The 55,737-nt window shown below is 43.2% G+C and overlaps 1 pseudogene; it reads right to left on the reverse strand.

Moving 5' to 3' along the window:
• Positions 1–10,226: 10,226 nt before the first annotated feature.
• LOC104663375 lies at positions 10,227–43,365 on the reverse strand (annotated as a pseudogene).
• Between the last annotated feature and the right edge of the window lie 12,372 nt (positions 43,366–55,737).

Here is a 55,737-nt window from a genome sequence, read left to right on the forward strand (position 1 = left end):
TCCCACAGAATTAGGATTATCAGTGGAGCACATATAGAGAGGAAAAAAAGTGACAGGGTGTCCAGTTGCAAACAGGTCTACAAAGGATGTGAACAAGCAATTTCCTGAAGTGGAAAACCCAGAAAGCTAACAGGCCTAATAAAAGATGTTCAAATGTATTAACAGAAAAGTCTAAAATAAAACTACAGTGAGATTTTACTTTAGATTTCACAAACAGACAAAATGTTAAAAAGCTGGATCATGCCAAGTCCTTTAGTGGGGATATGGGGGCACAGGGACCCTCTTGCATTGGGAGTGGGGACTTTGGCAGCCATCCCAGAGATGAATGTGACACTATCCCCATGGGCCCTTCAAATAAATTCTCACACAGGTCCATAAAGGGTCATGTAGAAGAATGTTCATTATGGTGTGGTTTGCAACAGTGGGAAGTCGAAAGCATGCTGGGTGTCCATCACCAGGGGCATACACAGGGAAATAGTGATGGGTGCATTCCACAGAGGACCTCTTAACCTTTACACCAGTGAGTTAGATGTACACAGGGCAACACGATGATCTTCAACACATAGCACTGAGTGAAAAAGAATGAACCGTATAACAATACTACTCACAAGTTACAAATATATGCACATATACACCAAATACACACCTTACAGAAATGCACACAAACGGATGTAAGTTAAACACTTTTGAAAAATGCCTATGTCAGGGAGTGGGGAGGAATGGGAGCATGGATGACAGGGAATAAATACAACAAGAAAGCGGTGGAATTGCCAGGCACAGTGGCTCACACCTGTAATCCCAGCACTTCGAGAGGCCGAGGTGGGCAGATCGCTTGAGCCTAGGAGTTCAGTTCCAGCCTGAGCAACATAGTGAGTTCTCATCTCTACAAAAAATACAAAATTAGCCAAATGTGGTGGTGCATGCCTGTGGTCTCAGCTACCAGAGGGGCTGAGGTGGGAGGATCGCTTGAGCCCAGGAGTCTGAGACTGCAGTGGGCCGAGATTGCATCACTGCACTCCAGCCTGGGTGACAGAGTGAGACCCTGTCAAAAAAAAAAAAAAGAAAAAAGAAAGGGGGGAGGAGAAAAAAACAAGCAGAAAGTGTCTGTTCCCTTGGCCTAGTCACCCACTCCCCATGGCATTCATCCTTTAGAGTCTACTCCACTGAGGAGGAAACAGCCACACCTACACTCTGTTAACCTTGAGGCCAGAATGCCCAGGTGAGCCTGGCTCAGACGATCTGTACTCGGCTGGTTTTGAGTACGTGCTGCTGCGGCTCCTGCACACCCTCCCACCAGCATTGCAGCTGCCTGGAGCAGGTGTGGACGTGCATTTCACCCCACAGAAGTTACCTGCTGTGATCTACTATTAAGGATGGGGGCTGGTCACAGAGTTTGGAAGTAAAGAGTTAGAGTGGCCCACTCCCCATCAAGCCATATGGTAACCAGACCATATGGTAACTAATTTCTGGTCCGCACAACAGTCCTGCCGGTGCCCTGACTATGCTGAGGCATGGGTGTATTTTCCTGGCCTCATTTAGAACCTTACCCTCTGACTTCCCCAGAAGCAGCTCTTGTAAACTCTTAGGGAAACTGAAGCCACACTCGCTATGACTGAGAAATTCTCTTCAGCTTATCCTCTCCTAGGACTCTTCACCTAATTGTACCAATACTGCTCCTTCCATAACCAGCCAGGTGCATGCTTGCCATTCGGTTTTCAAAACAAAACAATACCTTGTTCAGTGATACATACATGGGAGGTGAAATTTTCTCAAAAGCAGGCCAGGCACAGTGACTCATGCCTATAATCCCTGCACTTTGGGAGGCCGAGGCGGGCGGATCACCTGAGGTCAGGAGTTCCAGACCAGCCTGGGCAACATGGAGAAATCCTGTATCTACTAAAAATACAAAAATTAGCCGGACATGGTGGCATGTGCCTGTAATGTCAGCTGCTCAGGAGGCTGAGGCAGGAGAATCACTTGAACCCAGGAGGTGGGTTTTGCAGTGAGCTGAGATCGTGTCATTGCACTCCAGCATGGGCAACAAAAGTGAAACTCTGTCTCAAAAATTGAAAGAAAAAAATTTTTTTTTTTTGCAAAAATTGAGGAAATGAGAACATAAAGGTCAAGGTAGTGGTTTCTTCTGGGCGGGGGAAGGAGATGAGGGATCCACAGTTGGCTTCTCAAACTCTATAATGTTCTAGTTCTTAAGCCAGCTGGTGGGTAGATGGGTGTTTTCTTATATGTCTTTAAACTGTACATGGAAGTTTTCAGAACTTTTTTCTATGTTGAATACATTTAAAAGTTTGAAAGCAACACAAAGAGATTTCAAACCCGATAACATTTGCATTTATCAGAACACATAGAATCAAAGAGAATGACAATCACATTGGAATATCTGCCTATGAGGGGGAGGGTGTTGGAAACAGGAGTGAGGAATGAAGGTAAATACATGAATAAGTAAATAAAAAGATACGCATTTTACTGATCAAAGATAATAATGTAACATGACCAGTAGAGTATTTAGCTTCCTCCACCTTCTGCACCTGAGATTCAAAGGAAAAATAAATACTGAGCATGATCAAGAAACCGAACCTAATAAATCTGATTGATCCAAAACCAACAGGTACAAACTTAAATCACCTGAGTACCCAAAAGATTATTATAATCAAGTAAATCATTTCAACAGAAAGTTTTCTGAGGTGAAGGATTTTGAAGGCTCCTTCAGAAGTTGGTCATTTCTCCAAGGTTTTGTCGGGATTGCTTCCCAACATTCCTAAAGGATTCAGATGGGGCCCTCGGTTCATTAGCCCATTTCACAGTAAAACTCAAAAGCCAGTGGAGAAAGCAGGGGACTGAACTCATGTCCCTACAAGAGCAAAAGACCAAACCTTCATACCTTAGAAGTACAGCCCCATGTTGAACCATGTCTTGGAAATTGCCTCTGTAGCTTCAACACAAACAAAAATCTGGCTGTTGAAAAAATGTGTTTGATTTAACCCCAGCCATCCTTAGACTAGAAAAGAATCATGGGGGTTATATTGAGTCTGCTTGGATCACCCCTAGCCACACTCTTCCTCCTTTTGTCCCCCAATGCTAGTGTCCCTATCTCCACTGATGAGCAAATGGACATTTCCCCTCAACACTGAGGTCACGTATTCTGCCTTGTCTCTGCACTCAGGTTGCCTCGCCAGATCTGCTGTGGGCTGCAGTTTTAGTTGACATCATGTTAGTTAGTTAGTTCTTATCTTTTGAAATGGCTTTCTGTTACCATAGGATGCTTCACTGAGGTATGTGCCTTCCTGCCTAAACTTGTACGTCTACTGACATATCAGGTAGACATGTTCCTTGCAAACTAAACGTAGTAATGTGCTGCAGGCCAGCTGGAGTATCACCGGATCTCCGCATGCCATTTGTGTCACCCTGGTGTGACCCACAGTAACTGTCTTTATGGGTTGAAGCCTTCCTGAAGCCAACTTGTGGACAGCTGACTTTAACAAGGGAGGGCAGCTACTTAGGATGCTCCCGTTAAAATCAAAATCACACAGCACCTGTTGCCATCTTCTAGCCCTAGTGTCCACTTTCCATACTGGCAGAAGAGGGAAATGAGCCTATCATCAATGTCCTCCTCAAACTGGGTGTCTTAATGCCAACCCACAGTTTATACAACAGCCCTATCCTCCTGGTAAGAAAGTTTTATTTCTAAGAGCAGATGGGTCTGCCATCATGATCAGGACCCACACCACATTAGTGAACATATGTCACCCCTGTTCATCCCAGACTTCTGAATCCACCATCATCCCCTCTGTGAATCCAGTTCAGGCTTCTTTGGGATTGACCTGACCGACACTGTTTCTCTATCTTAGGACATCCCAATTCCCCAAAACTCTGTTTTCACCCACCATCAGCAACAGATAGTTTGTTTCTTTTTGTTTGTTTGTTTGAGACCGAGTCTTTGCTCTTGTCGCCCAGGCTGGAGTGCAATGGCACAATCTCAGTTCACTGCACCCTCTGCCTCCCGGGATCAAGCGATTCTCCTGCCTCAGCCTCCCAAATAGCTGGGACTATGGGTGTAAACTATCACGCCTGGCTGATTTTTGTATTTTTACTAGAGATGGGGTTTCACCATGTTGGCCAGGCTGGTCTTGAACTCCTCACCTCAGGTGACCCGCCTGCCTCAGTCTTCCGAAGTGCTGAGATTACAGGCGTGAACCACCGTTCCCGGCCTTGTTTTTTGTTTGTTTGTTTGTTTTTGTTTTTTGGGGTTTTTTTGTTTGTTTCATTTTTAGGCAGGGTCTCACTCTGTCGCTCAGGCTGGAGTGCAGTGACATGATCATGGCTCACTGCAGCCTCGGACTCCTGAGCTCAAGGGATCTTCCTGCCTCAGCCTCCCAAGTAGCTGAGATTACAGGCGAGAGCCACCGCACCCAGCATATATATATAAATGTGTGTATATATATATATATATATTTTTTTTTTTTTTTTTTTTTTGAGATGAAGTTTCGCTCTTGTTGCCCAGGCTGGAGTGCAATGGCACAATCTCGGCTCACCGCAACCTCCGTCTCCTGGGTTTGAACGATTCTCCTGCCTCAGCCTCCCGAGTAGCTAGGATTACAGGCATGTGCCACCACACCCGGCTAATTTTGTATTTTTAGTAGAACGTCTCACTATGTTGCCCAGGCTAGTCTCAAACTCCTGGGCTCCAGCAATCATCCTACCTCAGCCTTCCAAATTGTTGGGATTATAAACATGAGCCACTGCAGCTGGCCACATTAGTATACTATTGATATTGAACCATAACGTTCTCTTTTTTTATTTTTAAAGAGACAAGGTCTTGCTCTGTCACCCAGGCTAGAGCAGCTAGGACTCCAGGTGCCTGCCACCTCACCTGGCTAATTTTTTATTTTTGTTTTTGTAGAGATGGGGGTTTTGCTAGGTTGCCCAGGCTGATCTTGAACTCCTGGCTTCATGTGAACTCCTGCACTGGCCTCCTAAAGTGCTAGGATTACTGGTGTGAGCCACAGCACATAGCCTGAACCATAACATTCTTATATTCCTGGAGTAAACTCCACTGGGTCATAATCTGTATTTTTGAATGCACTATTAGTGTCTGTTAGCTAACTCTTGAGGGGAGATTTTTGTTTTATAAGTGGCCCTAGGATTTTCTTTTCTTGGGTTCTCCTATCCAGTTTTATAATTTAGGTTACACTAACCTCAAAAAAAAAATAGGTTTTACTTTTGTTATTTATTATGCATATGATTGGAATTAACTATACCTTAAAAGTTTGCTACAGCTCACCTACAAAACCCACTGGGGTTTTGAGAGAGAACAGTTCTTTGATTACCATTTTTATTTATTTAATACTTACTGGACTATTCAAGACCTTTCTATTTGTGCCATTTTTAGCATGGTGTATTTTTCTAAGAATGTATCATTTATTTTCATCTAGGTTTCTAAATTCATTGGCATGTCATTCATAATTCTTCACTTTTAAAAATTCTATTTTTCTGGTCAGGCTCAGTGGCTCACGCCTGTAATCCCGGCACTTTGGGAGGCCAAGGCGAGCAGATCACCTGAGGTGGGGAGTTCGAGACCAGCCTGACCAACATGGAGAAAGCCCATCTCTACTAAAACAAATACAAAATTAGCCAGGTGTGGTGGCACATGCCTGTAATCCCAGCTACTCTGGGAGGCTGAGGCAGGAGAATCGCTTGAACCCTGGAGGTGGAGGTTGCGGTGAGCTGAGATCACACCATTGCACTCCAGCCTGGGCAACAAGAGAGAAACTCCATCTCAAAAACTATATATATATTTTTTTTCCCTATTATTGTCCCCCTTATCATTCTATATCTTGGTTTTTGTTTGTTTGTTTGTTTGTTTTTTGACAGAGTTTCGCTCTTGTTGCCCAGGCTGGAGTGCAATGGCATGAGGTCGGCTCACCGCAACCTCCACCTCGCGGGTTCAAGCGATACTCCTGCCTTGGCCTCCCAAGTAGCTGGAATTACAGGCATGCGCCACCACACCTGGCTAAGTTTTGTATTTTTGGTAGAGACGGGGTTTCTCCATGTTGGTCAGGCTGGTCTCCAACTCCCGACCTCAGGTGATCCACCCACCTCTGCCTCCCAAAGTGCTGGGATTACAGGTGTGAGCCACCGTGCCTGGCCTGTATCTTGGTTTTTAAATTTTCTGTTTTTTTCTTGATCACTGGCCAGAAGTCTGTCTCTCTTATTAGTCTTTTCAAAGAATCTGCTTTGGTTTGCTTGATTTTCACTGTTGTCTTTTGTTCTCTATTTTATTTCTGCCTTATTTCTTTCTTCTTTGAATTTATTTTTATTTATTTATTTTTTTGAAACGGAGTTTCACTCTTGTTGCCCAGGCCGGAGTGCAATGGCACGATCTCGGCTAACCACAACCTCCACCTCCCGGGTTCAAGTGATTCTCCTGCCTCAGCCTCCTGAATAGCTGGGATTACAGTCATGCGCCATGATGCCCAGGTAATTTTGTATTTTTAGTAGAGATGGAGTTTCTCCATGTTGGTCAGACTGGTCTTGAACTCCTGACCTCAGGTGATCTGCCCGCCTCAGCCTCCCAAAGTGCTGGATTACAAGGCGTGACTCACCCCGTCCGGCCTTTGTTTCTTTGAATTTAGAAATATAAACAATGTGTCATTGGCACAGAAACAGAAAAGTAGACCAATACAACAGCATAGATACAGACACGTGTATATAAAAACCTAATGTATAGGCTGGGCGCGGTGGCTCAAGCCTGTAATTCCAGCACTTTGGGAGGCCGAGACGGGCGGATCACGAGGTCAGGAGATCGAGACCATCCTGGCTAATATGGTGAAACCCCGTCTCTACTAAAAAATACAAAAAACTAGCCGGGCGAGGTGGCGGGCGCCTGTAGTCCCAGCTACTCAGGAGGCTGAGGCAGGAGAATGGCGTAAACCCGGGAGGCGGAGCTTGCAGTGAGCTGAGATCCGGCCACTGCACTCCAGCCTGGGCGACAGAGCGAGACTCCGTCTCAAAAAAAATAAAAATAAAAACCTAATGTATAACAAATCAAGGGAGAAAGGACAGTTGCTTAGTTAAAGGTGTTGAGAAAACTGGCTCATGACAGAGAACAATAAAACTGGATCCCTTCCTCATGACATGTACAAAAATGTATTCTAGGGGACGGGCACGGTGTCTCAACACCTGTAATCCCACCACTTTGGGAGGTCATGGTGGGCAGATCACTTGAGGTCAGGAGTTCGAGACTGGCCTGGTCAACCAGACATGGTGAAACACCATGTCTACTAAAAATACAAAAAATTAGCCGAATGTGGTGACATGTGCCTGTAGTCCCAGCTACTCAGGAGGCTGAGGCAGAAGAAGCGCTTGAACTCAGAAGGCAGAGATTGCAGTGAGCCAAGATCATGCCACTGCACTCCAGTCTGGGTGACAGGCAAGACCCTGTTTTTAAAAACAAAACAAAAGAAGAAGAAGGAAGAAGGAGGAGGAGGAAGGAGGAAGGAGGAGGATGAGGAAGGGGAAGAAGGAAGGGGAAGGACAAAAGAAGAAGGAAGAAAGAAAAAGAAAGAAGGAGAAGAAGACAGCAATGCTAATAGAAAATTAGCCAAAGCACACAATAGGCCATTTGCAGAGGAAGAAATTTGAAAAGCCAGCAGTATATAATGAGGTGTTCAAGATCTTTGCAAATCTGAGGAATTAAAATAACAGTGAGGTATCACTTTATCAGCCCGACAAATTTAAGAAGCAGGGTAATGCCAAGTGGCGGTGGGGGTGTAAGGACCTACAAACCCTCCTGCATGGCTAATGGGAGTGTGGACTAGGGCAGCTATTCCGAAGAGCTGTCTGGAAGTACCCTGTCAAATTAGATATGCATTTACTGGGCCAGGTGCGGTGGCTCACGCCTGCAATCCCAGCACTTTGGGAGGCTGAGGCAAGTGGAGAGCCTGAGGTCACTCAGGAGTTCCAGACCAGCCTGGCCATCATGGCAAAACCCTGTCCCTACCAAAAATACAAAAATTAGCTGGATGTGGTGGTGCGTGCCTGTAATCCCAGGTACTCAGGAGGCTGAGGCAGGAGAATCGCTTGAACCTGGGAGGCAGAGGTTGCAGTGAGCCAAGATCGCACCACTGCCCTCCAGCCTGGGTAACAGAATGAGACTCTGTCTCAAAAATAAAAAAAAGTAAATGCATTTACTGTATGACCCAACAATTCTGTTCCTGGGTACAATAAATCCCAGGGAAGTACACAGATATATAAGGGGCCATATGCAAGGGTGTTCATCACAGCATTAAGCACAAAAAGGGCAAAAACAAAATGTATGTCCCTCCAAATTAGAAGTTTCCAAGGGCAAAAAAAGCACAAGTCTTCTCTCATTAGTTTCCTAGCCTGTGTGCCCAGGTACCCTACAGTGCTGCATTTCAGTTCCAGGGGTGAGAGTTATCAATAGTTATAATTTTTAAAATAATTATAAATGTTTTTAAAGTATCTCTAGCATTTGCAACTGTGTTTTTCCAGTTTAAAATTATTTTGAAGGCCAGGCATGGTGGCTCACGCCTGTAATCCCAGCACTTTGGGAGGCTGAGGCAGGTGGATCACTCGAGGTTAGGAGTTCGAGACCAGCCTGACCAACATGATAAAGCCCCGTCTCTACTAAAAATACAAAATTAGCCAGACGTGGTGGTGCATGCCTATAATCCCAGCTACTCAGGAAGCTGAGACAGGAGAATCACTTGAACCCGGGAGCCAGAGGTTGCAGGGAGCCGAGATTGCGCCATTGCACTCTAGCCTGGGCAACAAAAGCGAAACTTTATCCCAAAAATAAAATAAGTAAAATAAAATTATTTTGAAATTATATTTGAACAGTGTGGTGTTTCACACAGTTCCCTCTTTGAACATCTTGGTCCAGTGCAAGATCTAGTGTGTGGCTCCTACTACTAGAGAGGAGCTGTGAGGGGCTGCAGTATACAGCACTTCTGTGACCTTCTGTGGGAATCATTCGACTTAACCTGATTTTTGCCTTGCTCCTGCTCATCAAGATACTTTGTTGTTGTGCATATGTGTAGTATTTAAATACTTATTAGATTCAATCTGCTCTTTTCACAATTTTTTCTGGTAACATGGAAGCTATATCTTTTATTATTAGAATCAGCATCTATTATTAGGCGCTGCTTTAAAGGAACATAACTGATTTCATTTTCTTAGTTGTTATTTACCCCATTGTTTTATCTTCCCTTCCTCCCTTCTTCCTCTTTCCTTTTTTCTTTCTCTCTGTCCCTCATTCTTTCTTGCTCTCACTCCCCAATTTCTCCTTCTCCCACTCTCTATTATTGGATTTTTTTTTGTAACGGCAGCACTTTTATTTTTCCTTACACAATGACGTGTTGCTGGGGCCTAATGTTCTCACATAACAGTAGAAAACCAAAATTTGTTGTCATCTCTTTAAAGAATTGAGAATTATGTACAAAAAAACCTTACATAAATTAAAAGGATGAATATATCTACAGGTGTAAATCCAAACCACTTCCAACTCAAGGCAAGTAACAGCCCACGATGTTCTTGCAGGAAAACATCAGCTAAGAAAGGAAACTGGGTCCTATGGCTTGGACTTTCCAACTCTGACAGACCAGAAGGACAGAAACAACTGGTTCAGGAGCCCTTGCCAGCCTCTAGAGAAATCCCAGAACACTCAGCCCTGACACATTAATACCCTGCACATATTGGAGACTGCTGGCCACGCAGACTCACCAAGCCACAGACTTGTCTTCCACAAGCACATTCTTACCTCAGCCACAAAGTGGCCAAGCCACATGTACTAAAGGTTGAAATCAAAGACATGTACAGGGTATTAAACACATACCAAGGGGAACAGTTAACTTGATTATAACTTGAATAGAAAGTCAAAATCAGCAACAAGTCTACAACCCAGTGCTGATATCAGATACAAGCTTCAAGGACAAATTTCTTTGTGTGTGTGTGGTTTTTTTTTTTTTGCTTGTTTGTTTGTTTGTTTTGAGACAGTCTCACCCTGTTCCTGTTGCCCAGGCTGGAGTGCAGCGGTGCAATCTCGGCTCACCACAACCTCTGCCTCCCAGGTTCAAGCGATTCTCCTGCCTCAGCCTCCCCAGTAGCTGGGATTATAGGCAAATGCCACCATGCCTGGCTAATTTTTGTATTTTTAGGAGAGATGGGGTTTCACCATGTTGGCCAGGCTGGTCTCGAACTTCTGACCTTGTGATCCACCTGTCTAGGCCTCCCAAAGTGCTGGGATCACAGGCATGAGCCACCACACCTGTCCACAAATTTCTTTTTGAAGGCTTATTCCAGTTTTGTGAGGCTAGCATGAGTTTTATGCATTTGCCAGGGGCAAATTTATACTCCTGAATAAACCCATGCAGCAAATGCTGAACATCTGCTCGCAGTCCATTTAGAGGCATTTGCAGTGGACGATGGAGGGGCCAGACTCGTCATACATAGCTAATTGCTAATCCACATCTGCTGGAAGGTGGACAGTGAGGCCAGGATGGAACCACCGATCCACACCGAGTACTTGTGCTGTGGGGGCATGATGATCTTGATCTTCATGGTGCTGGATGCCAGGGCGGTGATGCCAGGGTACATGGTGGTGCTGCCAGACAGCACTGTGTTGGCGTACAGGTCTTTGCGGATGTCCACGTCACACTTCATGATGGAGTTGAAGGTGGTCTTGTGGATGCCGCAGGATTCCATGCCCAAGAAGGAAGGCTGGAACAGTGCCTGCAGACACCAGAACCACTTGTTGCCGATGGTGATGACCTGACCTGGCCGTCAGGCAGCTTGTAGCTCTTCTCCGGGGAGAAGGAGGATGTGGCAGTGTCCATCTCCTGCTCGAAGTCCAGGGCGATGTGGCACAGCTTCTCGTTGATGTTGCGCACAGTCTCCTGCTTGGCCGTGATGGTGAAGCTCAGTGAGGATCTCCATGAGGTAGTTGGTCAGGTCCCAGCCATCCAGGTCCAGACGCAGGATGGCATGGGGGGAGGGCATGGCCCTCGTAGATGGGCACCATGTGGGTGACCCTGTCTCCAGAGTCTATGACAATGCCAGTGATGCACCCAGAGGCTTAGAGGGACAACACAGCCTGGATGGCCACATACATGGCTGGGGTGTTGAAGGTCTCAAACATGATCTGAGTCATCTTGTCTCTGTTGGCCTTGGGATTTGGGGGGCCTCACTCAGCAGCACTGGGTGCTTCTCCAGGGCCATGCACAGCTCGTTGTAGAAGGTGTGGTGCCAGATCTTCTCCTTGTCGTCCCAGATGGTGATGATGCCATGCTCGATAGGGTACTTCAGGGTCAGGATGTTGCGCTTGCTCTGGGCCTCAAGGCCCATGTAGGAGTCCTTCTGGCCCATGCCCACCATCACACCCTGGTGCAGGGGGGTGCCTGATGATGGAGGTGAACACAGCTCCAGGGCCATCCATCCCCAGCAAAGCCAGCTTTGCACATGCCAGAGCCATTATCAATGACGAGCGTGGCGATCTCTTCTTCCATTGCAACCTGTGGAGGAGCGGGGCGGCAGAGCCGTGGGAGGACATGGTGTACGGGCTGGTGGCAGCAAGTGAGTGTATTACTGGATTTTGAAGTTAACAATTAGCCAAATACTGAGTTTTGATGGAAATCATTCTGAATTATTTTCTTTTAAAAAAAATAGAAAGCATGTAACAGGAGAATTAATTAAATTGATTCCTTGGCTCGGTGGCTATGCCTGTAATCTCAGCACTTTGTGAGGCTGAGGTGGGTGGATCAGTTGAGTCCAGGAGTTTGAGACCATCCTGGGCAACATGGCGAAACCCCATTTCTACTAAAAATTCAAAAATTAGCCAAGCATGGTGGTGCGTGCCTGTAGTCCCAGCTACCCAGGAGGCTGAGGCATAAGAATTGCTTGAGCCTAGGAGGCAGAGATTGCAGTGAGCCGAGATTGTGCCACTGCACTCCAGCCTGGGCAGCAGAACCAGACCCTGTCTCAAAAACAAACAAAAAGTCTGTCTAGGCTGGGCATGGTGGCTCATGCCTGTAATCCCAGCACTTTGAGAGGCTGAGGCAAGTGGATCACCTGAGGTCAGGAGTTTGAGATCAACCTGGCCAACATGGTGAAACCCCATCCCTACTAAAAATACAAAAATTAGCTGGGCACGGTGGTACATGCCTGTAATCCCAGCTACTCGGGAGGCTGAGGCAGGAGAATGACTTGAACCTGAGAGGCAGAGGTTGCAGTCAGCCTAGATTGTACCACTGCACTCCAGCCTGTGTGATAGAGTGAGACTCTGTCTCAAAAGAAAAGAAAAAAAAAAATGTCCATACATGAGTGTAAGTAATACTTTGTGAATTTTTAGACTTTTTATTAACCACCAGAGAATATTTACTACACCTGGGTGTTTTTTTAAAGAATACTGTTTTTATTCTGAAATATGTAGACCATTTTGCATATATCAGCCAGTGTCCCTTACATAATTTATTTCATGTAATTTTCATCTTTCTCATGTAAAACAGTTACTATTTTTTTTTTTTTTTTTTTTTTTTTTTTTTTTTTTTGAGACGGAGTCTTGCTCTGTCGCCCGGGCTGGAGTGCAGTGGCCGGATCTCAGCTCACTGCAAGCTCCGCCTCCCGGGTTTATGCCATTCTCCTGCCTCAGCCTCCGGAGTAGCTGGGACTACAGGCGCCCGCCACCTCGCCCGGCTAGGTTTTTGTATTTTTAGTAGAGACGAGGTTTCACCGTGTTAGCCAGGATGGTCTCGATCTCCTGACCTCGTGATCCACCCATCTCGGCCTCCCAAAGTGCTGGGATTACAGGCTTGAGCCACCGCGCCCGGCCAACAGTTACTATTTTTAATCTTTCCCATGTAAATCTCAGTTCAGCCACTTAGTGGACCCAGTCTCCAGGCAGCTGCCTTAGTCTTTCCGTGTCTCAAGTACTTCTAATCCATATTGTAGAGTGAGGTGAATTTATAGATTTCAAGATCTATAAGTTCTATAGATCTATAGATGAATTTATAGATTTCAGGATTATACCTGGGTTTTTAAAAATGTTTCAATGCAATTTATTTTAAAGCACTCTTAATGGATTTAAGTTTTATTTTTAAATGCATTAAAATTTAAATTAATTTTTGAACATTTAAAACATTATTTTTTAACATTTAAAATTAATTTTTCTTTTTGGTAGATACTGGGTCTCACTATGTTGCCAGAGCTAGTCTTGAACTCCTGGCCTCAAGAAATCCTACCGCCTCAGCCTCCCAAAGTGCTGGGATAGAGGCACAAGCCACCATGCTTGGCCAAAATTAATTTTTGAGCCCAACATGGTGGCCCACACCTGTAGTCCCAGTTACTCAGGAGGCTGAGGCAAGAGGATTGCTTGAGCCCAGGAGTTTGAGTTTGTGGCATACGATGATTGTGCCTATGAATAGCCATTGTACTCAAGCCCGGGCAATATAACTAGACCCCATCTCTAAATAATAGTAATTTTTTAGAACCTAACATGTAAATTTAATTTATACAAATATTTATTTTAAAATCTGTATTAGGGTTCTCCAGGGAAACAGAATCAATAGGATATATATGAGCGAGTGAGCTAGAGAGAGAGAAAGACAGACAAAGATTCATTGTAGGGAGTCAACTCACATGATTGTGTAGGTTGACAAGTCCCAATATCTGCAAGGTGAGTTGTCAGGAGGAAGACCCAGGAGTACCAATGGTGTAGTTCCAGTTCAAAGGCTGGCAGACTCAAGACCCAGGAAGAGCTGATATTTCCGCTTAAGTCTGAAGGGAAGAAAATGCTGATATTCTAGTTTGAAGGCGGGCAGGAGAATTCACTCTTACTTCGGGGAGGGTAATCCTTTTTGTTCTATTCAGGCCTTCAACTGATTGGGTGAGGCCCACCAACATCAGGGAGGGCAATCTGCTTTACTCAGTCTACCAATTTAAATGTTCCTATGTTCCTATCACCCAGGAACATCCCCAAAGAAACCCCAGAATAATGTTTGACCAAATATCTGGGCACCCCAAGACCCAGTCAAGTTGACACATATAATTGTCCATCACAAATCCATGCCTTGTGAACTTGGCACCCATATAACACCTCCTTAAACCATATTTAATCGTCAAATGAAGACCATAACAAGGTCATAATTCCGTCTAACGTGATAAAACTATTCTGCCTACAACCGAAAGCGCACTAACCATTTCCCCAGCAAAAGAGGTAAAGTCCTTTACTGATGTTTACTCTTTTCTTTGATATCCTGTAACTTAAATACTATGATGTAAAGTTAACAATTCTTAAATACTATTATTTAAAGCCAATACACCTTATATTACACGATAAGGGAATAAGAGAGGGAAGAAAACATAAGTATTTGATATATACAAACAAATATATTCATAACAAAATAAGGAGGAAATATGGCAATTGCAGCCCTTGTTTCTGTAACTAGTCACATGATAACTGATATTTATAACTACCTTCTTCCACTATCCATTCCATATTCTTCAGCAAGCAACTCAGCTAGTCATAGTTCTTTACTGGTAGGGTAACCCAAACCTTCATTGCTGTAAAATCTGGGCCATTAGTAGTTCTGCCTAGATTGGGTTGTTGTCATTTTCCATTGACCTTAGTCATAAGGGATGGTAACACTCAGAGATTCTCTAGAGGATTTCCTGTATTCTAGAATACTCTTCCTTCTCTCCATTGTGGAGTAGTAGTCCAGTTTCCCCTTGGTAGACAGATCAGTCACTCCAACCAACACCAGAACTCCCTTCTTTGCCTTAACTTCTAGCTCAATGGAATCGTTGTGTCTCCTGGTAGAAGCATTCCTCCCTTTGGAACTGAAACCTCTAGGCTAGCAGACCAAAAGGTCTCTGTAACAGGAGGAGAAATTTTGCTAGTGGGTCACTAGGGTTGATGGGGACCCATTGATTTCCACCCATTGATTCATGGATCTGTGAATCCTGGCTGTGGGAGAAACAACACCATATATTAGATACAGATTCAGAGTATATAGAGACTTCTGGAGAATCTTACCCTAGCCCTGCAAGGTATTGTAACCTAGCTGGCACTGTAACTAAGTCTTCCAAAGTCCATTCCACCATTCTTTCAAGCCAGCTATTTCAGGATGGTGGGGAACATGGTGAGAGCAGTGAATTCCATGAGCATGGGCCCATTGCTGCACTTCTTTGGCTGTGAAGTTAGTTCCTTAACCAGAAGCAATGCTGTATGGAATATTATGATGGTGGATAAGGAATTCTGTAAGACCATGGATGGTAGTTTAGGCAGAAGCTTTGTGTGCATGGAAGGCAAACCAGTATCTAGAGTGTCTGTTCCAGTAAGGACAACACATTGCTTCCTTACTGATGGAAGCAATCCAGAGTAATCAACCAGATAGCTGACAGATCTCCCCAGGAATTATGCCATATTGGAAACTCAGTGATAGTCTCTGCTGGTGGTAGATTAGACACTCAGCAGTGGTCATAGTCAGGTTGGCTTTCATGAGTGGGAGTGCATGTTGCTGAGCCCATGCATAACCTCCATCCCTGGCACCATGGCCACTTTGTTCATGAACCCATTGGGCAATGAGGGGATAGCTGGGGAAAGAGGCTAACTGGTATTCACAGAAACGATTATTCTGTCCACTTGACTATTAAAATCCTCCTCTGCTGAGGTCACCTTTGGTGAGGATTCACATGGGACATAAATATCTTCACTTTTTTTGACCCACATAAGGAAGTCTATCCATATACCTTTTCCTCAGATTTCCTTGTCACTAGTTTTCCAACATGTTCCTCCCAAGTCCCTGACCATCTAACCAGACCATTTGTCACACCCCACAAATCAGTATATGATTGCATATCTATCCCTTTTTCCTTCCAAGCAAAGTGAACAACTAGGTGCACTGCTTGGGAGTTCTACCCACTGGGAGGATTTCCTTTCACTGTCCTTCAGGGATGTCCTAGGAAGGGGTGATAGTGCTGCAGCTGTCCACTTTGGGGTGGTGCCTACATACCATGCAGAACCATCTGTAAACCAGGCCCAAGTCTTCTCTTCCTCTGTCAGCTGACTGTTGGGAACTCCCCATGAGGCCACAGGTGCAGACTAGGAGAGAGAAGACTGTGTATCAGGAGTGGAGACCATGAGCATTTGGGCCACTTCTTCATATAGCTTGTGCCTTCAGGGCCTGCTCAGGCCCCATCACATATTTACCACTTCCATTTGGTGATGGAGCACTGGTGTGCACACCCAACTTTATGGCTTGCTGGGTCAGATAACACCCAGATCATGATGGGCAGCTCAGGTCACATGGTAACTTGGTAGCCTATGGTCAAGTGTTGTTTCTGCTAAAACCCAGTAGCAGATCAAGAGCTGTTCTCAATAGGAGAGTGGTTATCTGCAGGAGATGGCAAGTCTTTGCTCTAAAATCCTAAGGGCCTGAGCTGTGGTTCACCTATGGGGGCCTGCCAAGAGCTCCGAACAACATCCCTAAATGCCACTGTCATTTCAAGCACCACTGTCATTGGATCTGCTGGAGCATATGCCTCAAGTGGCAGAGCAGCTTGCAGAGCATCCTGGAGCTGTTGCAGAGCCTTCTCTTATTCTGGACCCCACTCAAAACTAGCAGCTTTTCAGGTTGCTTCATAAATAGGCCAGAGAAACAAAGCCATATGAGTAATATGTTGCCTCCAAAATCCAAGGAGGTCCTATATATTAGTCTGTTTTCACACTGCTAATGAAGACATATCTAAGACTGGGTAATTTATAAAGGAAAGAGATTTAATTGACTCCCAGTTCCACATGGCTGAGGAGGCCTCACAATCGTAGTGGAAGGGGAATGAGCAGCAAAGTCACATCTTACATAGTGGCAGGCAAGAGAGCTTCTGCAGGGGAATTCCCATTGACAAAATCATCAGATCTCGTGAGACTTATTTGCTACCACAGAACAGTATGGGGGAAACTGCCCCATGATTCAGTTGGCTCCACCTGGCCCCACCCTTGACACGTGGGGATGATTACAATTCAAGGTGAGATTTGGGTGGGGACACAGCCAAACCATATCACCCTACTAGGTGTTGTGCCTCATTTTTCGGTTTTAGGAGGGCCCAGATGCAACAAGTTACCCTTCATTTTAGCAGGAATATCTCTGGCCAGGCACAGTGGTTCATGCCAGTAATCTTAGCACTTTGGGAGGCCAAGGCAGACAGATCACTTGACCTTAAGAGTTTGAGAACAGCCTGCACAACATACCGAGACTCTGTCTCAAAAAAATTAAAAAATCAGGCTGGGCAGGGTGGCTCATGCCTGTAATCCCAGCACTTTGGGAGGCCGAGGCAGGCAGATCGCTTGAGGTCAGGAGTTCGAGATCAGCCTGGCTAACATGGTGAAACCCCTTCTCTACTAAAAATACAAAAATTATCTGGGCATGGTGGTACGCACCTGTAGTTCCAGTTACTTGGGAGGCCGAGGCAGGAGAATCACTTGAACCCGAGAGGCAGAGGTTGCAGTGAGCCTAGATTGTGCCACTGCACTCCAGCCTGGGCAACAAGACTGAGACTCCATCTCAAAAAAAGCAAACAAAAAAAATCAAATAGAGGGAGTATCTCCATATGCCCTACACCACTGAAGCCCTAGGAATTTCACTGAGGTAGAAGGCCCCTGGAGTTTTTTTCGGATTTATTTTCCACTCTCTGTCATGCAACTGTCTTACCAATGTCTAGAGTAGGTACTAGTTCTCTCTCACTAAATCCAGTCACCATAATCTCATTGATGTCATGGACCAGTGTGATATCTCTTGAAAGGGAAAAATGATCAAGATGCCACTGGGTGCAGCGGCTCATGCCTGTAATCCCAGCACTTTGGGAGGCCAATGCAGGAAGATTACTTGAGCCCAGGAGTTTAAGACCAGCCTGGGCAATGTATTGAGACCCTGTTTCTACAAAAAAATTTTAAAAAATTAGCCACATGTGGTGATACATGCCTGGGGTTCTAGCTACTCGGGAAGCTAAAGAGGGAAGATTGAGCGTGGGATGTCGGGGCCACAGTGTGCTCTGATCATGCCACTGCACTTCAGCCTGGGCGAGAGAATGAGACCCTGTCTCAAAAAAAAAAAAAAAAAAAAAGAAAGAAAGAAAGATCCCTGTGAACTAAATTATGACATAGTGTTGGAGAGTTGATGTATCCCTAATGTAGGCAGTGAAGGTGTATTTCTGGCCTTTCCAAATAAAAGCAAACTGCTTCTGATGGGTTTTATGGACAGGGATGGAGAAAAGGTCATTTGCCAGATCAATAGCTGTATACCAAGTACCTGGGGATGTGTTAATTTGCTCAAGCAGTGAAACCACATCTGGCACAATGGCTGCAATTAGAGACACCACTGGGTTAAACTTAATCTAGTGTCATCCTCCAAGATCCATCTGTCTTCTGCACAGGACAAATAGGAGGGTTCAATGGGGATGTGGTGGGAATCACCACTGTAAGAGTTAAAGTGGAAAGAAACACAAAATGTGGCTTAACAGTTAAAGACAGATTTATTTTAGAGAAAATAAACCTGAGAGGGGCTTCTGGCCGATTTCAGTCAGGAGCACTTTCTCTTACAGACTAAGAGTTATATATTGGTTTTAGGGTAAGAGGGCTTATTACAAGCTTGGAATGTTTCTGTGTGGGGGAGAAGTTTTACAGGAGTTAAAATGTCTCTGGGCAGAGGGGAGGTTATCTTTGGGCTGACATCTTTCCGGCCAGAAGAGGTTTATCTCGAGGCTGGCATCTTCCCACCCAGAGGGGGTTTATCTGAGGGCTAGCATGTCTCTGGTTGGGGAGAAGTTCGGGGTGTTTCTGGTTGGAGATGTTTGTGGTTTACGGTCGTGCTGACCTCAGCCATTACGCTGATGCCCTTTGGATTTAGGCAGTTTTTTATTAAGGTGAATTTTAAAATGACAGTGCTTGTTCAAGATGGCAGTACTCCTGCTCTGTCAACCGCACCTGTATCTTTCAAGTCCTTAATGTTGGCATTAATTTCTGCAGTCCCCTAGGAACCTGGTATTGCTTTTGATATATTATTTTCCTAGGTAGAGGCAGCTCTATTGACTTCCACTTGACCTTTCTCACCACAGTAGCCCTCACTCCACAGGTCAGAGAACCAGTGTGGGATTGTCAGCTGCTGAGTATATCTATTTCAATTACACATTTTAGAACTGGGGAAATAACCACAGCACGGGATTGGGTATCCACTTGGTCCACTGTGATATGGACATGAGCTAAAATTCCATTGATACTGTAACCTTCATAAGCCACTATTCTGACGTGATCACAGTGATATTTTGGGTCTCCTGGAGTAAATGTCAAAGCCTATGTCCAGTAATTCCCAAAAGGTCTGATTATTTCCTTTTTCTCAATGCAGTTATCCTAGTTAAAGGCTGTAGGTACCCTTTGGTGAAGGCTGAAAGATACAGCATAGATTTTAGATAGTTTTCTGGGGTTCTTACTCAAGGAAGACTCAGTCTCCCCTTCATTCAAGGTATTCTAGGTCTCTAAGCTGGCTCAAGCCTGGAAATATTTTTTTAATAGAACATCAAATACCAAACTAAATTTATTTTGCTAAGAGAAATTGATGAACAAAAAGAGAAATAAGTACAGTCTAAATTTTAGATATATGGGGAAAAACCCTGAGATTACTAATTGTGTATCACAATCCTCTTATGTACATCCTGAAAATGATGGTATCAATATAATACGTACAGTGGATTTACATTTTAAACTTGATCTGTTACCGTTGAATATTTGTCTTACACTGAAAACAAATTCTGACATCTTCAGGAAACCAATATGAATACGCTAAATATTGGCTTAAAATAGTTAAACCCCTTAATAACTTCCTTCAAATAGTTTCTATTATTTCACTGCTTAAGTTCAGCGTTTGAATAACAAAGGTAACATAAGTTCTTAAGATCTCAAAGGCCCATTACATTCTATTAATAACAACCAAACAACGTATTTACTGAAAATAGTATTTTTTCTTTGCCTTCCAGTTTTACACTTTTTAAAAACACAAAATTGGACAAGATCAAATAACTAGGTGGTAAAACACTGACTTTAAAAAATTACATCTTTAAACCCATGAGAATCGTAATTCCAAGTATGGCCATTGGGGGCAACCTATAAACCTTTGACCCTTTCTTAACACTGACACTATGTGACTGACTTTTCACAAAGAAAACACAAATGCCATTAAGAAAGTGTATTTTTCTGGCCGGGCGCAGTGGCTCAAGCCTGTAATCCCAGCACTTTGGGAGGCCGAGACGGGCGAATCACGAGGTCAGGAGTTCGAGACCATCCTGGCTAACACAGTGAAACCCCGTCTCTACTAAAAAATACAAAAAGCTAGCCGGGCGAGGTGGCTGGCGCCTGTAGTCCCAGCTACTTGGGAGGCTGAGGCAGGAGAATGGCGTAAACCCGGGAGGCGGAGCTTGCAGTGAGCTGAGATCCGGCCACTGCACTCCAGGCCGGGCGACAGAGCGAGACTCCGTCTCAAAAAAAAAAAAAAAAGAAAGTGTATTTTTCCTTGACACACTCTGCAGTCTTGGTTAACAGACTCTGAGGCTCCAAACATGTAAACAGTTTATCCTGTATTATGAAAGAGCAAAGTTGTGATAGCAATATAATGAACAATAAAGTATAGTTCTCCCAAGAAAGAGCTAAAAGATTGAGAAGTGCTGCATTCTTGAAGTCGGTTCAGTTTTACCCAAGCTTATTTTAGGTAATCAAAACCTAGAGCAGTGAGCTTAGGTAAAACTTATTAAGGAATACTGAAAGCTAGATTTATTTGCTGCATTTATCTTCATTGTGGACAACACGATTAGAAATCCCAGAATCAGAGATGAAAGCATAGTTTTTCCTGAGATTCAATACTATGCTGGAACCCCACCCCCACCCCCTTGAAAACCAATATATTCCATTTCAGCCTTCATAGGTCGACTAATAAAAAAGTCTCATAATTTAGGCACACACTTTGGCCAAGTTTAGCCTTACCACATCTAAAAAAAATTCATGTATAAAACAAGTTTCAGTTCAAAAATATAGATTACTTTTTAAGAAGAACCTGCAGGAAATATGAAAATAATTAAATCTGGTAGAAAGGAACTGTTACACCTGCCTGTAATTGAGGAGGCTGAGGCAGGCAGATCATTTAAGCTCAAGAGTTCGAGACCAGCCTGCCTAATGTACGTTATAGTATCATTAGGTACAGCCGTTCTCCAGGCAGCTTGTTTTACTGTTTAGACTGAGGTACTCAACACAGATTTCCTAATTCATGTTACTAAGAGGCACCCTTAAAGTGCTCCACTTCATTGCTTGGTGCTCCAAAAACCATGCTGGCCCCACTGCCCTGTCCTTTCAAAGAAGCATAATGGCAGCTATTCTGGACGAAGAGCGAGATCTTTGGAGATTTTTTTCTTCTAGAGGATTAAGAAATCTTTAAGACTTACAGGTTCAGACATACATTCATTACAACAGTCTAGATTGCTTCAAAATATGAAATGAGGCCAGGCGCAGAGGCTCACGCCTGTAATCCCACCACTTTGGGAGGCCGAAGCGAGTGGATCACGAGGTCAGGAGATCGAGACCATCCTGGTTAACACGGCAAAACCCCATCTCTACTAAAAATACAAAAAATTAGCTGGGCATGGTGGCAGGCGCCTGTGGTGGCAGCTACTTGGGAGGCTGAGGCAGGAGAATGGCATGAACCCGGGGGGCAGAGCTTGCAGTGAGCCGAGATAGTGCCACTGCACTCCAGCCTGGGCGACAAAGCAAGACTTCATCTCAAAAAAAAAAAAAAAGAAAAAAGAAATAAATATATATATATATGTATAATGAAGGTGAAATTAACTTTTACATTTAATTTTATACCTCAAATTTCTATATCACTAAGATGCCAATGTTTTAATAAAAAAGAAAATAGAGTATAAAATTCAGTATCACCTATTTGTCTCAACTACAAGTACAGTGAGTATTAAACAACAATGATAATATGGGAATGAAAACTTGTAGATTTGCCCAAATTAACTTTATTTCTCCAAATTTGAGGTGTATGGCAAGCTGAATGTTTGTTCTCTCTGCAATTGTTAGTTACATTATCAGCTTAACACTTTCAAACACTGCAGGAGGCATTTCTCTGTTCACACAGACTTAAGCACATATATACTGAGCTGTAAACAGTTTGCCTTCCACGTTTGGTCTCTATTGGACTGAACGAAGGGGGGCGAACATGGGAATAAAATACAAGAGACAAAAGAGTATATTTGGAAGAAGGGATCAGGGGGTACCTTGCCTCTAGTGGACAAGGGCCCTGAGCTTTACACAGCCCTCCATATTTATTAGGCAAAAGAGCGAAATAGCGGGGTGGTGGGGGTGTGATTGTCGGGTGTCAGTCGGCCATTTGAACTACACACCCAGGGCAGTGGGGCCAGCATGGTTTTTGGAGCACCAAGCAATGGAAATGGAGCACTTTAAGGGTGCCTCTTAGTAACATGAATTAGGAAATCTGTGTTGAGTACCTTGGTCTAAACAGTAAAAACGGCCGGGCGCGGTGGCTCAAGCCTGTAATCCCAGCACTTTGGGAGGCCGAGACGGGCGGATCACGAGGTCAGGAGATCGAGACCATCCTGGCTAACACGGTGAAACCCCATCTCTACTAAAAATACAAAAACTAGCCGGGCGAGGTGGCGGGCGCCTGTAGTCCCAGCTACTCGGGAGGCTGAGGCAGGAGAATGGCGTAAACCCGGGAGGCGGAGCTTGCAGTGAGCTGAGATCTGGCCACTGCACTCCAGTCCGGGCGACAGAGCGAGACTCCGCCTCAAAAAATAATAATAATAAACAGTAAAAACAAGCTGCTTGGAGAACAGCAGGCTTTGAATTACATCCTTTAAATAGGCGCTAATTTTCTCCATAGGTAACTTCAAGGAGCCATCTGGGAGTGATGTCCCTCAGCAAACCTTTTGGTGGCAGGACAGTGTGAGTTTGCCCACATCCTGCATTCATGATAAACAGTTTGCTGTTTGATCATATAGACTCCAGCGAAATGTTGAGTTGGTCACATCCCACGGGCCTTCAGCTCCCTGCATATCCCCCTTTTTGTTTATGTATTAATGGAAAGAATATAAGTCCAGGCTGGGCAGCTCTTATTATCCAATTGGTGGTCCATTGAATTTTACAGAAAATGTAGCATTAGAGCTGTGTCGTGACTCTTATCAGCCCTCTCTCCGTCTTTGCACTCAGGCTTAGCTGGCTCATGGCTCATACCAGAGAGACCAGGCCCATGGTTGGCCACCCTGGGTTCCTCCAGTCTCCCGTTCCATGGTTGCATGCACAGTTTGTCCATCTCCTGTAAACACACAAGCATACCATCTTCCCCAGATCAGTAAATCTACCGGACCTTTCCATCGTCCTTCTTTTGGGGATTTCCATAACACTTTCGGATAAACTTTCCTCTTCCTCTAACACTTGCCAGTGTCTTTTTGCTGGAGTCTTACCATTCGTACCAGGAGTCAATAAATTTACAGTAAATAAGGCTAAATGTAGTTTTGATTGAGGTGGTAGTTGGCCTCATATACCCCCTTTTGTCTTTTCAACATGCGTTGTAATGTCTGATGTGCCTGCTCTATGCCTTGTCCTCTAGGATTATAAGGAATTCCTGTTTTATGGGTTATAGCCCAAAGCTGTAAGAAATTTTGAAAAGCATGACTAGTATAAGTGGGTCCACTGTTAGTTTTTAATTGTTTAGGAATTCCCATATAAGCAAATAATGACAGACAATGTTGCTGTACATGACCAGCTGTCTCACCTATTTGGCATGTAGCATGCAGCATATGAGAATAAGTGTCTATAGTCACATGAACATAGCTAAGCTTGCCAAAGGTTGCTATGTGTGTAACATCCGTTTGCCAAATTTCATCGGGAGCCAAACCTCGTGGGTTACAGCCTTCTACAGGTATGGCTCCAGGGAGATGCTGGCAAATAGGACAGGCTTGTATTATAGCCCTAGCTTGACTGCGAGATAAATGGAACATGCAAGTAAGGGCGGAAGTATTTTGGTGCAGAAGTGCATGAGACGCTTGAGCTTGCTGAAACACAGAACTAATTAGTTTGTTTGCTTTCTCATTACTTAGAGAAGTGGCCCAGGAAGTTGTATGTGAGAGTGAATATGAGAAATATGAAAAGGAGCTGTACGAGAACAAATAACTTATTGAAGTCTTGAAAATAAATTAAGCAGTTCTGGGTCTAGTGTACTTCTAATTGTAGCAGTTTTTATGCAACTGGCTACATTTATAACCTAAGCTGAATCACAGACAATGTTGATATGATCTGAAGCTGTGAGCTGTAAAACCTGAATGACTGCAATTAGCTGAGCATTGAGCAGAAACCCCAGAGGTCATTATTGTTTTTGGACCTTTTTGGAACAACAAATACCGGTGAATTTTAGGGACTTTTCTATATGTTCTGCATTTAATTGCTCTTTTACCAACAGATGAAGTTGATCTAGTGTCTTATGTGTTAGGGGCCATTGATCCACCCGCACAGGTTTGTCACTAAGCAATGCTAATGGTAAGGCAGTGGGCAGAGGAGAAATATCATGATCCCCGTCAGAAATCCTGACATTCTAGCCCTTTTTTATTTGTTTTTCCAGTTACTGATATCGGGTTAGAATTTCACTGTAGAAATTTTCTTAAACCTTTTTCCTTTTGATATCCCATGTCTTTCAACATTTTAAATCCTGGGTTATTAAAGTTTTCATTTGTAAGTCTCATATCCCATGCTGTAAGTCTCGACCCCATAAATTGATAGCTATATTTGCAACGTAAGGCTGAAAAGTATATGACTGTCCATCTGGACCAAAACAAGATAAAATCTCAGCGCTTTGTTGAACACTTTGAGCTGTTCCTATACCCACTAGGGGCATAGAAGTTAATTATAAGGGCCAGGATGGGGGCCAATTGTCTTTAAATATTACTGATACATCAGCTCCTGTATTCATAAGCCCATAAAATTTCTTTTCTTTAATTTGTACTACACAGATGGGTCTATTAGAGGCTATGGGTTAGGCTAGACAGATTTCCTGTATAGTTGTGCTCCCAAATCCTTTATTTCCTCGTTTCTCCTTTTGTGGAGAAGGGTGTAATTTGCAGGGAATAAGCAATAATTAGCAATATATTCTCCTGGTTCAAAACCCCAAAGATTTTGTGACATTAAAACTACTTGAATTTCTCCTTCATAATCGGAGTCCATCACTTCTGGGACTACAGTGATGCCTTGCAAGTTAAGATGGCTTTTGCCTAAAATTAGTCCCATGTATCCTATTGGTAAAGGTCCCCAAATACCAGTGGGAACTTTGATAGGTTTGTCTCCACCAACTAATGTGATTTTTTTCTCTGGTGGGTAGATTTAATTCTACGCTTCCTGGTGTTTCTGGGGTGAGGGAATCAATGTGCCTCCGGGAACCCATTCCTGAAACGGGGTTGAGATCTGTACTGGGAATGCCCTCATTGTTTGTGGGGCCCGGGTTCAGGCCCCTGTCTCATTTCCTGGCAGGGGGGTGCCATTTTGATGAAATTTTGAGCAGCACTGATTAGTCCAGTGATTTCCTTTGTTACAGCGAGGACAAAGTCCTGGTGTTTTTTCCACTGGGGTTGGGGGGTTGCAGGGGGAACAGCACTGTAAGGTCCTTTCTGTCCTGAGATCTGGCAACATTCCTTTTTAAAATGTCCAGTTTTTCCACAATTATAACGTTTTCCCATTTTAGGGTTTGACCCTTGGCTTCTTTTAGATTTGTCAACTGCTAAATTAGCCATTGCTTGCACTAACATTGCAGACTGATGAAGCTCAGTTCCTACATCCTGACAAGCTCTGAGAAAATTTCCCAAGTTTTTTATACACCTCCCTGGTGCCAGTGCATATTTGCATTCTCAAAAGCTAGAGTTAAGGTTAGCATTTCTGCAGCCACGGTATGAGGAATCTGATGCTTCACTGCCTCTTGTAATCTTGCAAGAAATTGCACATAGGGTTCCTGTGATCCTTGCAATTATATGTAAAAAGGATTGTTCTGGGACTCCCTCTTCAGGAATTGTGGCCCAGGCTTATTTAGCAGCCTGTGCACACTGCTGATAAGCAGTGTCGGGGCATGCCATTTGACGTTCCAGATCTGAGTAAGGGCCATTACCTAACAGCATATCCTCTGTAATGTCTCCGTGTCCAGCAACACGGTTCTGTCTAGCCTGGTTTGCACACACTTTTTGTCAATTTAAATTCCATGTCAGATATGCACTCACAGACAAGCAAGTTCGCGCCAAGTGTTTCACATCAAAGGGCAAAAGACGCATAGCACCAAACACAGCTTCTAGCAGTCCTAAGTTGAATGGGCTTTGTACGCCATTATTTACCACCCTCACTTTTAATTCCTTTAACAACTTAAACTCTAGTGGGGTGTGTTCATGAATAACCTGCTGTGGATTATTTGGATCAGGCCTTACAGAAATAGGAAAAGGGCAAGATCCTAAGGGCTCTCCAGCTATGGCAGAAGACGGTAAAATTCTTTGTATTGGGCTATTTCTGCTACCAAAGTAGGCAGTACAGATGTTTCTGCAATTGGAGGAGGTGGTATAGGCCAATTTTTATCCTCCCTCTCCTGTTTTTTATTTTCAATTGGAGCTGTAGGTGGGACAACAGATTCTTTCAGATTTTTAGACTTAGCCTGCTGTCCAGCAAAATAATAATGAGATAATGGCAGAAGTACAGTACGAACTAAACTCCAAGGGGAGAAAACAGAAGAATCAACTTTAAGACCTTTTGGATGAGCCTGTTTTAATCCTTCTCCTGTCCTATCCCAATTTTCCACATCAAGAGTGCCTGCCTGTGGAAACCATGGGTTATGTGTGATAATCTTTTGTGGCTTCTGCAGGAGGTTAGTGTCTGCGAATTAACCTGAGCTCTAGACTGTCTCAACAGAACTTTAAGCAACTGCACATAATGTTTTTCTTTAATAGACAAATTCTTCCCCGTTACCCTGATTCAGAAAACTTTCCATTCCCAGTACTTCTTTAAAGCACTGCTCCCAGTACCTCTTTACGGCACTGACCTTATATCCACTGCCAACAGACTCGTCCCGGGGTCCCCGTTTGCCTTGTCAAATTCAGTTCCTCTGCTCCAGCAGACCTTCTTCGTTCACGTCCTCGAAGTCCCTGTTCTGGGGCGCCACTATGCCGCTGACCTATTGGACTGAACAAAGGGGGGCAAACACGGGAATAAAAGACAAGAGACAAAAGAGTATATTTGGAAGAAGGGGTCGGGGGTACCTTGCCTCTGGTGGACAAGGGCTCTGATCTTTACACAGCCCTCCGTATTTATTAGGCAAAAGAGATAGAAACGGGGGTGGGAGGGTGATTTTCAGGTAATTGTCAATTGGCTGTTTGGTTCACAGCAGGCTTGCAAGACTGCATCCTTTGAACAATAGGCGCTAATTTTCTCAGGAGATAACTTCAAGGAGCCTGGCGGCAGGGAGTGATGTCCCTCAGCAAACCTTTTGGTGGCAGGGCAATGTGAGTTTGCCCACATCCTGCATTGATGATAAACAGTTTGTTTTCTGATCATATAGCCTCCAGCAGAATGCCGACTTGGTCAGTCCCACGGGCCTTCGGCTCCCTGCAATTTTATACCTTAAATGTCTGTATCACTAAGATGCCAATGTTTTAATTAAAAAGAAAATAGAGTATAAAATTCAGTATCACTTATTTGTCTCAACTACAAGTACAGTGAGTATTAAACAACAATGACAATACAGTAACAAAAACAGAACTTGTAGATTTGCCCAAATTAACTCTATTTTTCCAAATTTGAGGTGTATGGCAAGTTGAATGTTCTTTCAGCAATTGTTAGTTACATTATCAGCTTACCATTTTCAAACACTGCGGGAGGCATTTCTCTGTTCACATAGACTTAAGTACATATATACTGAGCTGTAAATAGTTTGCCTTCCATGTTTGGTCTCTAAGCACTAAATAGGTAGACTTCAAATCAGTCTGTGTTACCCAGTGACCCTCTCTTCAGAGGTATCAGTAATGCATTTGGCAAATGTCTTGAAACATGAATTGTAAATTGACATAGGTGCAACCTTGATAGTAAGAGTCCCAAATACATATTTTTTAAAATGTTAACCTTAGGGGGAAAAATTATAATGATCATCAGCTCTATTTCCTGAAAATTCATCTCTGCAAGTCACAGCTCCACATTTACATACAGTTCTGACCCTCTTTTTGGCTGGGCTATGGTCAATAGAATCTGAAGATATATCTCCAGAACCTTTCATTTGATAATCAAAAGTCAGCTCTTCTCCAGCATTTTTGGTTCTCGTGGAAAACAGTGCTATTCAGGGAAGATGAGTATTGTTGTAGGAGTTATTAAGAAATTATTTTAGGCAGATAGAGAGTAAAAGGGGTCTTTGGGAAGTTTTCGTTTATTAAAACATCTCCGGAAAAGTTTCTTGTAAAGCCCTGGCTCTTAGAGCCAGGCTGTAAACCCAACTCCTCCCAAAGTTGGTTCAGCCTATGCCCAGTGATTGGCAAGGACAGCTTGTGAGCTGGAAACAAAATGAAGTTGTATGGGTCGGCTCTCTTTCACTGTCTCACTCACAATTTTGCAATGACAGTTTCAAAAGCTACCTATCACTCCTTTGAAAATACCTTGTACACTGGCGGTTAAGTCATAACCTAATTAAGGCTCATTGGTTTCACCTCTGAGGTTACTCTTTGTAAAGTTCAAAAGCCAAACATCTTAACTGCTTGGCATGGCTGAAGTCAAGTAAGTAACAAGCGATTTAAAAAGATTTTCTTAAAGAGCGCTCAGCTTAATTAAAAGTGAATATTCAAGTTTTAGGTATATTTAAAAGGCCTTTATGTTTTTCTTTTCTTGGATCTTGTTTTCTGGAAAAAGGTTCTTCTCAGTCGGCTGAATTATTTTTCTCCTTTTTTTTTTTTTTTTTTTGTCTTGCCATTCTTTTTTTTTTTTTTTTTTTTTTTTTTTTTTTTTGAGGCAGAGTCTTGCTCTGTCGCCCAGGCTGGAGTGCAGTGGCTGGATCTCAGCTCACTGCAAGCTCCGCCTCCCGGGTTCCCGCCATTCTCCTGCCTCAGCGTCCCAAGTAGCTGGGACTACAGGCGCCCGCCACCTCGCCCGGCTAGTTTTTTGTATTTTTTTAGTAGAGATGGGGTTTCACTCTGTTCGCCAGGATGGTCTCGATCTCCTGACCTTGTGATCCGCCCGTCTCGGCCTCCCAAAGTGCTGGGATTACAGGCTTGAGCCACCGCGCCCGGCCTGTCTTGCCATTCTTAATGCATGCATTAAAGGCCCTGAGATAACTTCTGGTAGCATGGGACTCCTTGGGAAAAACAGGGGGTGCCACAGACCCCGTTTTAGGGAAAACCCTGTTTTCCTCATGAAACCCCGGGAATTAAAAGCAAATAGATCCCTCTCAAAATCAAAGGCTCTGTTCTGTTTTGCGTTGTGTTATCTGATGGTTTTGAGTTTTGCAGTATCAGAAATTACTCCGCATTGTAAGAGAGCTTTGGTGTATAATAACTAGGTAAAAAATACACTGTAAGGGATGGCTAATAATAGTTATAAATCAGAAAAGCGTACTCTTGGCCACCTGAAAAATAAGGAGACATCCCCACCCCCCACTGGGAGATAAGACTCACATCAGGGATGGGCTAATTACAAAATAAGCCAGTTGGCTTTGGGTTGCCTTGCAATGAAATGCATGGTAGAAGCACTACACTGTCTTCTCCCATAGTATCTGTATGGTCTTTTCATAAATTAAGCATTGAAATAAAAGCATAGCAAGGAGGTCTTAAAACACTACTCTGCCTTTTAGTAAAAGGGTTATAAAAAGTTTGTAGAAATTTCACTTCATGGTCAAGTTGGTTAGGATTAGATGGAATGATCTATAAGGTTTTATTTAAACCAATTAGGGTTAACATTAACAAACTAATACAAGGGTAAAACTTGGCTTTAAACAGGATTTCTGTGTCATAGTAAAGGCTAATAAAAGGTTTTTGCCTTTTAAGTCATCATTTTGGCAAAATAATTTATGGCAGTCTGGGAATTGTCCTTGCTAATGCCTGGCTTTTTGGATGGTTCATAGGGCCTCTGAAACATTTTAAAAAAGAGGTAAACAGGATTATTTGGCATGTTTAGTCACATGAGATTGCCAAATGATGTCCAATCTTCTTTAAGTTATATTTTGGTGAATAATACTAATATATGTTCAAAAATTGTATGGGATTTCTAAAATTCTAATGTCTAAGTATATGCTATCAATCATAATTAAAGGTAAAGTTATTATAAACCATGGATATACACAAATTTCTTTTGTCAGTCATGTTTTTAATTGTAACTACCCCGGAAATGTTGCCATTCGCAGACAATTGTCTTGTTTTGTTCCTTCTCAAAAGACAGTTTATATACTGTTTATTTCTCTGCCTGGTTCCTCTGGAATTTGGAAACTATCTGTGAGTACTCTTAACTTATGGCAATATAGTCGTTTGCATCGGTGCAATAAGAATCCATTTTTCTTTATCAGCGGGACACAATTGGAAAAACTGGTTTTTTTACCAAGGCTTTAACTGAAAGGGTGTGTTTCTCTTTAAGGAATCAAGCTTGACATGCAGAGCCAATAAAAACCCCTTGGGGAGAACTGACCTCATACCTTGTCTACACAGTCCCTGCACAGGGTTCCTAACCTGTGGTCAGTAAAGAATGTCACTTTCTAACAGGTCTGGAAGCTCCGAGTTTATCTTGGGACCTCAAGAGGAGAGGATCACCCAGTCCACAGGTATTTGAGGATACAAACCCATTGCTAGGCTCGGCTTTAAAAGTCTTACCTGGGCCAGGCGCGGTGGCTCAAGCCTGTAATCAGCACTTCGGGAGGCCGAGGCGGGCAGATCACAAGGTCAGGAGATCGAGACCATCCTGGCTAACACGGTGAAACCCCGTCTCTACTAAAAAATACAAAAAACTAGCCGGGTGAGGTGGCGGGCGCCTGTAGTCCCAGCTACTCGGGAGGCTGAGGCAGGAGAATGGCATGAACCCGGGAGGCGGAGCTTGCAGTGAGCTGAGATCTGGCCAGTGCACTCCAGCCTGGGTGACAGAACGAGACTCCGTCTCAAAAAAAAAAAAAAAAAAGTCTTACCTGAAATTCCTTGTGAAACAGTTTCATCAAAGCCAATCCAAAAGGCCTATGTAGAAATAACCATTCTTGCTGCACTTTATACAAATAATCAGGTCAAATATAAGACTACAGTTTAGGCCGGGCGCGGTGGCTCAAGCCTGTAATCCCAGCACTTTGGGAGGCCGAGACGGGCGGATCACAAGGTCAGGAGATCGAGACCATCCTGGCTAATACGGTGAAACCCTGTCTCTACTTAAAAATACAAAAAACTAGTCAGGCGACGAGGCGGGCGCCTGTAGTCCCAGCTACTCGGGAGGCTGAGGCAGGAGAATGGCGTAAACCCGGGAGGCGGAGCTTGCAGTGAGATGAGATCCGGCCACTGCACTCCAGCCTGGGTGACAGAGCGAGACTCCGTCTCAAAAAAAAAAAAAAAAAAAAAGACTACAGTTTATTCACAATTTGTTTTTACCAAAAATGAGGACTAGAGAGAAAAATGGTGCTCCAAAGCTTATCATACATTTGTCATTAAGTTCTAGTCTCATTAATTGTTTTCAAGCTTTTCGCCTACATTTTAGACTAACCCTGCCTATTGCTGTGAATCAAGTAGTGATCCCCTGCAGCTTGGAAGAAAAAATAAGGGATGGGTAATGTAAAAATCTGGATCAATATACTGGTTCTGGGCAATTATCCTGCAAATTCTGCCAGGTAATAAAAGTGGGTAGGGTGCCCATAACCCGGAGGTTTCTTTGTTTAGGAAAATAAAAGCAAGAAACTTCATAGACCCCCCCAAAGGGGAATTCTATATCTTGACAAGTAAAATTTTAGATGGAAATTATCTACCACACCACACTTATGGAAATTGCTATACTCACTCTATTATTTGCCACACAGTAGCACCTTCTAACTGAAATATTAAACAGAGAGTTTCCATCGCTGTCGTATTTTGCTTAATTATTATCCTTATAGCAGAGATAATAGTTACTAACAAAAAGGAAGCATGAAAGTTTTACTATCACTGAGTCTGGCAGGACTTTTTATTGGGTTTAGTGATGCAGTTTTAAATGAAACATGCTGCTTTTGGATTTATACCTCTAGTAAAGGAAAATTTACAGGTACTTAAAAATCAAATCAAAATTATTGACAGGCTCAGGGAAAATGCCGGCTTCAGCCCCGAGTGGCTACAAACCCTCTTTAAGAAATTCCAGTCTTCTTTATGGAATTGGTTAACCCCTTTATTAAGCCCTCTCGTGCTTATATGTCTTGTATTGATATTTGGACCCTGTATACACAATACTATAACTCGAATTGTTTCTTCTCGCCTAGAAGCAATCAAACTCCAGATGATGCTGTAAACTGAACCACACATGGACAGGCCATTCTTCCGAGGATCCTTAGATCGATCCCAGGAGGAGCCCTAGCTGCTGTTCCCCATTCGACGCCCCTTTTCAGCAGGAAGTAGCCAGAAGGAGTCGCCGCCCAAAATCCCCTAACAGCAGTTAGTGTGGTATCTCCACAGGGAGTAATGTTGTAGGAGTTATTAAGAAATTATTTTAGGCAGATAGAGAGGAAAAGGGGTCCTTGGGAAGTTTTTTTTTTTTTTTCTTTCTTTCTTTTTTTTTTTATTATACTTTAAGTTCTAGGGTACATGTGCATAACGTGCAGGTTTGTTACATATGTATACTTGTGCCATGTTGGTGTGCTGCACCCATCAACTCGTCACCACCCATCAATTCATCACTTATATCATGTATAACTCCCAATGCAATCCCTCCCCCCTCCCCCCTCCCCATGATAGGCCCCAGTGTGTGATGTTCCCCTTCCCGAGTCCAAGTGAGCTCGTTGTTCAGTTCCCACCTATGAGTGAGAACATGCGGTGTTTGGTTTTCTGTTCTTGTGATAGTTTGCTAAGAATGATGGTTTCCAGCTGCATCCATGTCCCTACAAAGGACGCAAACTCATCCTTTTTTATGGCTGCATAGTATTCCATGGTGTATATGTGCCACATTTTCTTAATCCAGTCTGTCACAGATGGACATTTGGGTTGATTCCAAGTCTTTGCTATTGTGAATAGTGCTGCAATAAACATACGTGTGCGTGTGTCTTTGTAGTAGAATAATTTATAATCCTTTGGGTATATACCCAGTAGTGGGATGGCTGGGTCATATGGTACATCTAGTTCTAGATCCTTGAGGAATTGCCATACTGTTTTCCATAATGGTTGAACTAGTTTACAATCCCACCAACAGTGTAAAAGTGTTCCTATTTCTCCACATCCTCTCCAACACCTGTTGTTTCCTGACTTTTTAATGATTGCCATTCTAACTGGTGTGAGATGGTATCTCATTGTGGTTTTGATTTGCATTTCTCTGATGGCGAGTGATGATGAGCATTTTTTCATGTGTCTGTTGGCTGTATGAATGTCTTTTGAGAAATGTCTGTTCATATCCTTTGCCCACTTTTTGATGGGGTTGTTTTTTTCTTGTATATTTGTTTGAGTTCTTTGTAGATTCTGGATATTAGCCCTTTGTCAGATGAGTTGGAACAGAACAGAGTCCTCAGAAATAATACCACACATCTACAGCCATCTGATCTTTGACAAACCTGAGAGAAACAAGAAATGGGGAAAGGATTCCCTATTTAATAAATGGTGCTGGGAAAATTGGCTAGCCATAAGTAGAAAGCTGAAACTGGATCCTTTCCTTACTCCTTATACGAAGATTAATTCAAGGTGGATTAGAGACTTAAATGTTAGACCTAATACCATAAAAACCCTAGAAGAAAATCTAGGTAGTACCATTCAGGACATAGGCATGGGCAAGGACTTCATGTCTAAAACACCAAAAGCAACGGCAGCAAAAGCCAAAATTGACAAATGGGATCTAATTAAACTAAAGAGCTTCTGCACAGCAAAAGAAACTACCACCAGAGTGAACAGGCAACCTACAGAATGGGAGAAAATTTTTGCAATCTACTCATCTGACGAAGTTTTTGTTTTTTAAAGCATCTCTGGAAAAGTTTCTTGTAAAGCCCTGGCTCTTAGAGCCAGGCTGGCAACCTTTGATATGCAAATGTAAGCCATTAGAAACTGGGTCCACCCAGGCCTGGCGTGGTGGCTCACGCCTGTAATCCCAACACTTTGGGAGGCCTAGGCAGATGGATCACCTGAGGTCAGGAGTTTGAGACCAGCCTGGCCAACATGGTGAAACCCTGCCTCTATTAAAGATACAAAAAATTAGCCGGATGTGCTGCTGCATGTCTGTAATCCCAGCTACTTGGGAGGCTGAGGCAGGAGAATCACTTAAACCCAGGAGGCAGAGGTTGCAGTGAGCTAAGATCATGCCACTGCACTCCAGCCTGGGCAACAGAGCAAGACTGTCAAAAAAATAAAAACAAAAACAAAACAAAACTAGCCAGGTGTGGTAGCACATCTATAGTCCCAGCTACTTGGGAGGCTGAGATGGGAAGATCACCCTCAACTGGGGAAGCTGAGGCTACAGCGAGCTGAAATCGCACCACTGCACTCCAGCCTGGGTGACAGACTGAGACCCTGTCAAATAAATTATGTATGTATGTATATATGTATGTGTGTATGTTAACCTCATCCTAAAACATCCTCACACAACATCCAGAATAATGTTTGACCAAATATCTGGGGACTAATGGCACATTCGAGTTGACACATAAAATTAACCTTCACAATACCATACTGTACAACTTTTGGAGTAAAGCTGGAATGTCATTGTATTTCTAAGACTAACTCATTGTCCACAAATGATGTCATGAGGATCATCTCAGATTTAGATTTGGGTGCCTGACAAGCCCTCACTCTTCAGCCTAAATGTCTGATTTGCATGGAAAATTATCAAGAGACACAACAATGCCAAGCAGACTATTCCAGGTCAAAATAGTCAAATTAATAATTCATAAATTATTGTATGTTTTGAAGGTATCACAAAGTTAAAAAAAAGTTGCAAGAACAGTACAGATAACTTTTTTCCGGAACCATTTGAGAGTAGGTTGCAGACCTGGTGCCCCATCATTTCTGAATATTTTAGTGTGCATTTTCTACAAACAACATTTTCCAGCATAACCACAATGCACCTATCAATGTCATGAAATTAATGTTGGTACATTACTACCACCTAGTCCTCAGACCCTATTCAAATTACACCAGTTATAATAATTTCTCATAATTTATAGCAAAATGATCCAAACTAGGAGCATGCATTGCATTTTTATGAATGTTTTAAAACAATTAAGTCTGTGTAGTGAGTGAAGCCACAGTGATAGGAAGATGTAAAGGCTTTGCATCTAGAATTTGTTCTGAAAACCCTGAGATTCAAGTAATATATTATTTCATTTACTGTTTTACACAGAGAAGCCCTCATTTGTAAGAGTTTGCCTTTCTATCTGATTTCCACAGGAAATTATATTATCAGTATCATACTCAGAATCTAATTACATACAAGGCACTAACCTCTCACCTGTTTTCAGTTTTGTGTAAAGACAAGGGATCAAAACATCCCTCTTTGCTATTTCATACTGAAGTGTGGGAGCTGATCCAAAGGAAGAACAGTTTCAAAAGTGTGTGAGCAAAAAAATTTAAAAGGTGAAGATTTTTTCCTTGAATGATTCTCACCTGGCAGATCTATGGAAAGATTAGCTGACTTTTTGGATCCCTGAATATAGTTAATAGAAATTGGGAAGGACCATGTCAAAATTAACTAATGTGAACTGACAAAGACTTGGGGTTCGAAGCAAAAATTAAACTTTGGAAAAGTGGGCAAGCACTTAATCAGAAACAAAAAAAAGGAAAGGTTAGGTGAAAATGGTTTCCAGGTGCTGTTGCTGTTATAGTTTGAATCATAAAGAAAAGTAATTAAAAGTCTGCTGTAACAAACCATCATAGACTGGGTGACTTATAAAGAACAAAAATGTATTTCTCACAGTTCCAGAGGCTGGGAAGTCTAAGATTAAGGCATTGGCAGATTCAGTGTCTGGTGAGGGCCCACTTTCTGGTTCACAGATGGCACCTTCTCACTGTCTCCCCACGTGGTGGAAGGGGCAAGGGGTCTGTCTCTCTTGGCACTCTTTTATTAAGGGCACTAATCCCATCCATGGGGCTCCACCTTCATGACCTATTCACCTCCCAAAGGCCCTACCTGCAGATACCATCGTATGGGGGATTTGATTTCAACCTGTGAATTTGGGGGAAGAGAGACAAACATTCATTTTGTAGCAAAAGGAGTAGAGTAACATCTGCAAATGACTGGAGGAAAGAATTGTTATTTTAAAACTATTATATTGTTCAATGGGACTTAAATGATTTCAGGAATGAAATGGAAATTCTGGTAATGGGTGGAAACATAGGTAAAATCTCCTTTTCCATTTACCACCACCTGTCTGAACAGCAATCATTTCTCATTAAGAGTCAAGAATTTGAAGAGATCATGAATAAAAAGTCTTAATCAGAAATTGTGTATAGCTGCTTCCAGCTTAAAACCTTATATAAAATGCATATTCATAGAAGGTGCTCAAGTATGTCATGAAAAATATGAAGTTTATTTAAATATTTATACAAATTAAAGATTTACTGTATTCTCTAACAGTGCATATTTTCTTTTTTGTAATAACTATATGAAATAAATACAAAGTAACACGTTTTTACCAAGCCCCCTTCCCATCCTTCTCATCACCCTCAAACTCCCTCCAAATAGAGTCAGAGAAACAGCCAGAGGGATGTCTCCACTGAGACACAGGGAGGACTTGCACCCAGGCAGTTCATCAGTTCCTGGGTGGGTGGCCCTCCCCATCTGAGTACCCCTCAATGTGCCTGCTCCTCCTGGGATCCTTTCTGCTCCCTTGGGCCTCTGCTTTTGGTCTGCAATGGTTATGTAGAGGGATCGGTATTGGGGTTGTCCTAAGCCAGGCTACAGGTTGAGCAGGTAGCCACATAGGCCACATAGCAGGACAGGCCCAGCTGGAGACTCTGATGTCTGCAGTTAGGGGTGGCAGGAAGTAATGGATGCACAGGCACTGACTCGGCCTGATCTTAAGCCTTAGTCTAGGGGAAAGGTCTGGCTGTTTGCCTGCCTTCCTATTTGGAGCTGATCCCAGGACCAAACGGGATGCCATCGTGCAAGGGCAGGGAGATGAAGGGAGGCCCTCAGAAGAGAATGAGGCCTGAATGCCAGGTAAAGGGCAGGAAGGGGCTCAATCCCAGCAGCACCTCCTGGTGGTAGTTGGGGAAATAAAATGGCCAGAGAGGAGACTGGCCCTGAAGGCATCTCCAGAGCTTGAGTCCCTCCGTAGCCAACCTGATCTCCTAAACCCCTCTGAACTAGGTCCCCTTCTCTACTTAACCTGCCTCCTCAAGAAAGATAGGATGGGGTTGGGCACAGTGTGGCTCACGGCTGTAATCCTAGCACTTTAGGAGGCCGAGGTAGGTGGATCACCTGAGGTCAGGAGTTTGAAACCAGTCTGGCCAACATGGTGAAACCCCGTCTCTACTAAAAATTTAAAAATTAGCCGGGCATGGTGGTGGGTGCCTGTAATCCCAGCTACTTGGGAGGCTGGGGCAGGAGAATCACTTGAACCTGGGAGGCGGAGGTTGCAGTGAGCCAAGATTGCACCACTGCACTCCAGCCTGGGTGACAGAGTGAGACTCGGTCTCAAAAAGAAAGAGAGAGAGAGAGGAAGAGAGGAAAGAAAGGAAAACAAAAAGAGAAGAAAGAGAAAGAGGAAAGAAAAAGGAAAGAAAGAGAAAGAAAAAAAGGAAGGGAGGGAAGGGAGGGAGGGAGAGAGGAAGGAAAGGAGAGAGGGAGGAGGGAGGGAGGAAGGAAGGGAGGGAGGGAGGGAGAGAGGAAGGAAGGGAGAGAGGGAGGAGGGAGGGAGAGAGGAAGGAAGGGAGAGAGGGAGGAGGGAGGGAGGGAGGGAGGGAGGCAGGAAGGGAGGGAGGGAGGGAGCCCTAAGGGAAGGGGGAAGGGGGATGGAGTTGGAGCATAATGTGGTGGTGGGGGCGGGTGTGTCTCTTCACCTCAGAGGGCTGGGTGACCAACACTGCCTTGAAGCTGCTGTCTTTCTTGGCCCTATAAAGTATAAAGCCTTGCATTTCTCCACCTGATCTCCCTCCCATCTTACTTCCGGTGCCCCAGCCATTCCCAGTAGGACAAGCTGGGCTCCACTGTCTGGTTTCTAGGCCTTAGCTAGTGCTGAACACTCAGGTGGATTCTCCTCCCTCTCACAACCTGAGAAACCCCTACTCATCTCTCCAGACAGTTCATCACCACCTTCTCTGGGGTTTTCCCTCACCTTCCTTCAGACACAGAAAAGTGAAAATATTAGCTATGAAAAATATATAGTTGAAAGAAAGAACACAATAGATGGGGTAAATAGCAGGTTGACCACAGACGAAGAATGAATAAGTGAATGGAAGACTGGATTGAAGACCTCTCCCAGAAAGCAGCAGGAAATAATAAAAATATAGAAAACAATAATTAAAAAAAAAAAAAAGAGAGAAATGGAGAAGTGTCAGCATTTTGATAATAGCCTTAGAGAGAGTATAATCATAAACAAATGAATAAATACAAGAAAATATTTGAAGGATGGAGGCAAATATCCCAGGAATAAATTTTGCTGAATACAAAATCAGTTTATGAAATTCTATTGTATTTCTATATACAAACAAATACAGGTGAAAAACAAAAATTTATTTAAATAGCATTTAAAAATCACTTAACTAGAAATCCCAGAAATAAATCTAACAGACGATGTGTAAATCCTTTCTGGAGAAAACTATAGCACTTGCAAAAGAGAGATTAAAGAAGATGACCAATGCCAGGCATGGTGGCTCACGCCTGTAATCCCAGCAATTTGGGAGGCTGAGGCGGGTGGATCACCTGAGGTCAGGAGTTTGAGACCAGCCTGGCCAACATGGTGAAACCCCGTCTCTACTAAAAATACAAAAATTAGCTGGGCGTGATGGTGTGCACCTATAATCCCAGCTACTCGGGAGGCTGAGAGAAAAGAATCACTTGAACCCGGGAGGCAGAGGTTGCAATGAGCCAGGATCGAGCCATTGCACTCCAACCTGGGTGACAAGAGTGAAACTTCATCTCAAAAAAAAGCCAAACAAACAAAAAAACCACCCTGGGCAACATGGCGATGCCCTGTCTCTGCAAAAAATACAAAAATTAGTCAGGTATGGTGGTGCACGCCTATAGTCCCAACTACTTGGGAAGCTGTGGCAGGAGGATCACTTGAGCCTGGGAGGTGGAGGTTGTAGTGAGCTAAGATCGCACTATTGCACTCTAACTAGGTGATAGAGTAAGACTCTTGTCTCAAAAAAAAAAAAGAAAAGAAAAAAAAAAAAAGATGTAAATAACGCCTGTAATCCCATCACTTTGGGAGGCCAACGCAGGAGGATCACTTGAGCCCACGAGTTCCACATTAGCCTGGGCAACATAGTGAGACCTTGTCTCTACAAAAAAATTTTTTTAATTAGCCGGGTGTGGTGTTACGAGCCCATAGTCCCAGCTACTTGGGAGGCTGAGGTGAGATCACTTGAGCCTGGGAGGTCAAGGCTGCAGTGAGCCGTGATCACGCCACTGCACTGCAGCCTGGGTGACAGAGTGAGACTCTGTCTCAAAAAAAAAAAAAAAAGATGTAAATAAATGGAGTGAGACACCATATTCACATGCATAAGCTGCTGAATTCAATATTACAAGAATGCCAGTTCTCCCCAAGCTGATCTACAGATTCAATGTGATTCCAATTAAACCCTTATGGGTGGGTTGGTTTGTTTTGTTTGTTTCTTTTGGTGGAACTTGACTGATTCTAAAATGTATATATTAATAGAAATGAAAAAGGTTAAGAATAGCCATGACTCCTGAAGAAGAACTATGATGGAGGACTTGATCTCTCAGACGTTAAGGGTTTTTTAAAAAAATAAAGCTGTAGTAATTAAGAGTGTAGTACTGGCAGCTGGGCATGGTGGCTCATGCCTGTAATCCCAGCACTTTAGGAGGCCAAGGCAGGAGGATCACCTGAGGTCAGGAGTTCGAGACCAGCCTGGCAAACATGGCAAAACCCCGTCTCTACTAAAAATACAAAATTAGCTGGGCGTGGTGGCACACGACTGTAATCCCAGCTACTCGGGAGGCTGAGGCAGTAGAATCACTTGAACCTGGGAGGCGGAGGTTGCAGTGAGCCAAGAACGCGCCATTGCACTCCAGCCTGGGCAACAAGAGTAAAACTCCATCTCAGGAAAAAAATAAAAAAGTATAGTATTGGCACAAGGATAGCAAAACGAATCTGGCCGGGCGCAGTGGCTCATGCCTGTAATCACAGCACTGTGGGAGGCCGAGGTGGGTGGATTACCTGAGGTCAGGAACTCAAGACCAGCCTGGCCAACATGGTGAAACTCCGACTCTACTAAAACTACAAAAATTAGCCAGGTGTGATGGCAGGTGCCTGTAATCCCAGCTACTTGGGAGGCTGAGGCAGGAGAATTGCTTGAACCCGGGAAGCAGAGGTTGCAGTGAGCTGAGATTGTGCCACTGCACTCCAGCCTGGGTGACAGAGCGAGACTCCGTCACAAAAAAGAAACAAGAAAAGAAGGATGAATCCGTGCATATTTGCATACTTGATTTATCAAAAATGTGTCTCTGTAGAGCCATGGGAGCAGGGCAGTCTTTTCAACAAATGGTGCTGGGACAAACTAAAAATAAATTGGGTATTTACTTCACATTATGTATTTTTTAAAAATCAAATAATTCCCAGGTAGATTATAGACCTAAGTGTGAAAAGCAAAGAAAGTAACAAAGGAGTATATTATTGACATTAGAATAGTAAAAGATTTCTTTTTTAAAAAATAGAGATGGGGGGGTCTTGCTACATTGCCCAGGCTGGTCTCAAACTCCTGGCCTTAAGTGATCCTCCCACCTTGGCCTCCCAAAGTCCTGGGATTACAGGCATGAGCCACCGCCCTGGGCCTGGGATAGTAAAAGACTTAGCAAACAAAACACCAAAAGTACAAAGCATGAAAGGAAAGGACTGGTAAAATTGACTCCATCAAAAATAATAACTTCTTCACCCAGAGACACCATAAACAGTACAAAGAAAAACTACAAAATGGGAAAATATGTTTGCCTCACTTAAAATCAGATTCCATATCCAGATTGTAAGATGAAGTTCTACAATTCAACAAGAGAAAGATAGGTAATCAATAGAAAAATATGCAAAAGAGTTGAACAGTTTTACAAGAGAGTACTTGAATGACCAGTAAAAAATATGAAAAGGTGGCCGGGCGCGGTGGCTCAAGCCTGTAATCCCAGCACTTTGGGAGGCCGAGACGGGCGGATCACAAGGTCAGGAGATCGAGACCATCCTGGCTAACACAGTGAAACCCCATCTCTACTAAAAAATACAAAAAACTAGCCAGACGAGGTGGCGGGCGCCTGTAGTCCCAGCTACTCCTGAGGCTGAGGCAGGAGAATGGCGTAAACCTGGGAGGCAGAGTTTGCAGTGAGCTGAGATCCGGCCACTGCACTCCAGCCTGGGCGACAGAGCGAGACTCCGTCTCAAAAAAAAGAAAAAAGAAAAAAGAAAAAAATATCAAAGGTGCTCAACTTCATTAATTATCAGGAAAATGCCTATTTAACCCACATGAGACACCATTTTGCAGTCCTCAGCTTGGCAAAAATTGAAAATTGACTGTTCCAAGGGTTGGGAAATATGTGGAATAATAGGACATTTCATACTCTGCTGGTTGGGAGTATACATTAGTAAAACTACTTCAGAAAAGTTTGACACTAGCTAGAAAAGTTAAAGATGTGTATACCTTTTGTCCCAATAAGTCATACACCCTACAGAAATGTACGCTTAGGGCCGGGCGCGGTGGCTTATGCCTGTAATCCCAGCACTTTGGGAGGCCGAGGCAGGTGAATCACCTGAGGTCAGGAGTTTGAGACCATGCTGGCCAACATGGTGAAACCCCATCTCTACTAAAAATACAAAAATTAGCTGGGTGTGGTGGTGCACACCTGTAGTCCCAGCTACTCGGGAGGCTGAGGCAGGAGAATCGCTTGAACCTGGGAGACGGAGGTTGCAGTGAGCCGAGATCACACCACTGCACTCCAGCCTGGGCGACAGAGCAAGACTCTGTCTCAAAAAAAAAAAAAAATTCTGCTTATGTGTACCAGGAAATATGTACAAAAATGTTCTTGCAGCATTGTTTATACAGTTAAAAATCAGAATGTTCCAAATGCCTTTCAAAAGTAGAGTTGAGAGATTATGGCAGATTCATACAATGAAATACTGTTGCCGAACACCAGGGGTTCGGCCTAGGTCTGGTTGCTTGCTTCACAGAAAGCCAATCACTGAGATGAATATTGCCAGGGAAGGACAGCTTTAATGCCAGTAATGTCAGCCAGGAGATGGGAGACCAGTCTCAAATCCATCTCTCCAACTGCCTAAAGTTAGGGGTTTTTATAGTAGGGAAGGAATGTAAAACAAGAATTAGGGAGGGGTAAGGAAGAGGAGTTGGTCAACAGGCAGCAGGTGGTTGGATGAGGGGTCTGGTGTCTCACCGTAACCATATGCAGGAAAACAGAATTTCGGGAGGTATAAAGAAGAGGAGTTTGTCAACAGGTAGCAGGTGTGTCTCATTGTCTGGATGTGGTGATATGGGAGGTTTCAGATCCTCGATTCCCTCTGGGAGGCCTGATGATTGGTTTCCTGAGAAAGGAACTCAGATAAAAACAAATATAAGTTTCTCAATTTTCAGTTTAGTGTGAAAACTGGGTTGATTTCAATACTATACAGGCAAGAAGATAAAGCACAGCTATATGTTAAAACATGGATCAATCTTAAAAGCATAATGTTGAATGAAAGAAACCAAACACAAAAGAATACATACTGTTGTGACTCTATGATGTTAATAAAAACAGGCAAAACTAAACTACATAAATAGGAAGTCATGCTTAAGTGGTAAAATGTTAAAGAAAAGTAAGGAAGTGGTGACCATAAAAGTCAATGTTTGGATCCTGAATCAAACAATCTAACTATTAAAAGATATATTTTGGCTGGGTGCGGTGGTTCAAGCCTGTAATCTCTGCACTTTGGGAGGCCGAGACGGGCGGATCACGAGGTCAGGAGATCGAGACCATCCTGGCTAACACGGTGAAACCCCGTCTCTACTAAAAAATACAAAAAATTAGCCGGGCAAGGTGGCGGGCACCTGTAGTCCCAGCTACTCGGGAGGCTGAGGCAGGAGAATGGCGTGAACCCAGGAAGCGGAGCTTGCAGTGAGCTGAGATCCAGCCACAGCACTCCAGCCTGGGCGGCAGAGTGAGACTCCGTCTCAAAAAAAAAAAAAAAAAAAAAGATATATTTTGGTTGGGTGTGGTGGCTCACACCTGTAATCCCAGCACTTTGGGAGGCAAAGATGGAAGGATCACTTGAGGCTGGAAGTTGGAGACCAGACTGGACAACATAGCAAGACTCTATCTCTACAAAAAAATTCAAATTAGGTGCACTTGGTTTCTCAAGTCACCCACTTAGCCCTCTTCCAAGTTGTACTTTCCTTCTTTTCTTTCCTTTCCTTACTGTTCTAAAGCTTTTAAATAAACTTTCACTCCTGCTCTGAAAAAAATAAAAATTAACCAGGTATGGTGGTGTATGCCTGTAGGCCCAGCTACTCAGGAGGCTGAAGCTGAAGGATCAGTGGAGCCCAGAAGTTTGAGGTTACAGTGAGCTATGATTGTGCTGCACTCCAACCTGGGTGACAGAACAAGACCCTGCATTTTAAAAAAAAGTTTTATTTGTAAATAATTTTTCAAAATATGTTTTTAGTTAAATTGGGAACATTTGAATATAGTGATGCTCATTTGACTATGATGACAGTAAGGAAGGATTGTGAATTGTGTTAGGTGTACTAATGATTTTGTAATTACATAAGGAAATGTCTTCGTATCATGTTTTGCAATTTTAAAAGGCAAATAAAACAGGAAACAATTTTTGTATGAATGCCCTCTAATTGTAACAGGAATGATCTTTCAGGTAAATAATGTCCTTGCATCTGTGAAATTTCTATCTATAGACACTAAGAAACAACAGATTCCTGTTTGGAGCAATAATCAGTTATTATGTCATTTGGTTTAAACTGACTCAGCTTAATGTTTAATAAGTAAATTGTTAAATGTTTGAGAAGGAAACATATCTACTTGTACACATCTTTCTGGTCTATTCTAATGTACTCTTTGCTTTAGCTCGGATCAAAATGTTTGAAGAAAAAAAACCTTTTTTTTTTCAGGGTCTCACTCTGTCACCAAGGCTGGAGTGCAGTGGCGTGATCACGGCTCACTGCAGCCTCCACCTCCTGAGCTCAAGCAATCCTCCCACCTCAGCCTCCAGAGTAGCTGGGACTATAGGTGCATGCTACTATGCTCAGCCAATATTTTATTTTTTGTTGACACAGGTTCTCACTATGTTGCCCAGGCTGGTCTTGAACTCCTGAACTCAAGCGATCCTCCTGCCTCAGCCTCCCAAAGTGTTGGGATTATACACCTAAGCCACCATGCCTGGCCAGAAAAAAACTTTATTCTCGCTATTTCAGTGCATTTTTTAAATGCCTGAAATGTGTTCAATATGTTCTGTATCTTAGAACCTCTGCAACTCAATGTTTCCTGCTTTCAAAGCAAAGTATGGAAAACATTTGCTTGTATTGGACATGAGGGTATATGTGTATATATGGGTGTTTTAAAGTATACATATGACTGACCTTTTCATTCTTTGTCTCTATGTGATGCTGTATTTGAGAAGCTATACTTTGTTTTAGTCTAATAGGTAGTATCTTTTGACCATTTATGAACAACAATAAATATATATTGCTGACATAATTAAGAAAAACCTCTTAAAGGCAAGATCATGGTTGTAAACTTTTAGTTCAAGGCATGGTCAGACACTGGAGAGCTTCTTTCACTGCCCTCAAAAAAGAAATCTCATTTACATCCTTCAAAAAATTAACTCAAAATGGATCATACACCTAAATGTAAAATGCAAAACTGTAAAACCCCTAGAAGGTAACATAGGAGAACATGTTAGTGCCCTTGGGTATGGCAGTAACTTTTTAGGTACAACACCGAAGGCATGATCCATGAAAGAAATGATTGATAAGCTGGACTTCATTCAGATTAAAAACTTCTGCTCTGCAAAAGACACTGTCCAGGCACGATGGCTCACGCCTGTAATCCCAACACTTTGGGTGGCCGAGGTGAGTGGTTCACCTGAGGTCAGGAGTTTGAGACCAGCCTGGCCAACATGGTGAAACCCCATCTCTACTAAAAACACAAAAATTAAATCCGGGTGTGGTGGCGCACACCTGTAATCCCAACACTGTGGGTGGCTGAAGCGGGTTGATGACCCGAGGTCAGGAATTCAAGACCAGCCTGGCCAACACGGTGAAACCTCGTCTCTACCAAAAACACAAAAATTAGCCAGGCATGGTGGCGGGTGCCTATAGTCCCATCTACTCGGGAGGCTGAGGCAGGAGAATTGCTTGAATCCGGGAGGCGGAGGTTACAGTGAGCCAAGATCGTGCCATTGCACTCCAGCCTGGGTGACATGAGCAAAACTCATCTCAAAAGAAAAATTCAAAATTAGCTGGGCATGGTGGCAGATGCCTAATCTCAGCTACTCGGGAAGCTGAGGCAGGAGAATGGCTTGAACCCTGGAGGCAGAGGTTGCAGTGAGCCAAGATCGTGCCATTGCACTCCAGCCTAGGTGACAGAGTGAGACTCCCTCTCCAAAAAAAAAAAAAAAAAAAAAAAAAAAAAAAAAAAAAAAAAAGACACTGTCAAGAGAATGAGAAAACAAACTATAGATTGGTATAAAGTATTTGCAAAAATCATATCTGATTCTTTATCTAAGACACATAAATAACTCTTAAAACTCAACAATAAGAAAAGGAACATCCCGATTTAAAAACAGGCAAAAGAAGCCTGGCATGGTGGCACACGCATGTAGTCCCAGCTACTTGGGAGGCTGAGGCAGGAGGATCATTTGACTGAGGAGATGGAGATGAACCTGGGCAACACAGCAATACCCTACCTCATAAAAAGAAAAAGGGCAAAAGACCTGAACAGATACCTCACCAAAAAAGATATACAGATGGCAAATAAGCATGTTAAAAGATGCTCCACATCATATGTCATTAGGGTTTGCAAATTAATACAGGGAGATACCACCACATACCTATTAGTATGGCCAAAATCCAGGACACCGACAATACCAAATGCTGATGAGGATGTGGAGCAATGGTAACTCTCATTCATTGCTGGTGGGAATGCAAAACGGTTCAGCCACTTTGGAAGACAGTTTGGCAGGTTCTTACAAAACTAACCTTACCATTCAGCAATCACACTCTTTTGTATTTGAAAAGTGATTTGAAAACTTACAACTACATAAAAATCTGCAATGGATATTTATAGCCGATTTATTCACAACTGCGCAAACTTGGAAGAAACCAAGATGCCCTTCAGTAAGTAAATGGATAAATTGTGGTACATCCAGACAACAGAATGTTATTCAGCAATAAAGATAAATAAGCTATCAAGCCACCAAGAGACATGGAAGAATCTTAAATGCATATTAATACATGAAAGAAGGCAATCTGAAAAGGCCATATACTATATGATTCCTAAATAATAACATTCTGGAATAGGTAAAACTATGGAGACAGCAAAAAAAAAATCAGAAGTTGCTAAGAGTTATGTGAGGGAAGTATGAATAGGTGGAACACAGAGGATTTTCAGGGCAATGAAACTACTCTGTATGATACTATAATGGTACATACATATAATTATACATTTTTCAAAACCCATAGAGTGTACAACACCAAAAGTGAACCTTAATGTAAGCTATGTACTTGACTAATTATGTGCCAATGTATTGACTGTAACGAATGTACCACTCTGCTGGGGATGTTGATAGTGGGGGAAGCTGTGCCTGTGTAGGAGCAGGGGGTATATGGGATACATACTTTCCACTCAATTTTGCTGTGGACCTAAAACTGCTCAAAGAAATAGAGTCTCACTCTGTCACCCAGGCTTATGGGCAGTGGCGTGATTTCGGCTCACTGCAACCTCTGCCTCCCAGGTGCAAGCGATTCTCTTGCCTCAGCCACCCGAGTAGCTGGGATTACAGGTGCCCACTACCACACCCGGCTAACTTTTATATTTTTAGTAGAGGAGGGGTTTCACCATGTGGGCCAGGCTGGTGTTGAAATCCTGGCCTCAAGTGATCCACCCGCCTTGGCCTTCCAAAGTGCTCGTGCTGGGATTAGAGGTGTGAGGCACCGTGCCCAGCCCATATATATAATTTTTTTTAAAGTAATATTTTTATCTCTTCCGGGCGCAGGACTGATGCAGCCTGAAATCAGACATAAAACCAAATCCTGCAGGTTGCTGAATTACAATGCAGGTTGAATTCATAAGATCTCCAGGTCTCATATGCAAAAACATGGCCACTGATTAGGGAAAAATGGGACCTTGAGAATAGGAATAGGAACATCAGGATTGATTTGGATAGATCTGAGCGCCCTAAACCCCAACCCTTACTGAGTCTCCCTTGGCAGCAGAAGCAGCCCTTCTTCCCCAGTCTATGGGGCTGGTCCTGCCTGACTTGGGGACCCTCTCACTGTTAGGCTAATCTTTTCAATATCCACCCGTATCATCTCTCGTTGCCTCTAGACCCATTACTGAATTCAGATTCCTGTATGTCCCAGGAAGTAAAGTCAAACCTATGAGGAGAAAGCACACACACACACACAAATGATAAGATGTAGCTAATTTATACTGGCAGAAACCTCCATAATATGGCTGACAGAGTGAGACCATGTCTCAAAAAAAAAAAAGAAAAAAGAAACCTCCATAATATGTGAGAATTGATTCTATGGATGATAGATCAGGGAAAACGAAGTGTAATTTTTGATAGGGCCAAAGTTTTTTGTTTTGTTTTGTTTTGTTTTGAGACGGAGTCTTGCTCTGTCTCTGAGGCTGGAGTGCAGTGGCGTGATCTCAGCTCATTGCAAGCTCCACCTCCCGGGTTCACGCCATTCTCCTGCCTCAGCCTCCCGAGTAGCTGGGACTACAGGCACCCGCCACCACGCCCGGCTAATTTTTTGTATTTTTAGTAGAGACAGGGTTTCACTGTGTTAGCCAGGATGATCTTGATCTCCTGACCTCATGATTCGCCTACCTCGGCCTCCCAAAGTGCTGGGATTACAGATGTGAGCCACCTTTTTTTTTTTTGATATGGAGTTTTACTCTTGTTGCCCGGGCTGGAGTGCAATGGCTTGATCTTGGCTCACCGCAACTTCCACCTCCCGGTCTCAAATGATTCTCCTGCCTCAGCCTCCTGAGTAGCTGGGATTACAGGCATCTGCCACCAGGCCCGGCTAATTTTTGTATTTTTAGTAGAGATGGGTTTCTCCATGTTGGTCAGGCTGGTCTTGAACTTCTGACCTCAGGTGATCCACCCACCTTAGCCTCCCAAAGTACTGGGATTACAGGTGTGAGCCACCACGCTGGCTGGGCCAAATTTTTTTATTGTGGTAAACTATATATAACAAAAATTTCTGGAAGGGCGTGGTGGCTCATGCCTGTAATCCCAGCACTTTGGGAGGCTGAGGCAGGCAGATCACCTGAGGTCAGGAGTTCGAGACCAGCCTGGCCAACATGGTGAAAGCCCATCTCTACTAAAAATACAAAAATTAGCCAGGCGTGGTGGTGGGCACCTGTAATCCCAGCTACTCGGGAGGCTGTGAGGCAAGAGAATTGCTTGGACCCAGGAGGTGGAGGTTGCAGTGAGCCGAGATCTCAGCACCGCACTTCAGTCTGGGTGATAGAGTTGAGACTCCACCTCAAAAAAACAAAACAAAACAAAAATCCATTTTAACCATTTTTGAGTGTACAGTTAGATGGCATTAATTACATTCACAATGTTGGGTAATCATCAGCACTACAGTATCTAGTTCCAAAACTTTTTCATCACCCCAAACAGAAACTCTATACCCATTAACCAATCATTTCCCTATTACCTGCAGCCTCTGGTAATCTCTAACCTACCTTCTGTCTCTGTGAATTTGCCTAGTCTAGATAATTTCATTTAAGTGGAGTCATACAATATTTGTCCTTTCGTGTCTGGATTATTTCACTTAGAATAATATTTTCTTTGAGACAGGGTCTCACTCTGTCATCCAGGCTGGGGTACAGTGAGCAATCACGGCTCACTGCAGCCTCGACCTCCCCAGCTGGGCTCAGGTGATCCTCCCACCTCAGCCTCCTGAGTAGGTGGGACTACAGGCGTGAGCCACCACATCCAGCTAGAATAATTTTTTCAAGGTTCATCCATGTTGTAGCATGTGTCCAACCTTTATTCCTTTTATGGCTGAATAATATTCTAGTATTTGTATATACTGCATTTTGTTTATACAGTTATCTGTTGATGGACACTCGGGTTTTTTTACCTTTTGGTTATTGTGAATAATGATGCAAAGAATGCTGGTTCAGAAATATGTTTTGACTCCTTGTTTTCAGTTCTTTTGGGTATATTCTTAGGAGTGGAATTGCTGGGTCATATGATAATTCTCTGTACCAGGACTCCAATTTCTCCCCATCCTCTCCAATACTTATTATTTTCTGATTATTATTATTATTATAGCCATACCAGTGGGTATGATGTGGTAACTGATCTAATGATGTTGAGCATCTTTTCATGTGCTCTTGGTCATTTTTATATTTTGGGAGAAATATCTATTCAAGTCCTTTGCCCATTTTTTTTTCTTCCTAATCACAAAGACATGATCCTTTGTTTTGTTTTGTTTTGTTTTTTGTTTTTTATTTTTGAGACAGTCTTGCTCTGTTGCCCAGGCTGGAGTGCAGTGGCGTAATCGTGGCTCACTGTAGCTGCCACCTCTCAGGTTCAAGTGATTCTCCTGCCTCAGCCTCCCAAGTAGCTGGGATTACAGGCACATGCCACTACGCCCAGCTAATTTTTGCATTTTTAGTAGAGATGGGTTTCACCATGTTGGCCAGGCTGGCCTTGAACTCCTGACCTCTGGTGATCTGCCCACCTCTGCCTCCCAAAGTGCTGGGATTACAGGCGTGAGCCACCGCGCCTGGCCTCCTTTGCCCATTTTTAAATTGAATTGCTTGTCTTTTTGTTATTGAGTTGTAGGAGTTATTTGTATATTCTGGATAGCAAATCCTTATCAGATATATGATTGCAAATATCTTATTCTGTAGGCTGTCTTTTCACTTTCTTGATGTCCTTTGATGCACAAAATTTTTAATTCTGATGAAGTCCAATTTATCTGTTTTTTCTGTTGTTGCTCATGCTTGTGGTGACCGTTGCTACATCCAAGGTCATGAACATCAACTCCTATGTTTTCTTCCACTTTTATGGTTTTAGGACTTAAATTTAGGTCATTAATCCATTTTGAGTTAATGGTATATGGTGTGAAGTAGGCATCCAACTTCATACTTTTGCATGTGAAAATCCAGTTGTCCCAGCACCATTTGTTGAAGAGACCAATCTCTCCCCCCATTGAATGGACTTGGTTGGCACGCTTGTAAAAAATCAATTGGTGGCTGGGCACAGTGGCTCACACTGTGCAAGACTTGGAAGACTTAATACTGATAAGATGTTAATACTAGCCAAAGTGGTCTACAGATTCAACACAGTCCTTATGAAAATTCCAACAGCCTTTTTGCAGAAATGAAAAAGTTAGCTGGGTGTGGTGGCTCACGCCTGTAATCCCAACACTTTGGGAGACTGAGGTGGGAGGACTGCTTGAGCCCAGAAGTTTGAGACCAGTCTGGGCAAGATTGAGACCCTGTCTCTACAAAAAAAAAAAAAAAAAAAAAAAAAAAAAAAAAAAAAAAATAGCTGGGTGTAGTGGCACATGCCTTTTGAATCCCACCTACTTGGGATGCTGAGGTAGGAGGATCACTTGAGCCCAGGAGTTTGAGGCTGCAGTGAGCCTCAAACTGCAGTGAGCCAAGATTATGCCACAGCACTCCAGCCTGGGCAACAGAGCAAGACTGTGTCTTGAAAAAAAAAAAAAAAAAATTGGCCATTTGACTTTGTTCTTTTTTTTCTAAGACTGTTTTGGCTATTCACGGTCCCTTGTAATTCCATATGAATTTGAGGATCAGCTTTTTCATTTCTTTTTTTTTTTTCTTGAGACGGAGTCTCGCTCTGTCGCCCAGGCTGGAGTGCAGTGGCGCGATCTCAGCTCATTGCAACCTCCGCCGCCCAGGTTCAAGCAATTCTCCTGCCTCAGCCTCCCGAGTAGCTGGGATTACAGGCACAGATTACCATGCCCGGATAATTTTTTAAAATTATTTTTAGTAGACACGGGGTTCCACCATGTTGGCCAGGCTGGCCTCAAACTCCTGACCTTGTGATCCGCCCTCCTCAGCCTCCCAAAGTGCTGGGATTACAGGCACGAGCTACCACACCCGGCTAGCTTTTTCATTTCTGCAAAAAGACTGTTGGAATTTTCATAAGGACTGTGTTGAATCTGTAGATCACTTTGGCTAGTATTAACATCTTATCAGTATTAAGTCTTCCAGTCTATGAACATGAGATGCCTTCCCATTTCTTTAGATCTTTAATTTCTTTCACCAATGTTTCATAGTTTCTAATGTACAAGTCTTTCTCCTCCTTGATTAAATTTATTCCTATTTTATTCTTTTAGATGCTGTTGTAAATTGAATTGTTTTCTTAACTTCATTCTGAATTACTCATTGCTAGTGTATAAAGCACAACTGCTTTTTATGTGTTGATCTTGCACCTTGCAACTTTGCTGAATTTATTAGCTCTATGCCATTTTGATTTTTTTTTAAGAGACGAGGTCTCATTTTGTCACCTAGGCTAGAGTGCAGGGGCACGATCAAAGCTCACTACAGCCTCAAACTCCCGGACTCAAGGGAGCCTCCCACCTGAGCCTCCCTTGTAGCTGGGAGTACAGGCACACATCACCATGCCCAGCTAATTTTTAAAATTTTTTTGTAGAGATGGGGTCTTGCTATGTTGCCTAAGCTGGTCTCAAACTCCTAGCTTAAGCAGTCCTCCCACCTCAGCCTCCCAAAGTGCTGGGATTATAAGTGTTGGCTACCACACCCAGCCTGAAATGCCTTTTCTGCATCAAATGAGATGACCATGTGTTTCTTTTCCTTTGTTCTATTAATGTGATGTTATTACGTTGATCGATTTTCTTATGTTGAACCATTCCTGCATTCCTAAGATAAATCCCACTTGGTCAAGACGTATCCTACTTTTAATATGCTGTTGGATTTAGTTTGCTAGTATTTTGTTGGGGATTTTGCATCTGTATTCATAAAGGATACTTGTCTGTAATTTTATTTTCTTTTGATGTCTTTATCTGGTTTGGGTGGGCCAAACTTTTCAGTATGGGTACACTCATCAGTAATCCTGGATGTACTTTGTTAGTTGAAGCAGCTAGGAGTATGTCTAAGAGTTGTTCCATTGATTGTCCAAAACCTCTACTCAATAGTAGCTTGTGTTAAATGAGGTTAAGATGCCAGAAATTCCATGGTACAGTGTAGGCAGGGGAATCCATTGTTTAGGGCAATAAGAATGTTGGAATCGATTAGTCATGTGTAACACATTCAACTCACCCTTTTGACTATGTGGACATTGACATTCCTTTCACAGGACTTTGAGAAATACACTGTGGTAGGCACTACCTAAGTAGTCATTAAACTTGTTTCCTCTTCCTCCTAGGGACAGATTTAGACTACATTTGTCAGTGTCCCTTACAATTGGGTATGCCCATTGTCTGAGTTCTAGCTAATGGAATATGAGAAGTGACGTGTGCTACATCCGGCTCATAGTAACCTCCCACATGGTCTTTTCCTCTTCTGGCTATTTAGGATGGAGATGACAATAAATACAATGATGACCATGTTTTGAAGATGGCAGACCTTCTAGACAGAAAGTGCCTAGGCCTCTGAATCATCACTTAGAAGAGGGAAACTCAATTATTAACACCTGTTTTGGAATACTACAGAAGCAAGAAGTAAACTTGTCTTAAATCCCAGAAAATTTTTTTCTGTCTCAGGAGCTAGCTTTACCTTAACTAGTATATGAATGAGTACCAGTATTATAAAGCATTGAAATGATTTATTTCTGCAGATGAGGGTCATGGTGAGAAATCATGAATGGGCTCCCTGATTTCAATGGAGGTGATAGGTTCATCTCCAAAGGGAAGTTGGGTCTCATTCTTATAATGGATAGCAGAGCCATAGCAATAATCAGGTTTGACCTGTGGAGGTTTGTTAACAGTCGATAATTAAGGATAGTTTCCCTAGGACCAAAATAGGTAGCCTGATAAAGTCCTACTTGTTATATAACCCCAATAATCTTCTACTCTGGAAAATGGAGGCCTGATCTTGTCCTAAAAAATGTGGCATCCCGGCCTCTTCCCCAGTTCATAGACCAGAGCCCCTTGAATGAAGGGGAGGGTCCATCTGAAGAAGGACCTTGCTACACTTTTCACAAGTGTGTATGGCAAAATCTCCCTCCTTGCTTTCCTCACAGAGACCTGCAGCCACAGTCATTGTACACTGGGGACAGGGAAATATCCAGGCCTTTTGAAATAGACTGGATATTGGTTCTGAATTAATGCTAATCTCTGGTGATCCAGATTGCCGCTGCGGCCCATCAGTCAGAGTGGGATGGGGTTATACATGAAGTTTTGATCTGAGTCTTTCTTACACTGGGCCCAGAAGAAATCCTGTGGTGATTTCTCCAGTTCTTGGATATACTATTAGAATCTACACAGTATAGATGGCATAAAGGGGAGGAGAACTACAGCTGAAGAGCAAGTTAAAGACTCAAGAAATGGGGGATAAAATTGGAGGTGGCAATATCGTGGTAACAGAAGTCCCAGGAGCAAAGAAAAATAAAAATGGAAAAGTGGATCTATTTTGTGAATTAATGGCTGAGCATAGGACTCCAAGTGACCCAGGCAAGCTGAGCTCCCCATGGTGAGTTGTGTGTTAACTGTCTCATCAAGCCATGAAGTTATCTATGTGCAGTAGCACTCCACCACCGAATAGAATAGAGTTATACAAGCAGGCCTAGAAGATGAATAAGCTGCCTGAGCAAGTGAATCATACTCTCATCTGCTGTACTGCCATCCCTCTCTCACCCACACATGAAGCCTCATGGGGAATTCCCTGTGACCGGGTGACTAAGGGATACAATATTCTATTCCAGTTTGGTTTATACATGGCCCTGCACGATATGCTGGCCCTGCTGAAGTAGCTAGCTGTAGTGTTACAGCCTTACTTAGGGTTGATCCTGAAGGGCAGTGAGAAGGCAAATTCTCCCAATAGAACAACTGGCAGGTCACATAGCTGGTCAGAGGTATAGATAGGTTTCCACTGTTTCATGAGTAATTGTTAATGATTCGGCTAAATAGTGAAGGACTTGGAAATAACAGGACTGAAATATTATTGACAAGGTCTGAGGAAGAGCATGTGGCTGCCTCTCTTGGAATGGGGAGAGATATTCATGTCCCACATAAATGAGCACCAGAGAGAATCCACTGCAGAAGAGGAGCTCAATCAAGTAGACAGGTAGGTGTCCTGTTCTGTGATGTCAGTCAGCTTCTTATCTGTCACCCTTTTCTTTGCCCAATGGATTCCTGAACAAAATGGCCATGGTGGCAGGCATGGAGGTTATGCATGGGCTCCAAAATATGGACTTCCACCAAGACCAATCTGGCTATAAGCCACTGCTGAGTGCCCAACCTGCCAACAGAACAGTAACCCAAGCCCCTCTATGGAACTATTTCTTGGTGGCAGCTGATTACAGACAGGACAAAATGAAAAAAGCCACTGGACTCCCAAAATTCTACTGGCAGGAAGCAAACTGGGAAAACTGTTCAGCTGCAAACATGCTGCCTTTCATGAAAAAGGAAGGCACGGAGGGTAAAACCAAGAGGTCAGAGGGCAGAGCCTTAGAATATTATTCCCAGGCCTTGACATCTAATCAAGAAACTTTCATTTTCCCAGCTGGATTTCAGAATTGCTTTAGACCAGTAACTCCTTTATGTCTCCCATTTCCCCTCTTTTTGAACCAGAATGTCTGTAGTAGTCGTTCTATGGCTATTCCACCATTGTACGTTGGGTGTGCTGGGGACAGATAACTTGCCTCTTAAGTCTCATAAATCAGCTGGGCACGGTGGCTCACGCCTGTAATCCCAGCACTTTGGGAGGCCAAGGTGAAAGGATTGAGCCCAAGAGTTTGAGAACAGCCTGGGCAATATAGTAAGATCTCGTCTCTATAACAACATAAAAATAAAATATATATATATATATATATTTTTTTTTTTTTGAGATGGAGTCTTGCTCTGTAGCCCAGGCTGGAGTGCAGTGGCATGATCTCGGCTCACTGCCAGCTCCGTCTCCCG

Source organism: Rhinopithecus roxellana, chromosome 7 (assembly GCF_007565055.1).
Source record: "Rhinopithecus roxellana isolate Shanxi Qingling chromosome 7, ASM756505v1, whole genome shotgun sequence".
Taxonomy (NCBI): domain Eukaryota; kingdom Metazoa; phylum Chordata; class Mammalia; order Primates; family Cercopithecidae; genus Rhinopithecus; species Rhinopithecus roxellana.